This window comes from Lagenorhynchus albirostris, chromosome 2 (assembly GCF_949774975.1).
Source record: "Lagenorhynchus albirostris chromosome 2, mLagAlb1.1, whole genome shotgun sequence".
Lineage (NCBI taxonomy): Eukaryota > Metazoa > Chordata > Mammalia > Artiodactyla > Delphinidae > Lagenorhynchus > Lagenorhynchus albirostris.
In genome coordinates, this window is record NC_083096.1 from 65,384,939 (window position 1) to 65,446,716 (window position 61,778).

General features: G+C 37.7%; 1 protein-coding gene across 1 annotated transcript; it reads left to right on the top strand.

The window, feature by feature from the left end:
* The first annotated feature begins 6,337 nt into the window (after window positions 1–6,337).
* TMCO1 (transmembrane and coiled-coil domains 1) lies at window positions 6,338–52,948 on the top strand. The gene is made up of 7 exons (XM_060134169.1): window positions 6,338–6,550; window positions 6,959–7,036; window positions 16,259–16,318; window positions 28,000–28,046; window positions 29,402–29,469; window positions 39,526–39,670; window positions 52,364–52,948. Exons 1-7 carry the CDS (start codon window positions 6,481–6,483, stop codon window positions 52,460–52,462), a joined length of 567 nt encoding a protein of 188 aa, XP_059990152.1. The 5' UTR covers window positions 6,338–6,480; the 3' UTR covers window positions 52,463–52,948.
* The last annotated feature ends 8,830 nt before the right edge of the window (window positions 52,949–61,778 follow it).

Below are 61,778 nucleotides of genomic sequence, written 5' to 3' on the forward strand. Positions count from 1 at the left end.
CTGAGTAAGCATGACAATGTGTATTTCTAATGGGAAAAGTCACCTCAGATTTTAAGCTTCTATTAAAGATGGCCCAGACTCACATGTGAGAAAAGGAATGTGGACTTGTTTAGGTATTTAAGCATTTTCAAGGGTCCCTTCTAACTCTTAATATTATAAAGCTGATTGTCAAAACCAAATTTTTTATATTTTCCGCTCTTAAAAGGCTACTTTTCCCAGACATTCTATGTCAGGTTTGTCAAAATACAGAGACAGATTTACCATGGAATTAATGAAAGAAACTTACGCTTTTGGGATCCTCACTTGCGCTGGCCCCTTTTAAATAAATAAATAAGTATTCACTTTTGTACCTAATTTTGACATGTAATTCCATATTGTTCTTTGTAAAAAGAGCCCAAGAATTGTATAAGCTTTAGGTCACAATACACCTAGAAATGCCTCTGGTAGAAACCTTATAATTACTGAAGTATTCTTGTTCACCTCATTTTATTTAATTCTAAGAATTACTATTTCATCCTTCAAAACTCTATTGGACTTTCTCTTGTCAATTTCTGCTGATACTATTTAGTTCAGGGCTTCCTCACTTGAAAACTGCATCATGATGATAGCCTGATAGTTGGTTTTCCTGACTGCAATCTCCCTTCCAAATAAATCTATTCTATGTAAAGATGGCAGACTAATTTTCTTAAAAAGAAACACTGCTTATTTTGCAAAATTCCCGTCCAAACTCAAGATATTCTGGTGTCTTTCCACTATCACTGATCTTCTACACTTGGGATGCTTAAATGCCCAGGCAAAAGTGACAGTCAATAAGAGGATACTTGAAGCCACAAGAGAAATGTGACACATTTTTCTAGAGTATCATTTTTTTCTTGATAGCAAGTAATTTAAAAGATTATTTCCCCCCTTTTCTTTACTTGCATCAAAGAGATATCGAATTGAATATAAAAAGATAAAATATTTTTGAGCTCAGATGCAGAAAATTAGATTCACTATTATTCTTGGCTCATGACACATTCTCACCACTGGTTCATTCAAGGCTCTCAAGCATTCATTCATTCTTTCATTCAAAATAATACAACAGGGGAATTCCCTGGCGTTCCAGTGGTTAGGACTCCGAGCTTTCACTGTTGAGGGCCCATGTTCAATCCCTGGTTGGGGAACTAAGATCCCAGAAGCCGCACAGCCAATAAATAAACAAACAAACAAATATCCATGAAGTCACCACCAACATGAAAACTAGGACATGAATTTACATTGACATTCACCTCTTTGACCTTCCATTGCATCACCCAGCCTCCTCCCACTCAAGGTAACACTATCTAAATCATCATTCTCTTGCTTTTCTTTTTAATATCACAGGTGTGTATATATATATATATATATATATATATATATGTTCCTAAACAGTTTTGGGGGGGCAGCTTAGAAGTTATTAACTTTATAAGAAGTCTATCACATGCTGTATGTAATTCTTAGACTTACTCTTTTCACTCAATATTATATTGCTAGGATTAATGCACATTATGGCATATAACTGCAATAAATTCATTTGGAGTGCTGTATAAATATATTCTAATTTATTTATCTATTCTTCCACTCGTAGATGGGCATTTGGGTTGTCTTCAGATTTTGATATTAAAGAGAATGCTCATATGAACAATCTTGTGTATGTCCTGGTACTTGTTCAAGTTTCTTTTGGGTATATACCTGGAGCAAAATGGTAGGTCAAGGGGTTTCCAAATGTTTATCTTTACAGGGTAATGACAAACTTTCAAAGGAGGCTGTACCAATTTATACTCCCACTAGAAATGACTAAAAGATTCTGCTGATCCACATCCTCTATATATGGTCCAACTTAAAAAAGTTTTTTTAAGTTATGGTAACATACGCACAATATCAAGCCTACCATTTTAACTATGTCTAAGGGTACAGTTCAGTGATATTAAGTACATTCATATTGTTGTGCAATAATCACCCACCACATCCATCTCCTGAACTTTTTCATCTTCCCAAACTGAAACTCTGTGCCCATTAAACAATAACTCTCCTCTCCCCAGTCCTTAGCATCCACCATTCTACTTTCTGTGTCTATGGATTTCACTACTCTAAGTACCTCGTAGTGGAATCATACAGTATTCATACTTTTATGACTGGTTTATTTCACTTAGTGTAATGTCTTCAAGGCTCATCTATGTTGCAGAATGTGTTAGAATTTCCTTCTTTTAAGACTGAATTATATATATATATATATATGTATATATATATATATATATATATATATATGGACACATTTTGGTTATCCATTCATCCATCTATGAACACTTGGATTGCTAAGTATAAGGGAAGAAGCGAAAATTGGAGTTTGAGTGAAAGAATTGAATAGGTTCAGTCTGGGATATCCAAACGGAAATGCCCAGTTGGCAGTTAAGTTACTAGGTCTGAGAATCAGAAAAGAAACCTGAGCTACAGATATTATTTCATGAATTATCAGTGGGTAAATGGTAACTGAAGCTACTGAAGAAAGCAAGATGACAGGGAAAGTGAACTAGTTCAAGGATTATGTGCTAGGTGGTTTAATAAGAACCAGTAACAATAACAGTTAACACTTATTGTAACCTTTCTATGAGCCGGGTACCATTCTAAATATTTTGCTCAAATAATTAAAAAAAAACAACTTTGGACTTATTATTATGCCATTTTACATTTAAGGAAACCAAGGCACAGTGCAGTGAAATAATTTGCCTGAAATTGCACATTAAATTGAGTGGTGAAGCCAAGATTTAAAGACAGGTAGCCTGACTCCAGAATTTTGTTCTCAACCTATACAAACCTCACAGTAATTCTGGAAGGTAGGTATTTTTACCTGTACTTCATAAATTAAAAAAAAAAATGAGGCTCAGAGAAATTAAATTAACTTGCTAGAGTAATACAGCTTGCATGAAGTAGGATTACGATTCAAACGTAAAGACCATATCCTTTAATACATCAGTTATGAGAAGAGATTTAATTTCTCTCATAATCTTTTACAATGCCTCGCCTAGTACTAAATATTTGTTTAAAAAATGGTATTATTATTCTTAATTATTACTACTAATAATGTAAGAACATTGAAGTTTAGCTCCAATTTACCTTTCACAGGAAGTTACTTGAGGTTGTACCACAACATAAAAAAAGTATAAACTAAGGCGGAAGATGTGGGTCCAGGAAATAGTGACTCGTACCCTAGAGAATAGTGAAAGGAAGTCCCAGTACAAAAGCCTTATAGAAGTCAAAGAAATTGGAGCAGGACAGTGAATTTTTGGACAGTGGTCTTCATGGAGAAAACTTTGAAATCTAAAAATTAGTACAATGAGACTTTAGAGATATGATAAAGGAATCTGGTAGCATGTAGTAAAGATGTCACTGAATTGCCTCTAGCACTGTTCTTGAACAAAGGGCATTAGGGTCATGATATTGTTGCCCTAGAGAAGGAAATGTTATCCTAGCAGACAGTTCTGTAGTAAATATTCACATAGGAATAATTGAAATGCTTTTTATTACTGTATTTCACTGATTGTAAGACTTTCCCCCCATATTTTAAACCTCTGGATGGGATGCATCTTACAATCAATGGTGTGTCATGGTTTAATTATTTTCTTTCTTAACAGTACATAAAATAATAGTGCATCTTCTAATCAATAGCATGTTGGATTTGATAAACTATGTGTGCCACAAACAGTTTTATATGCTTTATAATATTACTCCTTCGAATTTAATCTTCCTAACAGTTTCATGTAGCTGATGCTATTACTATTTTATAGACAAGGAAACTGAGGCTCAAAGAGGTTAAACAAGGCTTCCCTGGTGGCGCAGTGGTTGAGAATCTGCCTGCCAATGCAAGGGACACGAGTTCGAGCCCTGGTCTGGGAATATCCCACATGCCGCAGAGCAACTAGGCCCGTGAGCCACAACTAGTGAGCCTGTGCGTCTGGAGCCTGTGCTCCCCAACAAGAGAGGCCGCGACAGTGAGAGGCCCGCATATCGCGATGAAGAGTAGCCCCCGCTCTCCGCAACTAGAGAAAGCCCTCGCACAGAAACGAAGACCCAACACACCCCAAAATAAATAAATAAATTTATTTATTTATTTATTAAAAAAAAAGATGTTAAACAATATGCTCAAGGACTGCTGTCAACTAAGTGGCAAAGCCAGAATTGAAAACCAGGTCTGGGGAATTCCCTGGCGGTCCAGTGGTTAGGACTCAGTGTTCTCACTGTCGGGGCCCTGGGCTCAATCCAGAAACCTCGTGGTATGGCCAAAAAGAAAAAAAAACAGAAAAAGAAAACCAAGCCTTACTTCAAAGGTCATGCTCTGTTGCACCTCAACATTTACCATGGGTGATACAAAGCTGAATAAAAACCATCGAAGTTGAATAGTTCAGGTGGGATGAAGTTTTTCCAACTCCTCCAGAAAGAACCAATCTTGCCCTCATCTATGCTCCCATAACATTTTATGAGTACCTCTGTGGATGTTAAATGTCACCTGCCATATCAGCAAACATAGTATATTGTGGCCATCAAGCCATCAGCCACTACATCAGCCCTGAGGCAACTCAGGATAGAGAAAAACAAACAGGCTGCTGGTCACCAAGCTGTCAGCCACTGCAGCTGTCCCCAATGGTGCAACCTGAGGGGATTCAGGATGGAGTAAAAAACAGGATACTGGCCCTAGACAGTTAAGGTGCATATCAAAGAAAGGATTTCAATAAGCCCAAACTCTTGCATCTTCCCATACACAGCTAAATTCATTAACTTGAGATGTCTGGTTTTTCTTCAATTAGCAGTAATCTTTTGATTGCCAACTACCTGGTTTTTGTTGCAAAAACTCCTATATATCCTTGCTCCTCCCTTACCTCTTTGGAGCAGTGTCTCAGAGCTGAAAGGCTGCCTCCCGGGCTTAAGGCCTCAGAAAGTCCGCACGGAATAAAATATAACTCCCAACTTTCAGGTTGTGCAATTTTTTTCAGTTGACACCTCTAGTATATGTTGTTATAATGTATAACTTACAGGGAAGTCAGTAGTAGTATCTTAATCACTCTTTCCAACCTTAACAGTGCCTACCACTGAGCCTGACACATGAAGAGAAGCACAATATCTGTTAAAAGGAAACAGGGTCTCTGCCACTAAGTGTAAAGAGGAGACAAGAAATGCACATATAACTAATAAAGGCCAAATATAGTGTTATAGGAAAATTATAAATAAAATGCATTGGGAGTTTACGAGAAAAGAAAGAAAATGACAGAGAGTACAGGTCAAGGGGAAACAGTTCAGCCAGCTTCCAGATTTTCCTACACACTCACACAGACACAGTCTGGAAAAGCTGAAAAGGCTGAAACCAAGCTAATGAGACAATTTCTCTACCCATTTTAAAATTTAATGAGTTACCAGCATTTATAGACTGAACTTGTAAAATTTCATATAAAATCAGGGTTTTTGGATTTTCTTGAAAAATGGAAAGGTATTGGAAACTGGGTGCTCATTCTCCAAGGGAAATTGGTTGGATGTAGCAATTGTTCCCTTCAGATAAAGTCAGTGCTCCCTTGCTCATCGTAGTACCTCCCACCATTTTCTTACGCCCACCCAGTGTAAAATACTTTATACCTGACCATGATGGGTATTTGGGTTTAGGACCCCTTCTCAAGACAAACCGCTCACTGCTTCATTACACACCGGGTATTTTCAAGCACCGTGTCTCTGCCTGGAAAGACTTTGCTTTCTACAAAAGCACTCAGACTTCTCTAAGCGACTGCTTCAATTCCTTCTACTAGCTTTCTCTGACCATCCCCTCAACCGGGTCACCGCAGCATTCTGGTCATACCTCTATTAAAACCCCAATCACACCGTACGTACAAGTTTTTCTCTTTTACGAGGATGTGAGTGCCTGGAAGCCAGCGGCCCACGATTCATTGACGTTCGCGCCCCAAATCCGTGGCCCGTCATCTAAACACAGGCATTCGGTACGTGAGGTCAAACTCCCCACTTTACGCAAACCCAGGCTAAACTACCTACTCGACCTTAGATGTGGGACTGAGACAGAAACGCAGACGAGTCAAAACAAGTGGACTCTGGGCGAGAAGAAAGCACACTCCAGCACCACCGTGAGCAAACGCTGCCGGACGAGGTTCCGCCTCCGTAACTCCGTTTCAGCGGCTCCAGTTCCAACTCTCGCGAGATTCGGCCTGAGCGCCAGCCCATGAGTCCCAGAGACATGCAGCTCGGTTTCCGCGGGATTCTCGCGGTAGCGCGAACCGCCAGGAGGAGCACTTCCGGCGCTGCGCCCAGGAAGCGGAAGTGAGGCTTCCAGGCTGAGAGTGAGGCTTCCAGGCTTTTGGTGTGTTACTCGGCTGTCCTGAAATCTAGGAAAGTCGTTTTCGTTTCACTTTCCCTGGCTTTCGAGCGCTTCCCCCCTGGCGGGTGGGAGTGCAGAGACTGAAGCGCAAGATGAGCACCATGTTCGCAGACACGCTGCTCATCGTGTTTATCTCCGTGTGTACGGCTCTGCTCGCCGAGGGTGAGAGCGGCTGCTTCTCTGACGTTTGATCAGTCCCCGAGGGAAGGATCCTAGGCCCTGGGTCCCTCGAGCCTAGGGAGAGGTCGCGAACCTTGGCGGGGGTGGGAGTGGGTTTCATCTCCATTCCAGGGAATCTTACCTCCAGGAGCGGGAGGGGTAGTGTGGAATCGATTGCCGAGGTTTCTTCGGTCTAGGGGAGGTTTCACTTGCGTGTTTGTGAAGACACCTTCGTATCGTGTCACAGTTTTGGTTGAAAATTCAGTTGTCTTAACGTTTGAAAAAAGTTAACTGTTGGTGAATACAAAGCAAAAAATTGAAATCCATTCTTATCCAACGGTAACCACTAATAAAGGCTGTTGTGACCGTTCCAAACATTTCACTATTAGCATGCTGCTTTTAATGTTTCAGGTATAACCTGGGTCCTGGTTTACAGGACAGACAAGTACAAGAGACTGAAGGCAGAAGTGGAAAAACAGAGTAAAAAATGTGAGTATGGGGCTTCCCTGGTGGCGCAGTGGTTGAGAGTCCGCCTGCCGATGCAGGGGACACGGGTTCGTGCCCCGGTCTGGGAAGATCCCACATGCCGCGGAGCGGCTGGGCCCGTGAGCCATGGCCGCTGGGCCTGCACGTCCGGAGCCTGTGCTCCGCTACGGGAGAGGCCACAACAGTGAGAGACACGCGTACCGCAAAGAAAAAAAAAAAAATGTGAGTATGGCAACATCCTTTAAAAACAGTTTCAATACATCAGGCTCACTGAGTGCATGTTCACAGTACATATTTTAGGAGCATCAACTGATGTAAAAACTTCATAGGAATACAAAGGTGAATCTGACTAGAATTGAAGTCTGTTTAGAAATATAAGATTTTCTTTTTTTTAAAGAAAAGTTTTTTTAATAAATTTATTTATTTATTTATTTTTGGCTGCATTGGGTCTTCGTTGCTGCGTGCAGGCTTTCTCTAGTTGTGGTGAGCGGGGACTACTCTTCGTTGCGGTGTGTAGGCTTCTCATTGTGGTGGCTTCTTGTTGTGAAGCACGGGCTCTAGACACACAGGCTTCAGTAGCTGTGGCACGCAGGCTCAGTAGTTGTGGCTTGCGGGCTCTAGAGCACAGGCTCAGTAGTTGTGGCACACGGGCTTAGTTGCTCTGCGGCATGTGGGATCTTCCCGGACCAGGGCTTGAACCCATGTCCCCTGCATTGGCAGGTGGAGTTTTAACCACTGCGCCACCAGGGAAGTCCCCAAATATAAGACTTTTATGCAGAATACGTCATACAAACCTCAGTGGAGTAACTGACAAGAGAGGTACTTATTATGTGCTGTGGTGGTTCTAAAGAAGAGACCCCATTCAGTTGTGAGGGGCCATGGAAGCCTTTGTGATGCAGATAGCCTTGCAGTCCTTCATGCGTAGTTAGAATTTGGACAGAGGATGAGATGAGGAAGGAGTTCCAGACAAAGGATATAGCATATGTGCAAAAAGGGAAATTTTAACTAGTAAGGTGTGTTTGGAGAACAGCAGGTCATAATGATTGGTGTCAATGTAAGTGGTGTCTTCAGGGATAAGCCAACTTTCATTTGGGTCTGATCGTTGAAGGAGTATTTGAGGAAAAGTTTAAGAACAAGTTGAGTTTGTTGTTTTTGAAATAAAACAAGAATTCCACAGGATACAGCTGAGGGGGCTGCTATAGGTATAATGTGAATGGTTCCTTACAAGCTTGATTTGGTTTTCAGTCTCCTTTTCTGCCTTATAAAGATTAACTCTAACTTTCACATCTTAAAATTCTTGTGACTTTCTGTATTCTATGACTTTTCTGTATGTCTTCATAAGAGTTTGAAGTTTTCTTTTTTACAACATCCCATTTCTAATATCCACATAGTAACAATTTGTGGTCAGTTGTGTAAAATTATTCTCCTTTTCTAGAAAAGGAGATTGAGACTCAGATTAAATGATGTATTAATGTCTCAGAGCAAACAAAGAATTAGAAACCAAATTCAGGCCTTTTAAATTACGGTTTACTGTTCCTTCATTTATTCAGTGTTGTTAATGCACCTCAACATATTTAAAACCAAACTCATTATCTTTACCTTCACACATGTGATCCTTTTCCAGTATTTCCCTATTCGGTGAATGGTACTTCCTTGCTTCCAATGGTGCAAGCCAGAAACCTTGCTATACTTTCTTCATTTGGCTTTCAGGACACCACACTCTCTTGGGTTTGCACTTACCTTGTCAATTGGTCGTTCTTTTGCAGTTTCCTTTTTGGTTCCCCTTCTTGACTTCCTGTTGTTGGGAGTGACTCAAAATTTATTTTTTTCCCTCTATACTCCCTTAATGAACTCATTTATGTGCTCTATTTGCCAGTGACCCTCAAATTTATATCCTTAGCCCTCTCTACTAATGCAAGATTCAAATATCCAACTATCAACTTGTTAATTCCATTGGAATGTCTAATGTATATCTCAAACCCAACCTGTCCAAATTGAACACTGTTCCTCACTTCCAAGCCTGCTACATTAGTAGCCGTCACAGTGTCTTGGTCAGTGGTAATCCCGTCCTTGTGTAGGACATAAGGACATAATCCTTGTGTAGTTATCTTTGACTCTTCTCTCACAGCCCACATCCAGTACTGTTGGGCTGCCTTCAGATATATCCAGAATCTGCCCACTTTACATCACCTCCACTGCTAACTACCATAGTCCAAACCACCATCATTCTTTGCATGAATTATTGTGATAGCCTCCAGCAAGTGGTCTTGTTTCCCTGTAATCTGTTCCCAAGATAGCAGCCAGAATAATCTTTTTAAAAGTATATCGGGGCTTCCCTGGTGGCGCAGTGGTTGAGAGTCCGCCTGCTGATGCAGGGGACACGGGTTTGTGCCCCGGTCTGGGAAGATCCCACGTGCCGCAGAGCAGCTGGGCCCGTGAGCCATGGCCGCTGAGCCTGCGCGTCCAGAGCCTGTGCTCCACAATGGGAGAGGCCACAACAGTGAGAGGCCTGCATACCGCAAAAAAAAAAAAAAAAAAAAAAAAGTATATCAGATCATGTCCCTTCTCTGCTCATAACTCTGTGATGGTGTCCCATTTTGATTCGGAGGAAAAGCTAAAGTTTTTATAGTGGCCTACAGAGGTCCCCTGTTACGGCTCTGATCTTCTTTCCCTCTCATTCACTCTGCTCCACCCTCACTGACCTGTTTGCTGTTCCTTATTACACATCAGCCTCGCTCCTGTGCTGGGACCTATCTAATGGCTGTTCCCTCTACCTAGAATGTTCTTCTCTGTGATATCTGTTTACCTAACCCTTGTATCTTCTTCAAATCTTTGTTCACAGCTCACCTCAGTGAGTCTTAACTTGACCACCCTATTTAAAACTGCAGTCAGCCTACCTCCTGTACCACTGCCGCTCCTCATCTTCCTTATCCTGCTGTTTTGTTTTGTTTTCATTCATCTACTACAATGAACGCTTCACTAGGGCAGGGTTCTTTTTTTTTTTATCATTGTTGTTTACTGATGTATCCCATGCACCTAAAAAAGTGGCTGGCACGTGGGAAATGTCTAATAAATATTTGTTGATTCAAATACTTCCTTCTGTCACCCTGTATGTGCAGTCCACTCTCAACCCCTGATCCTGTTGTCCTCCTGAAGAGTTTTCAGTCTTTCCACATCTCTTCATTTCCACCACCATCACTTAGCCTAAACTTCTATCACATTTCATTTGATTTACTGTGATAGACTCCTCATTGCTCTACCTGCAGCCACTCAAATTTATTCTGTTCAGTAACACCTGGAGTAGTTTTTCAAAACACAAATCTGATTGTGTTATTTGCCCTTCTTAAAACACTCAATTTCTTCCCATTGCTTTGAGGACAAAGGTGTGTCCTACAAGGTCTAGCGTGGTCGGGTACCTCCCTCTCTCCCTCTCCGACCACATCTGCGTCATGTTTTTCCCTCCTTTCTATTCTCTAGCCATCCTCTGAACCAATCTTGCTTTTTCCTACTATGGAGCTGGGCTTTTGTATCTACTTTTTCCTCTGTCTGGAATAATTTTCCCTTCTCATTTGTCTAATAAACTCCTAGTCATTCTTCAGATCTCAAAGCCTTATTTAGTCTCCCCAGCAGGATCAAATCTTTGGATCATGGACCTTAATTTATCCAGATACTTCTCCTTAGAGAACTTATCATAATTACAATTTTTTCTATATATGATTATTATTCAAATAATGTCCTCTCCCCAACTGAACTGTAATTTCTATGAGGGCAAAGGCCCTTGTGTCTCTAGCACTTAACACAGGTCCTGGCACAGATTCACTACTTGATAAAAGCATGTTGAATAGCTTAAAGAATAAATGATCTCTATAACATAACATCACATGTATTCTTTGTGAGGAATTGTTCTGCTATGATCATAAACTAGTTAGCCAGCATGCAGAGGCATCCAAAGACAAATTTCTTCATATCACATGTATCATGGAGTAGTCTTATGGAATACAAAACACCTTTAGTTTCTAATTTGTTTTGATTAATATTCTCATACCTTAAATACTTATATGAATTTGCTCTGTAGATTTTGGGCTTCCTTAGTATCCACAACTAATTGCCTTGTTTCTAGTTATCTGTATTATGGAAGTTAAGTCTCCTTCACCTGACACCTAAATTCAAAGTAATAGTTGCCAGGCAAAGCTTCCATGGTTGTATTTTTTAATATAATTGACTAATTTGCTTGCTTTGAAGATAAGTATGAGGTAGGTTGGTGATGATTGGAATGTCTCATGGCATTTCTTATGGTCTTAAGTCCTCTATTTCAGGTAATCTATCAAAACTCAGTGAACATGCACAGACATAGAAAACAGATTTATGATTATCAAAAGGGAAGGGTCGGGGGAGGGATAAATTAGGAGTTTGGGATTAGAAGATACAAACTACTATACATAAAATACATAAACAGCGAGGTACTACTGTATAGCACAGGGAACTATATTCAATAGCTTGTAGTAAACTGTAATGGAGAAGAATCTGCAAACGAACTTATGTATATATGTATAACTGAATCACTTTGCTGTACACCAGAAATTCACACAACATTGTAAATCAACTATACTTCAATTAAAAAAAAACCACAAGAACTCAGTGAGCATGTATTATTTTCATTTATATGATCAGTTGACATGTATGATTGCTTGCTCGCTGTAGAGGTCACCATGATGAGTGCAGTACGCAATGAACGGGCATAGATACTGTCTTCTAGATATTTGTAATCAAATGGATAACTATTATTTAGCATGGGATATTTAATAGGAAGAAATAAGGTAAATTCCCTCTTTGAACAAACGTCTTAATTGCAAACATAATCCCTTCTGACATTCTGTGTTCAAAATTTCGTATGGATCCAGGCAAGAAAAGTTTGTAGGGACCAAATTTATAGATGGCCCTTGGGAATTCCCTGGTGGTCCAGTGGTTAGGACTCCACGCTTCCACTGCAGGGGGCACGGGTTCAATACCTGGTTGGGGAGCTAAGATCCCGCAAGCTGTGCAGTGTGACCAAAGAAAAAAAGAAAAAAAAAAGAGAGAGAGAGAGATGGCCCAGGCATAGAACTTGTACATAACTATGATTAACATGTTAAAGGATCTAGTGGAAAATGTAGACAATATGCATGAACAGATGGGGATTTTCAGAAGACGGAAACTATAAAAAAGTGTCACATGGAAATGACAGAAATAAAAACATATCAGACATAAAGGATCCTTTGAGGAAATTATCTGATATGCAAGGCCTTAAAAAATTTTATCTCAGCCAACTATTGGAAAATACACTACACCAAGACAAATGAGTAAACCAAGAAGAAAAGGAAGATATGAACTCCAGGAAACAAGAGCTCCAACACAGGACTCAGGTGAAGGGAATCGCCCGGACGATGATGAAGGCAGATTTAGATCTGACATTCTTAGGGATGTCAGCTGTGCACCAGGCTGAGCTTGTAAGAGGGTGCTAGGAGAAACTTCTTCAGGAAAATTTATAATGCCTAGTGATCTGACTTTGTACAGGAAAGATTTAGACAGCTAACTAAGAATTTGGGGCTGAATTAGTGATAAGTACGGAGACGACCAAACAAATTTTAAAATGCCATAAATCTAGGAAAAACTTGCAGGAAGTTAAATAGTTTGCTGCATAAATTACCTGTGAACAGTATTTTCATGATCATAATTTTGTAAATGTTGAACTCACATTTAACCAAAATTACAACTATAACAATGGATTTTATGATGTAACTAGCTTATTTCAAGATATAGGGGTTAAAAGAAAAAAAAAAACTTTATGGGAGTTCCTTGGTGGTTTAGTGGTTAGGATTCGGTGCTTTCACTGCCATGGCCTGGGTTCAGTCCCTGGTCGGGTAACTGAGATCCCACAAGCCACCGGTGCTACCAAAAAAAAAGGATATAGGGGTAAATATCAAAATAATCAGCTAAAAGAGGTAAAAGTGGTTGCTCTTTGAAATGAAGGAAATAGGGAGTGGGGGTAAGCATAAGACCATCGCTTATCTTTAAAACTGACTCTTTAAAATAAATGAGTGTTTTACTTTGGTTATTTATTTTTTTTAACTATTTTGTATTGGAGTATAGTTGATTAACAACATTATGTTACTTTCAGGTGTACAGCAAAGTGTTTCAGTTATACGTATACACGTATCTGTTCTTTAAAATGTTTTCCAGTGACAACTCTCATTGGATGATCACCAACTTGTAGACTATTAAAATAGTTACTACCTGATATTTTAAATTTAGATAAAAATCTAATCTATTCACAACTTCAGGCAAACAAAAATTCTTTATGAGTCTAAATAAGTAGGCAGCCACAGTTGAAAAAGTAGAAATTTTCTGTCTATTGAAACAATTTTGAATCAATCAGTACATTTTGGACTTTGATAGCTAATAATGAATTTAAGGTGACTAAAGTGTATTTTCACACATTTCAGTGAACAAACCAATCAATAGTAATAAACCAAACTGAAAGGAAGCCTTGCTATTTCATCTACTCTTTGTTCTGTAATAAAGCGATGGGAAGCACAGGCTCAAAATGTAAAAGAATAAAATGAAATGAAAAAATTAAAATAATTAAAACCTCAAAAAAATTTGTAGGGTTTTTGAGGCATACAAAGAAATATAAATATATTTGAATCAGAATTAGGTGTAGATTTCGTATCTTGAGCAGATCTGATCAGAGGCATTATTTGGAGAATACTGGTGTTACCTACAAAGCTGTCCTATTGTGGTGGGGCCTTTGACAAAAGATGCTTTCATAAAGGTACCAAGCTGTTTGATTTAGGTGGTCACTAGACTTATGAGTGTGCTCTAAATGTCAGTAAGTCTTTTTTCGTTGTGTCACTTTAATAATGTAGACCAATGAAAGAACACTTCAGTAAATGAGAAAGATTTAAAGTACTATATGTAATTGGATTCTTGTAACAAAATTATTTATTTGAGAACATTTATTAAGTACAAATTATTGTAAAGTATGAAGTATTTCTTTAGCTTACAGTGCAACAGGATAAAGCTTTTAGAGTAATTTATAAACTGTTTGACAACTCTAATTCAGAACGCAACAATACCAGGTCATGGGCAAAAAATGTGTTTCATAGTAGACGTCTTTTATTTTTGTCAACTCTGATATCTCCATTTCTTTTCTTTTTCTTTTTCTTTTTTAGAGGAGGATCTCCCTTTATTTTTTAAAATTAATTTATTTATTTATTTATTTTTGGCTGCCTTGGGTCTTCATTGCTGTGTGCGGGCTTTCTCTAGTTGCTGCGAGCAGGGGCTACTCTTAGTTGCGGTGCGCGTGCTTCTCATTGCGGTGGCTTCTCTTGTTGCAGAGCACGGGCTCTAGGCGTGCGGGCTTCAGTAGTTGTGGCACGTGGGCTCAGTAGTTGCGGCTCGCGGGCTCTAGAGCGCAGTCTCGGTGGTTGTGGCGCACGGGCTTAGTTGCCCTTCGGCATGTGGGATCTTCCCGGACCAGGGCTCGAACCCATGTCCCCTGCATTGGCAGGCGGATTCTTAACCACTGCGCCACCAGGGAAGTCCAGTATCTCCATTTCTTGTTATGGGGTGAGGTTCTGGTGAATAAATATCAGCAAAAAGAGTTTCTTTGCAACTTCATGAGGTTAAAAAACCATTAGGTTAATTTATATTATCCCTAGAAAAGATTTATCTAGTCTTAATCCAGTGTGCTAGAAGATCAGGTTAATGTTCACTGTATTATCTTATGTTTCTATTCTCTAGCCTTCTGACTTTTTTTTTCCCCCTTGTTTTTTATTCAGTCATGGTTAAATGCCAAGTAGCTGTGTTATAGTCCTTCTGAGGTGGGAAAGATATTTTTTGTTTCTTTGGTTAATAATAATGATAAAGAATAAAGCATCAATGTTTCTGTCCATTTTGTCTTTTAAAATGTTATTTCTGTAACATCTTGTAGAATTTGACTTAATTTCCTTTTATGATCTCATACCAGTAGTTCATTCTAAATCTCTGTCTTGGGACTTCCCTGGTGGTCCAGTGGTTAAGACTCCAAGCTCCCACTGCAGGGCACATGGGTTAGATCCCTGATCAGGGAACTATGATCCTACATGCCGCCTGGTGCGGCCAAACAAACAAAAAGATCCCTCTTTTTTCCCCCTATATATGTCATGTTTTATCTTTTTATCTACCTAGAACAGTACCTGTCACTTAGACACCCAATTCACACACACATTTTATTATAGTCAGAACTTTACCATTTTATTTGTAATAGTGGAGTTAAATTGAATTTTATATCTCTTTGATAAAGGAGTAACACCAATTTTCCTTTTAGAATTCAGCATACTTAATATACTAAGGGAAAGATTCCTACCTGCCAATTCTCTTTAATGCAGCTTTTAGAAATAATACATGTACTGTACTATTTGCTAGTAAAGGAAGTATACTAAGATAATATAAGAAACAGATAATGTAAATAGAGTAAAGGTAATTTTTGGTGTATCTATTGCTAGTCCATTCATAGGTGATTAAAGATAGTAAATATTAAATATAAATACATTAACACTATTCTTCTTCAAAAGCTTACTGTTACTCTATTGTCATATTAATTGAAAAGCCTCAAAAAAATTTAGTTGTAGCTTTTTTGGCTCTCCTGATCTTCCTACCCTGTGCATGTGTTGCCATTTTTCTATACTATAATTGTTACTTGATTATGTGCCCTCACTAAATTGCTTTTTAGAGGGCAAGGATCATGTTTATCTTTTTATTTACCTAGAATGGTGCCTGCTAACTTAGGCAGCCAATAACTGAATGAATGAATGCCCACCTTCTATGGTGAATATGAGAATGGCACTACAATTAATCACCTGAGAGCAGAATTTTAAAATTGTGCTTAGACTCTACCTAAGGCAATCACCCACAGCTAATGGTCTGAAAATCATCTCAGTTTTGATTATGACTTTGTGTTTATAAAGTCCTTTATGGGTATTTAATTAATGATGCTTACAATATTGCTGTTTTATTTTTAGAATATTGTGTCTACCTTTTACTGTCAGCAGGTGTGGGAGCATACCAGTTAACCATGACCATAATCAAAGGCAGCATGTAACTTTCTTGTAAGCTTCTTTCATTGGTTCAGCTGTGATAAAACATCCTTTGTTTCTTTTGTGTAATGCATAATTAATTTTTATTGTGTTACTATGTTGTTTACAGTGGAAAAGAAGAAGGAAACAATAACGGAGTCAGCTGGTAGACAACAAAAAAAGAAAATAGGTAAGATGAGTTATTGGTATACAAAATATTGAAGTTTCTTGGAAGAAATAAATTCTTAGATAATGAAAATGTAATAAAGTATTTAGTAGTGGTAACTTATGTTTGTATAGTTTTATGGTCTACAAAGCACTTGCATATGTTATCTTACTTGATTCTCTCTCTTGTTTTTGCTCTTAGGTTTGAAATTTCAGTTTAGTGAAATGGTGTTGACAGTCATGGCTTTTGAACTTGGCTGAAGGTTCTTGGCATAGTTTGTAAAAGGGTATTGTTTTTCTTATCTGAGATGATTATTTCCAGTTAAGTCTGAGTTACTTGTATTTATTGTTGCCATAACTTCCTTACTGAGAATTGACTGGTGATGGAGATCTACCAAGATGTAAGAAATTTTCTGCTGAGTAATTTTACCTAGTCTGCAAAATAATTATATGTTTTTGGTTTTCCAGTGTAATTTAGAATTTAATACAGAATGTAGTTCAGTTCCAAAAAGACAATTTATAAGTGACTGCCTGTGATTTGTATTTATACTTTATGATGCTTCCTGATTCTACAGTCAGAACAAAATGGTTGTGAAATTGTGTATTTGGCTCAGAAACTATGTCTCTGTGCCTAGGTCACTGATGTTAAATCCTGGGAGATTACTCTACCAGGCTAGACTATACAAGTGTTCTGTTCTGGTTAAAGCTTTTCAGTTTAGTGTAGGAGTATCAGATGTGCTCTAAATGGCCTTTTCATTTAGTTCCATGGCAAGATGCTACTGTACATCTGCTCTGTATGTGTCAGTCACTCTGGTGGGCATTGGAGAAACAAAGTAGGAAAAAATTCTGTCTTTTAAGACAGGGGTCCCCAACCCCTGGACCACGGACCATTATGGGGCCACACAGCAGGAGTTGAGTGGTGGGTGGGTGAGGGAGCGAAGCTTCATCTGCCGCTCCCCATAACTCCTCATCGTATGCACTACCACCTGAACCATCCCCCCACACACAAACCCGCCCTCCTCGTCTGTGGAAAAATTGTCTTCCACGAGACGGGTCCCTGGTGCCAAAAAGGTTGGGGACTGCTGTTTTAAGAGGTCTAAAGAGGAAAAACAGATCAATGCAGTGTAATACTTTTTAGAGAGATATTCTGAGTGTCATAAAAGTAAAGAAGAAAGGATATCCAAACCAATCTAGAGGATCAGATTTTCTTTAAGAGATAATGCTTAAGCTGAATCTTGAAGCTTTAGTGTGCGTTAACTAAGTAAAAATATAAATAAATAAAATACTGGTCAGTTGAGTTCTTACCATCTGCAACACCCTGAAGTAAGCACTTGACATTTAATTCTCTTAACAATGGTATGTGGTAGTGAACAGTGTTACCTCAATTTTAGAGATGAGAAAATTGAGGTTTAAGTAACTTGCTCTTGGTCATTCAGTGGTATGATGGATTAAGTCAGTGGTAGAGAAGGGGTTTGAACCTAGTCATTCATAACTTTAAGAATCTGCAGCTTTTTAAAATAAGTTTATTTATTTATTTATGTTTGGCTGCTGTGGGTCTTGGCTGCTGCGCATGGGCTTTCTCTAGTTGCAGCGAGCAGGGACTACCCTTCTTTGCAGTGCGCGGGCTGCTCACTGCGGTGGCTTCTCTTGTTGTGGAGCACGGCTCTAGGCACGCGGGCTCAGTGGCTTGCAGACTCTAGAGCACAGGCTCAGTAGTTGTGGCACACGGGCTTAGTTGCTCCACAGCATCTGGGATCTTCCCAGACCAGGGCTCGAACCCGTGTCCCCTGCATTGGCAGGCAGATTCTTAACCACTGCGCCACCAAGGAAGTCCCAAGAATCTGCATTTTTAAGCCTTGTATATTCTCGGTAGAAGGATAGGCATATACAAAAGCATAGAGGGGTCAAATAGCAAGGTATATACCTGGAACTATAAATAGTTTAGTATAACAACTAAAAAAGAAGGTATGTGTAAAGTACAAGCAGACAAGCCTAGAGAAATAAGTAGGGCCTAAACTAAGGTAAGGAGGTTAACGTATGCAGAAGTCTTCCCGTAACCATTAAGGGATTTAAACAGATTTGAAATCAGATTTTAAGGAAGACAACTCTGGCAATAGTTTGGAGGATAAATCAGAGAGGGGATCATTCTGGAGGCAGGGAAGTTATGAGGCTTTTTAAGTATCCTAGGCATGCAAATGGCAAGAACCTGAACCTAGGCATTGACAATGGGAATGGTGCAGATTCAATGGATATAGAGGAAGTAGATGTAACAGGACTTGAAGGCCTTTTTTTTTTTCTTAGTTTTATTTATTTATTTGGCTGCATTGGGTCTTCATTGCTGCACACAGGCTTTCTCTAGCTGTGGCCAGCGGGAGCTACTCTTCATTGCAGTGCGTGGCCTTCTCATTGCTTTGGCTTCTCTTCGTTGTGGAGCACAGGCTCTAGGTGCGGGGGCTTCAGTAGTTGTGGCACGTAGGCTCAGTAGTTGTGGCTCATGGGCTCTAGAGCACAGGCTCAGTAGTTGTGGCACATGGGCCTAGTTGCTCCATAGCATGTGGGATCATCCTGGACCAGGGATTGAACCCGAGTCCCCTGCATTGGCAGGCGGATTCTTAACCACTGTGCCACCAGGGAAGTCCCAGGACTTGCAGACTTTTTAGATGTAGGGTATGTAGAGACGAATGAGTCTGGGAAACAGCCCAGATTTCTGATTAGGAGAGGAAATATCAGAGAAGTTGCAGATTGGGATGAGGAAGAGGAGAGGATGATTTCAGGTTTGAACATGTTAGATTTGCAGTGTCTGTGTGACAATAGGGCGGAAATACTTGGTACACTATTGGATGTATGGTTTGGAGCTGGCAGATAAAGGCTACAAATAGAATTTAGAATCATATGATTATAAATTATAATTGAGTCCACAAAGTAAATGAAATCACACAGGGAGACCATATAAAGTAAGAAAAGCAAAGAGCTAAGGATGGAGAGAGTCTTGAGACATAGAAATTTAAGGGGTAGAAGAAGAAGTGGAGCTTGAAAAGGTATTGCCAGAGAAGTTGGAAAGGAGTTGTGTCACGGAAGTTGAGGGGAGAGTTTCAGAAGACAGGAAGGGTTAGAGGTTGGATATTAAATATCTAAGAGGCAAAACAGAGATAATTAGTGATTTAGGAAGAATAATTTCAGTGGCATGATAAGGGATAGAAGCCAGATTGTATAGATTAGGGAGATAATGCATGGTGAGGAAGTAAAGACATTGAACATGGGTAATTCTTTGGAGTAGCTTTGCTATAAAGGATAGGCAAGATATAAAAATGGAAGGCACATTACCCACTACCCTTAAAATTGACAGCACAAACTATCTATACTCAGATTATTTTACCATGGAATGCTACCTTAAATTGTTTGCTCACCAAAATGTCATCAGAAGGTAAAAGAAATAATATTTATGAAGAGTTGCTTGTCAAAATCTAATAGGAGTTACAAGACATAATATTTGTTAGGAGTTGCTTGAAGGACAAACATCCTATCCATTCTGTAGATTTATAAATTTTACTCCTAAATTAAACCAGACTATCAGAAATCTGTAAACCTAAACTTGTATATAGTTTTGGACTTTATAAAATTGCTTCTACTCTATTTCTCCTTGACATTTGCACTATTAGACATGTCATGAAAAACTCAGCCAGATAAAATTTACTGTAGTTGCTATGGACTATTTTTGAGAACATTATCTACAACATTGCACAATACCCCTTTGAGGAGAAATTATGGAAACTTTCTAGTAGTTTTCAGTGTCAAGACAAGCAGTGATTCTCATAAATAATTGATTTCTTTTTTATCTTATTGACCCTGTTCTTGAACTGATGGTTTTTCCCTCCACTTTGAGACTGGCTGCTAATAAGCATAGAGTCAGATTTGCTATTCATCTCCAGCAACTTTATAAGACCAGTTAAATGTATTTTTGTATACTGACCCTATCTACAATTTTGTTATTATGCAACCCTTACTTTCCCTTTGCTCAGATTCCCCACTTGGGTTTCTTTAAAATAAAAAATATATATATTATATTATATATGTATATATTATATATAATATATATATTATATATATTTTTTATATTATTTATATATATATATATATATATATATATATATATATATATGTATGGCTTCCCTGGTGGCACAGAGGTTAAGAATCCACCTGCCAATGCAGGGGACACGGGTACAAGCCCTGATCCAGGAAGATCCCACATGCTGCGGAGCAGCTAAGCCTGTGCGCCACAACTACTGAGCCTGTGCTGTAGAGCCCGCGAGCCACAGCTACTGAAGCCCGCGTACCTAGAGCCCATGCTCCACAAGAGAAGCCACCGCAATGAGAAGCCCGTGCACCGCAACAAAGAGTAGCCCCCGCTCGCCACAACTAGAGAAAGCCCGCAAGCAGCAACGAAAACCCAATGCAGCCAAAAATAAATAAATAAATTTATTTTTTAAAAAGCAAACATATATATACAATAATGGGGAGACTATAAAGAATGATATTGCTGCATTGAAAGAAGGGAGTTTTTAGTAAGAGGGATGTGGTCAGCAATATTCAGTGTTTTAGAGAAGGAAAATGTCATTGATATCACTATGTGAAGCTCTTAGAGATAATGGTCTTGGATAGAGACATTAATTTGAAACTGAGGTGTCGGAAGATTTTATGTTTCCCATTCTTAATTTCAGGAGCAGATGTTTTGGTTATTTTACGTTTCCGTCTCATAAAAGAGAAACTACTTTTGATGTATGAATTTTATTTAGATCTTTCGGCTGCAGTCAAATTACCTCAAGTAATGAGGAATTTAAGGATATATGTGATCCAGAACTCAGGAAAAGCTGAACTAATTGGTTACAGGAAGGCAGGAACTGTGTTAAAGCAATTCCTGCAGGCAGAGCAAGCCCTGGGATAAAGCCAGACATTGGGCTCCACTATTAATTTTTAGTACTTCTCTCTCTTCTGTTGTTCAACTTCCCCACTTTCTCTGCAGTGCTTCCCTAGCATTTAATTTTTGCCTGTGTCTAACTTTGGCTTGTCTCCTGTGGTTCTTTCTATATCGGTATTACTCATAATGTGCTCTCTAGACCACCTATATCAGTATTGCTTGAGATACTTGTTACAAATGAAGTGTTCTGAGTCTTACTCCCAGGCTTTACTGAATCAGCATTTCTGGACATGGGACACAGGAGCCTGCTTTTTTAACAAGCTTCCCAGATAATTTTTAGACGAACTAAAGTTCAAGAGCCAGTTCTACATTACTATTTTGCTGTTTCTGCTCCCACAGTTAAATGGTTTACTTTCCCAATATTTTCCGGTTTAAATTGCTGCAAGAAGGAATCCAACTAGCTCAGCTCATCTTTTTATGCCGTAGGTCATGGGTAAGCCTATGGATTGGCCTCCTTTTTGGTCAGTAGTGGCAGGGCAGGGGATGTTAGGAATCTTCATAAGGTTGAACCTCAACAGAGACTATGATGAGAGGGAGATATTCCCCAGAAGGTGGCCAGAGAAGGGAGAGCAGGCATTCTGAAGCTTTGCTGAATGGGGTGTGTATCTCCTTTCTTGGTGACTTGGAAATATGGGAGGACATTTTTGAAATTTATTTGGGGCCCTGAATTAATATATTTATTCTAGATGTTTATCTATGCTATTTGGATTTTCTATAAAAGAAGGCTGTATCAGCCATTTCATTTAAATTTTGCTTCTCCCAATCTACATGAAATTTTAAAGGCATGTTATTAATTGGTCTTCCATTCAAGACAACTCAGAATATAGAAATGTCATGGCATACCTAACTCTTTTAATCTATAGAGAAGCATCTGCTATTTTGATCATCTCTTCCTTATTTGAAAATGTTCCCCATCTCCCAAACTGTCGGTTTGATCAGACTACTCAGTTGCCCCGTGAGTACTTTAATTGATTTATATTCTTTGACAGAAAAGTCACTGCTTATTTATTTATTTATTTATTTATTTTTTAATTTTTTTGGCTGCATTGGATCTTTGTTGCTGTGCGTGGGCTTTCTCTAGTTGTGGCAAGCAGGGGCTACTCTTCGTTGCAGTGCGTGGGCTTCTCATTGCGGTGGCTTCTCCTATTGTGGAGCACGGGCTCTAGGTGCGCAGGCTTCAGTAGTTGTGGCACATCTGCTCAGTAGTTGTGGCTTGCGGGCTTTAGAGTGCAGGCTCAGTAGTTGTGGCGCCCGGGATTAGTTGCTCCGCGTCATGTGGGATCTTCCTGGATCAGGGCTCAAACCCATGTCCCCTGCATTGGCAGGCAGATTCTTAACCACTGTGCCACCAGGGAAGACCCGTCACTGGTTATTGACTAAGGTAAACGATGACGTGTTCCTTTCTTAGTTAAATTATATTATCTTATTGTACAAAGTCTAATGCTGTCAAATAAAAATGTGTGATAGATTGGCTTGAGTTTGTTCATTCTTTGGTCAGAATGGATGTCATCGTTGCTACTAGTGTATTCCAATAGCTACAAGAAATATAGCTTCTTTTTAATTGGAGTATTCCCTTTTAGAATTTTAATGTTTCCTTTTGTCTATCATCTTGGATAATAAATCATCCTAGAATATAAATATATCTCCTTTATACTTCCAGTTTTTTCTCTCCATGAAATTTCCTCAAATTTCATAGAGGGTGTATTCCAAAAGTTCCGTAGTAAAAGGGTGTATAGAATTCCTTTCAAATGGAGGAATTGAGGTATGATTCTCCTCTGTATTAAATCCTGAGGTTCTGAATGGCATAAAGAATAGTTCACACAGGACGAGTGAACACTGAATGACATAGAATATTTATTTCCAGCACTCGGCTTGGAACCTTTAAATTTTAGATCTTTAGGGGAGGTGTAGAAGGTTTTAGACATAGTTTTCTCCCTTCTTATGTCAACATAACAGTTGAAAGGTGGGTTGGGAAGTACAACCATCTTGGAAGCCTTGGGCTTCTAGATGTTGAGTTTTCTCAAAGGAGAAAACTAAGGGTGAGTGAACCTTAGGAGGAGGTTCACTAGCTATACTTTTTTTTTTTTTTTTTTTTTTTGCTGTATGCAGGCCTCTCACTGTTGTGGCCTCTCCCGTTGCGGAGCACAGGCTCCGGACGCGCAGGCTCAGCGCCCATGGCTCACGGGCCTAGCCACTCCTCAGCATGTGGGATCTTCCTGGACCGGGCCACGAACCCATGTCCCCTGCATTGGCAGGTGGACTCTCAACTACTGCGCCACCAGGGAAGCCCTAGCTATACTTCTTTTAAGTAACACACCACCAAGCTTAAAATAACATTAGACTGAGACAGTGACTTCCCTACCTTATTGGGGCCAAGAAACAACTTTTTGAGAGGAGTTATGCTAGTTAACTGACAACAGTTAAGGGCTAAGTTACACACAGAGCAATAGAGAACCAGTCAATCACTTTTACTTATTTCAGTATACTCTTAACTATTTGGGGTACTAGAAGTTAAGAGTTAACTAGCTAGCTTTTATTGCATCATCTCAGCCAAAACTGTTCTCATAATTACATGAAGCATTATGCTCAAATATTTGATTGCTGCTAATAAACAATATAAATCATCATTTCAAAATAAATTGTTTGCACTTATTTTTACTTACTAATGTGACTTTCCCAGAAATTATTCACTTGAGGAAACAAAGTTTCTTGATAAGGGAAAAGCAGGTTGTTTAAAAAAAGATACTTTTTTCAATACAGTTTATTAGAAGTTGGATTATTCTTATAAAACCATGTATTACATGGTGGTTATATTGACAGACCTGTCTTCATAAGCTTATGTAACCCATAATGTAATGTAAAAACTTTATTTTTAGGGACAATAGTTGGTTTTGTTCCTCTTTTGTATTGCTGGTAATTAAAAGCAAAATTGGTTAGGAAATAACATTTAAAATTTACTTAAATCATTGAGGCTTAAAGAAAAGTAGATTTGATTACAGTATGAGAGATAGAAACTCTAAAAGGATGTTTTAAGTACTTTTAAGGACTTGAATGTTTCATTTCTCATTGTGTCTAACAGAATATCCTTGTAAAACTTGAATCTTACATTTTAAAATAATGAGAATGAATAGAATAAATCTTTGCCTAGCAGTTTTGTTAGAGTCAGGGTTTGGTAGTCATAATGGAAGAGAGATAGAGAAGGAGTTTAATACTTTTCTAAGACCGGAAAGAAAATAAAGAGGGTAAAAGAGAACGTGGGTATTGAGAGAGAGAGAGAGAGAGAGAGAGAGATTAGGAGGATCTGAGATACAATTAACTGAGCTGGGAATGGAGAAAACTGAAAATGGAAAAACTTTAGATTAGGCATTGGGGTTACTGGGGAGAGGGGAGGTATATAAACCTAACTGTGGCTTTTTGGAGATATTTACAAATTTATTGTTCGTAACTTGGGGAGTACCTGAAATTGCTTCCCTATTGGTAACATTTCTATTAGATAAGGTTTGCTGTTTCCCACATGGGCATTTCCGGATTTCTGAAAACTCTTTCATTGTCTAGGACTTTAAATGTTATAGTGCTTGTAGTGTTTATGCTTCTTGAGGCATCTTAGCATTTCCTACCAACTAAGCACATCAAGGTCATAAGAAACTTGTCTCTGTTTCTTTTATCCCCTCCAAAACCAGACGAATGTTAACTTATTTCTGAATTATTTGAAACCAACAAAACCTACTTTATTTGTATATGGTGGGCACCTAAAAACAATTTGAGTTGAAAAGTCTTCAGGAACCAAGCACAGTAGTGTTGGGATATATCATAAACCTGTACTGCTATATTCTTCTTAAGCCATGTATACATACAGTCTACCTTGACACTACATATGGTTAGAGCTTCTGTTTGGACATAATTGAAAAAAGTGGAATAGAACTTCATAAAAACTGTGTCACTTTAGTGTCCTCTCAGGCTTTAAGTGCCTCTTCAGCCTACCAGCTTTATCAAAGACTCCTGTCCCAGAAAAGGGATTTTTGGTGTAGGGTATCTTCACATCAGCTTTTATTATATTGCTGATTCATTAAGCAATATTGAGCATGTACTACAATACTGAACAACTAACTACTTGCCAATTACTGAGGATACAAAGATGAAGAAGTCCTTGTTCTCTAGGAGCCTGCCATCTAGTTGCATTGTTAAGTACAGAAACAGATCATTATAACAAAATGTATAAACTCGGTGAGTATAATGATAGAGATGTGCTTGGAATATTCTGGAAGCATAAAGAAAGGACTTCTAATCCATTGTCTAAGACTGCATTGTCCAGTACAGCAGCCTGTAGCTACATTTGACTGTTCAGATTTTAAATTAATTAAAATTATTAATAAATGAAGTTGAAATTTTAGTTCCTCAATCATACTGGTCACATTTCATTGCTCAGTAGCTACATGTAGCTAGTGACTACTGTATTGACAGCACAGATGTAGGATATTTTCATAATTGTAGAAAGCTTTTTAGAATAGTATTGTTTAAGGAATCAAGATTGTCAAAAGGAGGTGACACAAGAGCTGAGGCTTAAAAGTTGAGTACAGGCTAGCCAGGAAAGGGTTTGATGGGGTAGGATAAAACAGTCTAGGTGGAAGTAGGGTAGCCAACCATGCCAATTTGTCTAGTCCGAGAAGTTTGTCGGGATGTGAGATTTTCAGAGCTAAAACTGGAACAGTCCAGGGAAAACTGGGACACTTGGTCACCGAAGGTAGAAGAGACTTTATGAACAAACACACTAAATCAAGAGAAAAGCATCATATGTACAGGAACTTAAAGTTGTTTGGTATTGTAAGAACATAAAAATTAATGGGAGTGGTTGGAAATGTGGCTGCAGAAGTAAGCAGGGGCCAGATGCAGGACTTGCAGGTGATAGTGAAACATGATCTTGGGACTTCCCTGGCAGTTCAGTAGTTAAGGCTCCACGCTTCCACTGCAGGGGGTGCGTCCGATCCCTCATGGGGGAACTAAGATCCCACATGCTGCGTGGCGTGGCCAAAAAAAAAGAAACATGATCTTGTAGGGATGAAAAGCCATGGAAGGATTTTAAGCTGGGGAGTATCAAGATTTTGTTCAGTTTTGCCTTTTAAGTGGATCTGACTGCATTTATGTGGAAGATGGATTTGAGGGAACAAGTTTGGAGGCAGATCTGTTAGGAGACTTGAAAGTAATATAGGTAAGAGATGTTAGAAATCCTAACTAAGGAAGTATAGTAAGGAGGAGGGGAAGAGGTAGATTTCATAAGTATTTATGAGGTATAATTAATAGGACTTGGTGTTTGATTGAAGACAGAGTAGGGAGTCAAGGATGTGCCAAGGTTTCTAGCATAGATGCTTTTCTATACCTTTCTTTTCATGTCTCAGTGGTAGTCCTTTTCCCCCTCTACTTGGTTTTACGCCTGTTTACCTTCTAGTCATCCCAATCTTCAAACACCCAATTTTGAACAGTCTTATTACATTTTAAGAGGGCTGCTCAGGTAGAAGAGCTCTAGCCCCCGAGATACACCTTAGTTCCACCCCATTTTGTTCATTTTCTTCCATATATCTTCATAATCCCCACTTTCTCCTGCCTGTATCCTTTCCTCCCAGGGAAAACAAACTGGATAGGAACGATTTAGGACAAAGAAGCATATATTCGTCTCACTGTACATTGTTTGGAAACTACACTCCAGTCTGCGGTTCCTATAGGCCTGTTCTTCCTTCCTTTCCTTTAACTGCCTGAACTTGCAACCCTCACACCAGTTTCATATATTCCGATTGTATATTTTTTATTTTAGAGGGTATTATATTTTAATTTCAAAATCTTCCTGTGAGGGTGAGGATTTGTGTGTGTTTTGTTCATTCATTTATCCCTAGTGCTCAGAAAAGTGCTCAGCATTTAGTAGGTAATCAATAAGTACTTGTTGAGTGAATTGATCCTGGTGATAAAAATGCATAATCAAAGAAAGCAGTAGCATAGTATATATAGAGATCATTGGGTTGGGAGTTGGGAAACTTGGATTCTCGTCCTGGCTTTGGCATGAAATACCTGTGTGGTCTCTGAGAAGTCACTTCTCCTTTGCTGGGCCTCAGTTTCTTCATAAGTACAATAAAGTCCCTTACGTTGATGGAATACAGTAAATAAGGTCATTAATGTACAACTGAGACTTCTTTAGCGGTTTAGGTTCTGTGTATATAACAATTTTCTTGAAATATATATCAAATTTCCTAGCTTTCCAAGTGACTTAACTATGAAACTATGCTTATTTTTAGATTGATTTGACTGTAATATGAAAGAACCTGAATCTTAAATTCATCTTAATTGGCTTTTAATTTTTAGACTCCATGCTCTCTTAAAGAAACTGAAAGAGGGGGAAGAAAATCATAACAGATGGGTAATTAATACTTGAAACCTAAGTACAGACATTATGGTTATACTTCCTTTTGATGTAATGTAAGAGTATATCTTAATGTACAGAGTCCAGACTCTTAAAGTTTAAATTAAACTTTAAATATTTTTATTTATTTAATTTGAACTATTTTGGTGGCCTGCTGCATTTGAATTTTCTGTTAGTACAAAGTATACAGTATTCCATGTATTCAGCTTATCTTATTAAGTGATACTGAGACAGAAGTGCTATTATAGTCATCAGGCAGTGACAGTTTAACATCTGCTTTGCGCTCAGCGCTGTGTATATTAACCAGTTCATTAATTCTTTGCAGAGCGTCAAGAAGAGAAACTGAAGAATAATAACAGAGATCTATCAATGGTAAGAGTCCTAAATATAACTTCATGATAAACCACGTTTTTCAGCAAAAGACCCTGATTTTCATCAAGTACACTGCACTTACCTTTTCAGAAATTTATAGTTATGCAGGCTATAAATAATATCATGGTTGTTCCTGGACCAAATAGAAGTGAAAATATGCTACTGGACTGAAGCTTCGTGTTAGTAATATGAATAGCTTTTTTTTTAGGCTCTCTCGAAGTCATAATTTGTCCCTTTCACAGAGTTTTTATTAGCTTCCCCCTTCCGTTTTCAAATGAAGTAGCTTATTTTCTTTTTCTTCCTCATGTTATTGCAGAATCTTTGCCTTTATGGTGACCTGGTAATCCCAAATAGGAGTTGGAGCATCATAGATGGCCTTTATTGTGGCCTTTATTCTTTAAGAGGCCTTTTGATCTGAGGGTCAGGCATATCATAAAGTGTAAGGAAAAGTGATTTTATTAGCCATTTACTCATTATTTATAAAGAGTAGAGTTCAAGCATGTCTTTCTGAGGTGTAGGTAGGCTAATTATATGGCTTGACTTATTTTTCTACTTAATTTCTGTATATTCAACACAGGACATCTAAACTGCGTAACAGTTGTCTTTTGCTTAACAAGAGACCTTTGCTGTATTATTTTATCTTCTGTTTCTTGAAATTCTTATTAGGAAAGATTATAATTTAGAAGTGCATTTTTTTTGAAAATAGCTTTTCTGTTGTTGCAATTATTACACGTTCATGAGACCAAATTTGGAAACTGCAGAAAGAAGAGATAAAAATTGCTGATAAACTGTTAATCTTATATCTTTATGATCTTTTATTTGTTTATACTTTTATGGCACATGTAATTAAGAAAGAAGTTAGCTGCAAGAAACAAAATGCTTAATAATGGCTTAAACATATAAAATTTTTTTCACTTGCTCAAGAGGTACAGAGGTTGGTAGTCCTGGGCTGCTGTGGCAGCACAGTAATGTCACTGAGGACTCAGGTTAACCTTCCTTAGCTTATGGTTGTTTGGTTGTTTGATGGTGCTTTACTGTCAGGCATTATGTTCTTCATTCCAGGCAAGAAGTATGGGCAAAAGGCCTAAAGGGATGCTAGCCAAGTTTGTCCCTTTTAAAAGTTCTGGTTGGTACTTACATCTCATTGGCCAGAGTTGGGTCATATGACCACCCCAATACTATTCATCAGAAGCTGGCAAGGAGAAGAGGCCTTGGAGGTGGAGGGTGGGTTAGCCAATAAACAGCTTTTTGCCAAGGAGCATCTTTTAAAAACGATGTAAACCAAAACTTTTGGGGTGTGCTTTAGTGGTGGTTTTTCTCTAGTGTAAAATAACAATTCGTTGGTTTCCTTCCAGGTTCGAATGAAATCCATGTTTGCAATTGGCTTTTGTTTTACTGCCCTAATGGGAATGTTTAATTCTATGTGAGTAGCCTTTTATATGGTTTTATCTAAATATTGCTCTATGTGTGTGTATATGTGAACAATTAGCTTTTTTGGTAATATGTTGATATTTCAAATTTACAGAAGAGTTACAAGAATAGTACATTGATTAACCAGATTCACAATTGTTAACGTTTTGCCTCATTTGCTTTCCTTTTTTCTCTGTTTCTCCGTATCATATATGTACTCATTCATACATTATTTATATATTTTTTCTGAATCATTCAAGAGTTTGTTGTAGGCTTCATGCCCCTTTACCCATAACTACTAAAGTGTGTATTTCCTAAGAACATGGACATTCTCTTACTTAACCTCAATCCAGTTATCAAAATCAAGGGAAATTTAATTTTGATGGAATACAATTATATGATAAGTTTTCACCCTCTTAATATTGAAGATATCTTATATGTAAGGCAAAGACTAAGGTTTTATGGGTCCTCTAAAAAGAATTTAATATGTCTCCTGGGTTTTTAAGTTCCTTACTAACAAACTTCTTCAAAATGAAGGTAGTCGTACAGAGATGTTTTGACTCTTAAAATAGAGTCTTAACAACTATAATCTTGTTTAATAATAAGGTAGGTTACTGTTGTCTAAACTAGCATATAGCAGGCCTGAGTAATTGTGGGACTGCTTTTGACAGAACCTGGGAAAATATCCAGAGATGACAAGCTGTCATTTCTTACCTTTCAGAGCTCTCCTGAACTATCCCACGCATTTTCCTCACCCACTCTTTTCCTTCCCTTTCTCCTACTCTTCCTCCCCTACTTCATTTCTACCTGTCTGTCTCTCTCTCCTTGTACCCACACCCCGCCCCACCTCCAGTTGTTCTTCTCTTCCCACCTGTCAAGGGCCTACTTTGTGCCAGGCATTGTGCTAGGTATCAGAATATAACAAATAAGATGTGTTCCCTGCCCTCAGTAATATCAAAATTTTATAGAAAGAAAGGACAAACGAATCAATACATTGATGGATGTTACAATAGATGTGTGTGTGTGTGAAATATAGTAGGGGGGAAAAAGGAGAGTGGTTATTTTTACTTAGGTGAGGCACCAAAGGGAATGTCCAAAATGATTTTAATACAGAATTTCCACTTAACTAGTGATTACTAAAATCATAGACCTTTACTGCTGAAAAGGACCTTTGGAAGATTAAATAACTTGCCCAAGGTCTCTAGAAGTCTCATAGTTTCTAACTTATAACTCTAAACTCAGTATCCTTTTTTCACTGCTATGCTTTCTCTCATTTCTTGGGTATATATCACCGTGGATTACCAGGCAAACCAAACACTGAAAGATTTTGTAGTTAACTAGTAAACTTCATTGGTACAACTCAAATACTCAAATATTCTTTAATTTGTCACATTCTGGACAGTATAGAGCTAGCTAAGTACTCATCTATATTTTAAAAATATAATGCCTAACATCTTATTTTTCTCATACTTCTGATTTTTAAAATAATATTTTCATAGGTTAGTGATGTGTGTATGTAGAGCTATTCTTACTGGTCTTGGCTTTATTGTGTGATACCTACAATAAATTTGAATCACTGCTTTGCTTGAAGTTCAGCATTTGATTGTAGTCCTTAGTCTTATGTACAGGTGGGTTCTAACGAAATAGGCTGATTAAGAAAGAACTGTGGGGAATATAGCCAATATTTTATAATAACTCTAAATGGAGTATAATCTTTAAAAACTGTGAATCACTATGTTGTACACCAGGAACTTATTTAATATTGTAAAACTTACGTATAGGGACTTCCCTGATGGTCCAGTGGTTAAGACTCCACGCTTCCAATGCAAGGGGTGCAGGTTCACTCCCTGGTCAGGGAACAAAGATCCCACATGCCACACAGCATGGCCAATAAATAAATAAATAAATAAACATTTAAAAACAAACAAACAAAAAAAAAACTTACGTATACCTGAATTTTTAAAAAAAGAAAAGAAAGAATGGTGGCCATTTCTACCAGTGGTAATGCTGCCTTATATTCATGTGGTTCCCTTTCTTAATGTTATTTGTGAACATATCGTGGTATGAACGGCTGCTCTATGGGAAGGGCATCTGATTCAAATATATTTTTCTCCCAATGCCATATTTTTCCCCTCAGGTGTAACCTTTTATTACATTTCTTTCTGTAATCATTGAAGTAATAAATTCTTACTGGAAAAATTCCAATAATATATAAATGTATAAAATATAAAGTAAAGATCACTCTGCCTTCCTCAAATGAGTACGTGTCCTTTCAAGATTTGTACTTCTCTCCGTATACAAACATTTAGATATTTGTATGTATTAATTTTTATACCCCAAAATGGTTGTTTTGTAACCTGCTGTAGTTACCTGTGATAATTTTTTAAATGCAGTATGTGTAACTCTTGCATAATCATTTTTAGAGGATTTTTTTTTAATTTAAAAAAATTTTTTTTTATTTTTATTTTTTTGGCTGCGTTGGGTCTTCATTGCTGCATGCAGGCTAGGATTTTTTAAATTATTTATTTATTTATTTGGTGGCACCAGGTCTTAGTTGTGGCTCATGGGCTCCTTGGTTGTGGCATGTGAACTCTTAGTTGCAGCATGCATATGGGATCTAGTTCCCTGACCAGGGATCAAACCCGGACCCCCTGCATTGGGGGGGCAGAGTCTTAACCACTGTGCCACCAGGGAAGTCCCATCTTGCATAATCATTTTTAATGTCTGTCAATATTCCATTGAATGGATGTACCCTAACTTGTATAATCTTCTATTAATCTTCACACAGAATTTTCACAGGTAGTATGTACACTAGTGTATACTTATTTTTTCCTCAGGCATATCCTAGAAGTATTGCTTAGGTGAAATTTTTCTTTTTGGCCTTGCCGCACAGCATGCGGGATCTTAGTTTCCCCGACCAGGGATCGAACCCGCAACCCCGTGCGGTGGAAGCGCGGAGTCTTAACCACTGGACTGTCAGGGAATTCCCGTAGAAAGTTTTTTATTAATTTATATTTTTCGATTATTGCCCTCAGTACTTGTGAGTGGTTCTTTCTTCATATATTTGTCATCACTGGGAATTATGTATCTGTTTAATATTTGCAAATCTAATAGCTAAAAATAATATTTCTTTTAAAATTTGCATTTCTTGTGAGATGTAGCATCTTTTCATATACTTATTATGTTTATCTATTTCTAAATTTCTAGTTCATGTTCTTTTCCTTATTTTCTTTTTATAAGATTTTTTTATTTATTGAGACTATTAAGCTCTCTTTTTGAGATATATGGGCAATGTTAATTTTTATGTCAAATCTGTTACTCTTTTCTGTTATATAAATAGTGCCTTTCTCATACCAGATTATATAAATTTGTTTCTACTTTTTATTTTTTATATTTAAATTTTGTTTCATCTGTAATTTTTTTTGGTGGTTAGTTTCCAACTTTACCAAGTACTTAGCTATTGTTAATACCAGGTAGGGAACAAATAATATATTTTCCCTGATGATTTGAAATGACTAGTTTATGATATATCAGGTAGCTTCCCAAAGCTTATATAGTAGATCTTTTTTTTTTTTTTTTTTTTTTTTTTTTTCTGTACGTGGGCCTCTCACTGTTGTGTCCTCTCCCGTTGTGGAGCACAGGCTCCTGATGCACAGGCTCAGAGGCCATGACTCACAGGCCCAGCCGCTCCGCGGCATGTGGGATCTTAACGGACCGGGGCACGAACCCGTGTCCCCTGCATTGGCAGGCGGACTCTCAACCACTGCGCCACCAGGGAAGCCCTATGTAGTAGATCTTAACCAGGAGTGTGCATCAGAACCAAAGTTTAAAAAGAAAAAGATTTTCTTATACTAGTAATACACAAGTACTTCTAAAAAATTCAAACAGTATAATGTAGAATAAAAAGTGAAAGTGAAACCAAATGAGTTGAAAACTTATGTCCACACAGAAACCTGCACACAGATGTTTATTGCAGCTTGATAATTGCCAAAACTTGGAAGCAACCAAGATGTTCTTCAGTTGGTAAATGGATAAACTGTGGAACATCCAGACAGTGGAGTGTTATTCATTGCTAAAAAGAAATGGGCTATTGGCCATGCAAAGACTTGGAGAAACCTTAAATGCATATTACTAAGTGAAAGAAATCAACCTGAAAAGGCTACGTACTATATGATTACAACTATATGACATTCTACAAAGGGCAAAGCTCTGGAGACAGTTAAAAGGTCAGTGGTTGCCAGGGATTAGGTGTGAGGGAGGGATGAATAAGCAGAGCACAGAGGATTTTTTAGTGTAAAACTATTCTGTGTGATACTTAATGGTGATACATGTTGCTATACATTTATTAAAACCCAAGAGTGAACCCTAATGTAAACTGTGGACTTTGGGTGATGATGAGGTACCATTGCAGGTTCATCAGTTGGCAATTATGAATAATGCTTCCATAAACATCTGTGTGCAGGTTTTTTTGTGAACATGTTTTTAACTCCTTTGGATAGATACCAAGGAGCATGGTTGCTGAATGGTGTTCATGTTTTTTTTCTGGTCTTTGTGCTCAGACCAGAAATTTAAATATATATATATATATATATATATATATGTGTGTGTGTGTGTATATATATATATATATATATGTATATATATTTCTTATGTCTAGGACTGTGAGCACCTAGAAGTTAAAGAATGTATCTCTATTTTTATAAGCTGGTATGTGACATTAAAAGTCTAGTACATTTTTTTTTGGTGAGCAAATTCCAAGTTTTATTTCACATATATTGAAAAGCAGACATTTCAGATCTGATGTTCAGAATATCCAATCTATAAGGTTCAATGCTATCTTCATATCCTCAGATAAAACGTCATTGTTCATGTGACATGACAGTCCAGACAATAGCTGGGATTGAAACTGAATGCACCCCTTTCTTTTTCTTTTCATTAAAAATATTAGCAAATAATAATTTAATCAAAATTTAATCATATTTGTATGTATGGATTTTAAATTTAAATGGGAAAAAAAGGAAAAAAAAGTATGGGAAAAAAAGGAAAAAAGGTATAGAAAAAAAAGCCCACCATCCCTTAGCAGTTCTAAACAAAAGTAATGTGGGTGTCAGTTATTACAGTCTAGTACATATTTTGAGTGTATTGAACAATCACTATTCATTTTTCACATAATTTCTCTTAGTTTCACCTTGATCATCTGTTTATTATAGATTGGAATACATTATCTCTAATATCCATTTTAGTCTTACAATTGTTGATAAGAAAAAAGCCTCAAGTTAGACTAAGATGGGAAGGACTTGAGCTCCAGATTGCCAGAGTAGCAACAAGAGGCACCAAATTCAGCTATTTATTTGTCTTTGGCTTCTCTTCTGGATCATTTCCATAAAGCTGAAACATTAAATCTTAGAAGTGATCTTAAAAGTCATTTTAACACATTACTTCTGTGTCAATACGGAAATCTCTCCAATAATACCTCTAGCAGATAATTTTCCATTATTTTTAATCATTTTCAACGATGAGGAGCTTGATGTTTTCTGAGATAATATAGTTTTACCGAGTAGTATTTAGGGTTTGAAAGTGGTTCCTTTTACTGGACCAAAATATGCCTGCTTGTTCTGTTCATGAGCAGTGGTCCTGCCCTCTGGAACTGCAGAGAGTAAGTTCACTTAAAGAAATAATGTACCTATAAGCTATCTCTCTCTTTGCACCTTTTTCTTTCTCTCCCTAACTCTTTTCATTATTAGGCTACAGACTAGTAATGGTGTCTATTCTTAGCTATTCCTATGGAAAGCCTCTAATCTCCTGGAAAAATTAATTTGAAGGGGTTTTTTCCTTCATATTTGTGGCTGGTTTAAGGTCTCATTCGTACTAAATGTTCATTTTCACATAAATGAATAACTCACTTATAGGACATGAAAGGTTTTCTCTCTTCTTATTCTTTTAAAGCTTTTTTCCAGCTTTACTGAGATATATAATGACATATAATATAGAACATTGTGTACATTTAAGGTGTACAGAGTGATAATTTGATACACATACATATTGCAAAATGATTACCACAATAAGGTCAGTTAGCAAATCCTTCATCTCACATAAATATCATTTTGTTGTGTTGGCAGTGAGAACAATTAAGACTTACTCTCTTAGCTTTCAAGCATATAATACAGTATTAACTATAATTACTATGCTGTACATTAGAAGCCCAGAGCTTATTCATCTTAAAACTGGAAGTTTGTACCCTTTGACCAGCATCTCCCCATTTCCCTCAACCCCCATCCTCTGGCAACCACCAATCTAATTTTGTTTCCATGAGTTCAGCTGTTTTAGATTCCACATATAAGTGATGTCATACAGTATTTGTCTTTCTCTGTCAGACTTGTATACAGTATATATATCACATTTTCTTTATCCGTTCATCTGTCGGTGGACACTTAGGTTGTTTCCGTATCTTGGTTATTATGAATAATACTGCAATGACATGGGAGTACAGATCTCTTTGAGACAGTAGTTTATTTCAATTCCTTTGGCTAAATAGCTAGAAATGGGATTTCTGGATCATGTGGTAGTTCTACTTTTAATTTTTTGAGGAACATCCATATTGTTTTTCATAGTAGCTGTACCAATTTACATTCCCAGCAATAGTGCCCAGGGGTTCCCTTTTCTCCACATCCTTGCCAGCATTTGTTATCTCTTGTCCTTTTGATAATAGTCATTCTAACACGCATGAGGTGAAATCTCATTGTGGTTTTGATTTGTATTTCCCTGATGGTTAATAATGTTGACCACCTTTTCATGTACTTCTTGGCCATTTGTATGTCTTGCTTGGAAAAATATCTATTCAGATCCTCTGCCCACTTTTTAATTGGATTATTTGGTGTTTTTTGTTTTGCTATTGAGTTGTACAAATTCCTTATATATCTTGGATGTTAACCCCTTATCAGATATATAGTCTGCAAATATTTTCTCCCATTTCATAGTTTGCCTTTTCATTTTGTTTCTTTTGCTGTGCAGAAGCTTTTTAGTTTGCTGTAGTCACATTTGTTGATTTTTGTTGCTTGTGCTTTTGGTGTCATATCCAAAAAAATCATTGCCAAGACCAATATCAAAGAGCTTTTTTCCCTATGTTTTCTTCTAGAAGTTTTACAGTTTCAGGTATCATGTTTAAGTCCTTAATCCATTTTGAGTTAATTTTTGTGAGTAGTGTATAATAGGGGTCCAGTGTAATTCTTTTGCATGTGAGTATCCAGTTTACCCAGCACCATTTATTGAAGAGACTATCCTTTTCCCCACTGAGCATTTCTGGCTCTTGTCAGATATTAGTTGACTAGGTTTATTTCTGGGCTCTCTATTCTATTCTATTGGTCTGCATGTCTCTTTTTGTGCCAGTAATATATTAGTTTGATTACTATAGCTTTGTAACATAGTTTGAAATCAGGAAGTTTGATGCCTCCAGCTTTCTCAAGATTGCCTTGCCTATTCAAGATCTTTTGTGGTTCCATATGAGTTTTAGTATGGATGTTTCTATTTTTGTGAAAAGTAGAGTTTTGATTAGAGATTGTATTGGGTCTATAGATGACTTTGTTGTTGTTGTTTTTAATAAATCTATTTATTTTATTTATTTATTTTTGGCTGCATTGGGTCTTCGTTCCTACGCACGGGCTTCCTCCAGTTGCAAGGAGCGGGGGCTACTCTTCATTGCGATGCACAGGCTTCTCATTGTGGTGGCTTCTCTTGTTGCGGAGCACAGGCTCTAGGCATGCGGGCCTCAGTAGTTGTGGCATGCAGGCTCAGTAGTTGTGGCTCGTTGGCTCTAGAGCGCAGGCTCAGTAGTTGTGGCACACGGGCTTAGTTGCTCCATGGCATGTGGGATCTTCCCGGACCAGGGCTTGTACCTGTGTCCCCTGCATTGGCAGGTGGATTCTTAACCATTGTGCCACCAGGGAAGCCCTGTAGATGACTTTGGATAGTATGGACATTTTAACAGTATTAACTCTTCCAGTCTATAAACATGGATATCTTTCCATATATTTGTATCTTCTTCAGTTTCTTTATCAATGTCTTATAGTTTTCAGTGTATGTATCTTTCACCTCCTTGATGAAATTTATTCCTAAGTATCTTATTGTTTTTGATGTAGATGGGATTGTTTTATTCTTTTTTTCATATAGTTCATTGTTGGTGTATAGAAATGCAACTGATTTTTGTATGTTGATTTCCATCCTGAAACTTTGCGGAATTCATTTATTAGTTGTAAAAGATTTTCTTTTTGGTTACAATTTCAAGTCAAAAATGTCAAGGAATAAAATGACTGTATAAGATGAATTTGTTGGGTGTGTATGTTAGCAGCAAGAGGGGTAAACATTTTGGGCTATATTTATTCCAGCCCTACTCCTCACAGTTTAACTCTACAGATGGAGAGTAGAGTGGCATATGTAGAACAGTATACTGCATATAGCATATAACCAGGAAATATTGGAACAACTGTGTATAATACTTCCTGTGAGTGAATGGGAATACCTCCTCCTGGAAAAGTTATTACAATACTTTGTTTTGCTTTTGTGAGGTTAGTAGATAAGAATAACTACTTCAAGCAGGTCTTTAAATATTTTCGTCATATCCAAGTAACAACAGTTCATGATAGAACCCTTACCCTGTGCAAACTATATACTAGGAAAGCAGTTGGGCATAGTAAGTGGACAATCATACATATGTACAGAATATGTCAAATTCATTCTATTTATATTCTTTGGAGTTCAGCTGTATAAGAAGCTCTTTATAACCACAATAGTTAATATGGATATTTAGGTATTTTTTTCCCCAGTGAAAAAGATGGTAATACTACCTCTCTTTTCCGTCTCCCTCTATAGAAACATTCTAAATACCAAATGTTTTTCTAAGAGGGAATGTTCTAGATATTTTAACTGGAGTTAAAGACTTTATTTGGATAAAGTAACTGATGCTGTCATATATTTTTCTAATATTATGAAGTATCACTGTCCTTAATCACATTAATTTATAATTCTCAATATTGTCTGACTGTACAGCTTATTCATAGAAAAGTGTAAAAGAAGTTTATATCCCCAGCATCTCAAAATAAACACTGATACATATTTTCTTCTAGTTTTTTTCTAAGATTTTCTCTTTTCAAAACATTTTTCTATTTTAGAAAAAGTAAAAGGAATTACTTTCAAACATTAGAAGTATGTTAAAAGTTATCTCAGAGTATTATGTATGCCATTTTTCATTCACCACTATGTATATTCCATGAATTTCTCTCCAGAAGTGTTTATCCTGTTTAATGTGTATATACTGGGAATCTTTGAGTCTTGGAAAAGAGGGTTCTTAAAATCTTATTGGTGTCATGGTTTAGAACCGTGGTTCTCAAAGTGTGGTCTGGGGATCCCTGGAGGTCTCTGAGACTTTTAGGAGGTCCTTGAGGTGAAAATTATTGTTGTAATAATTCTAAGATGTTATTTGCCTTCTTCACTCTCCTTCTCTCATGAATGTACAGTGGAATTTTCCAGAGGCTTCATAGGGTATGTAATATTGCAACAGCCTGAGTAATGAAGCAGCTATGAGAATCCAACATTTTTCTATTAAATAAAACATTAAAGAGATTGGGGGGAAAAAGCCTTTCTTCTCACTAAATTCTTTTTCTGTATGGAACATATATTTTCCATAAAAATATTTGTGTTAACATACTGAATATTGCTACCTTTTAAATGATTTGATAAATGGTTTAAATTTTCTGTTTTAATTTATAAAACAGTAATATTGATAGATATAACCTCTAAATAAAACCTCTTTAGGGTCCTCAATAATTTTTCAGAGTGTTAAAGGATCCTGATACTGAAAAAATTAAGAATCACTAGTTTAGAAAAAGATTGATGGGAAAAATCTAGGCGCCCTTCCTTACATCCTTAGATTTCAAGTCTCTTTAGAATATCATCCTTTCTTTGTTTTTTAGAGATCAAGGGACTTAGAGTTCTATTTCTGTCCCAGATTCTTCTCTGGAACTAAGAAGCTTGTCAGTCTTCCAAAAATAACAGTTCTTTGTTTTTTCCTTTTTAGATTTGATGGTAGAGTGGTGGCAAAGCTCCCTTTCACCCCCCTTTCCTACATCCAAGGACTGTCTCATCGAAATCTGCTGGGGGACGATACCACAGACTGTTCCTTCATCTTCCTGTATATTCTCTGTACCATGTCAATTCGACAGGTAAGTGACAACATCCACTATTTAATATGTATATCCTTCCTTGCTGTCACACCCTAAATTAGTGTCTACTTCTGTAATACTGGAAGTGTCTACCTGTTGCTACTGAGATCTTTCAGTTGCTTGTTTTAGAATTCGAGTATCATCTAAAACTGTTTTAAATGTATGTAGGTCTAGATTACTGATCCTTAGGGATGGGAAGTAGCCATAAAATCAAACATGGTTTCCACATCCCATTTTTAGAGCTCTCAAGTTTCTTCTTTATTGCAACTATCTAAAGGTAGGAAAGTAAAGAGTGGGTTTTGTCTTCCCACTATCATTTCTTCTTTATTATACACCAGTGCCTTTTGGCACTTCAGAAACACAAATAAACAAATAATTTGGTGACTTGAAGTTAGTCACAGTTGAGATAAAGTCTGACTTGTAGAATTTACATTCAAGCAACATGATGGTCAGACATTCATAGTGAAAAAGAGTGAGAGCTAAGAGATACATATAAGGTTGTGAGAGCCTGGAAGAGAGACATAACATTCAATTAGTGGCAGACGATTCAGGCAGAAAGGTTGAAAGAATGAAGTGGCTTTTGAGATGGGACTTTAAAAAGTAAGAGAGGTTAGTTAAAGTCTCTGGCTCCAGAACTCTTCATATTTCAAGGCATTATTCAGTTTTTGAACATACTGCCACTCAGCAGGCATTGTAGTGGGGAGGTTGGCACATGCAATAAGTATGAACATGATTCTTTCAATGATTTTTACATAAATGATTCAGAGTTATTTTTCTTCTTCTTCCTCTGAATATTGTCTGTGGCAGCAGGTTTTTTGATTTGTCTGGCATGTGGGAATCAATAGGAAATGGAATAATAGTTTGAAGGTCACAAAGATCTTCATGATCTTACCACTTAATACTTTCCTTACCTCATCTCTCACCTCATCCAACACTCCGGCCATTCTGACTTGCCTGACAGTTTCCATGTTCCACTTACCCAGACCCACTTTTTGTGAATGCTCTTCCTTCTATCTGGATGTCTCCCACCTTTTTCTGTTGCATATTAAATGCAACCAAGTTTCCAGGCTTCCTGGAATCATTTGCTGACACTTGCTGCATTCTGAAGGGTAGATATATGACCAGATGCAGAAATCTCAGAAGATTATCACAGTAGTCTAGCAAAAAATCACTGTGTTCTAAACTTACAGTGATGGGAGGGTTGAAAAGGAGAGGACAAAGTTGAAAAATATATAGAGGTAAACTAGCAGAACTTAGTGATTGATTTAATGTGAGAAAGGAGAAACTAAGGTAACTTCAACATTATGGCTTTGGTGACCAAATGGAGGATGGGAGTAGAAGAAAGGGAAGTAGGTTGGTTAGAAAACATGCTGTTTGAGGTGTTTGTGAGGCACTTAAGTGGGTATGTCCACCAGGAAGTTGTATTCTTGTGTAGCCGAGGTGTATACTACATCTTTTGACATGCTTTAGCATTTTGGCTTATCCAAGGTGAAAGCCAAGACAGCGACAACATGGATCTCTTTGTTGGTTTAACAGAGGTCATTGATAACTAGAATATTGCTCTTAAATTTGATTATTTAAGTATGAAATATTAAAATTATAGCTAAGGTCAAAATATTAATAAAAAATGATGTATACATGTTACTTTAAGCAACAAAGAACAATTCTATTTTAATTACATGCAGATGTTACTACTTTATTTGTGATGGCTCACGACAGTTTTGTGGTTTTTTTGTGTTTGGGGGTTTGTTTTTTTTGGGCCAGCCTCGCGGCTTTGCAGGATCTCAGTTCTCTGACCAAGGATTGAACCCAGGTCATGGCAGTGAAAACCCGGAATCCTAACCACTAGGCCACCAGGGAACTCCCTCACAATAGTTATTTTAGATGCACCATTTGCACTGCTACCTGGACATTGTTACCTAGAAATCACCATCTGAACTGTAGAGGGGTTTTTTTAGTGAAATAAATGTTAAGAATGATCATTGAGAAAGTTCAGCCCAAGCTGGTCTTTAAACTCCTTTCAGTTATTTCAGAAAGTCTGGTGAGGTGTATGTGTAGCAATTAATTTTATCAGGAATGCCATGGTCATTTACCATGGTGGTCAGCAAACTTCTTCTGCTTGCTGACCACCATGTAAGGGTCTAGATCAGGGGTCCCCAACCCCCGGGCTGCGGACTGGTACGGCATGTTAGGAACTGGGCCGCGCAGCAGGAAGTGAGCTGCGGGCAAGCGAGCGAAGCTTCATCTGCTGCTCCCCATCGCTCACATTACTGCTTGAACCATCTCCCCGCTGCCCGTCCATGGAAAAATTTGTATTCCATGAAACCAGTCCTTGGTGCCAGAAAGGTTGGGGACTGCTGGTCTAGATGATAAATACTTTTGTATTTACTTTTCAGACCATACAGTCTCTGTCACAACAACTTAACTCTGCCATTATAGTATGAAAACAGTCCTAGACAATATGTAAATGAATGAATGTGGCTGTGTTCCATCAAAACTTTATTTATAAAAACAGTCAGGGGCTTCCCTGGTGGCGCAGTGGTTAGGAATCTGCCTGCCGATGCAGGGGACACGGGTTCGAGCCCTGGTCCGGGAAGATCCCACATGCCGCAGAGCAACTAAGCCCATGTGCCACAACTACTGAGCCTGCGCTCTACAGCCCGCGAGCCACAACTACTGAAGCCCATGTGCCTAGAGCCTGTGCTCCGCAACAAGAGAAGCCACCACAGTGAGAAGCCTGCGCGCCACAATGAAGAGTAGCCCCCGCTAGCTGCAACTAGAGAAAGCCCGTGCGCAGCAATGAGGACCTAATGCAGCCATTAATTAATTAATTAATTAATTATTTAAAAACGGACAGTAGACCAGCCATGCTAACTCCTGAGAATACAAAAAAAAGGTGAAAGGTGACGGGTGGGGAGAGAAGGAGCAGCAAAAAAACACACAAAAATTCAGTGTGTTTGTTTTCAGCCAAGGAAGATATATATTCATACTTTTAATTTCCGCTTGTCCGAGTCTATGCACTGATATTAATAAGAGAAAAATATATAGAGCTCTAGTATAGGTATTCTGAGATATTAAAAATCTTTGAAAAATCACTAAAATGACCTACTTTTATCATTTTTATTAGCTGCCAATAGTTTCTTATTCTGTTCCCCGTTGGTTGTTAGTATGTATACTAACAGGAGGATTATGAACTTATATCCAGTCTGAAATACTTTAACATTTGAAGTGTTACTATGGAATATATGCTTCTTTCTTTGAATTAAAATTCCTTTCTCTTATTCCCTTTCTCTTTCTATGTTTTGTTTTGTTGTTGTATTTGTTTTTTAAGATCTTACATTGCATAATAGTTGACTCTGTAGATGCATGTGAAATGATCTGTCATAAAATATGAGGCTTTCAGATTAGAGACTGTATTATGATTCCCTCAATGAAGCCATTCTTTTTTTAAAATTAATTAATTAATAAATATATATATTAAAAAAATTTTTTTTGGCTGTGTTGGGTCTTTGTTGCTGCGCATGGGCTTTCTCTAGTTGCACCGAGCGGGGGCTACTGTTCATTGTGGTGCATGGGCTTCTAGTGATTTCTGAATTTCCTGTATATACCTTAAAGTGTAGTGTGCACCTAAAAGGCAGGTGTGCAATAAGCAGTAGATACTACACCCAAATATAAACTTGGAAAATTGGGGTTATACCACTTTTTACTCCCTAAAACAACATGGGAAAATTCATGTTGCCCCCAACCTCCAGTAGGAATTGTCCAACTTTGGGGTTTTTACCAATCTAACAGATAAGAATTGCTCTCTCATCGTAGTTTTAATTTGCTTATTTGGATTGAGCATCTCTGTTTGTCTAAGAACTATTCATGTATTTTTTTTCTTTCTTTGGTAGGCGAGACACCGTGTATGCTTTTTGCCTATTTCGCTATTGGGTTGTTGATCTTTTTCTTAATTTTTATTTATTTATTTTTTTCTTAATTTTTAGCTCTTAGGGAGATTAGCCCTCTCTGTGATCTAAGTTACTAGTAATTTTTACAAATTGTCATTCGTGTTTGTTTTACTTAGTATGGTTTTTGCCATGCAAAATTTTGTTTGCTGGAGGTTTTTAGTTGTTTTTTTTTTTGTTTTTCTTTTCCTTTTTTGGTTTACTGGTCTTTAACTAAAGTTATAAAGAAATTCATCCTTGTTTTCTTCTAGTACATTTTGGTTTCATTAAGTCATGGTTCGATGCATTTGGAGTTGACACTGGTGTACCTTATTTATTCTTTGCTCTTGTACTTTGCCAACTATTATGTGATTTTTATTAGGGAAAACATGGATTCATTTGAGATCAAAGGTTGCCTATCCCTTGTTTTCAAAGACTGAGGAGCCGGAGGGTCAAAAGGATGCAGTAAGGTTAATGATTATTCTTGAATCTAGTGTGTATATGAATAGCACGAAGCCCTGTCAGCAGCCTACTATTAATATTTTCTCTGGAGTGCCTGTCTAAATTCCTCTTTGAAATTTGAAAGTCTGTTCAGATCCCAGTGCAAGTGTTTGGCTGGGGACACTCCTCCTTTCTTCACACCTTGTGTAGATAATTAGGGTTTTGCAATGCGCAGGTGTCATAGAGTGGGCTAAGCATTGTGATCTGAACCCCTAGAGTAAAAGAATATGGAGGAGTGGGTCAAAATATATGTGTCATACCTATAGAGTGCCAAGGTTTAAACTTGTCAGTGTGACCACCCCTCGTAGCAGTTTTCCTGAGGAATCCTCAAGGCAATGCTCTCTTATGTCCAGAAGCTACTTTCTGGTTTCCTATATTCAGTAATTCCAGTGCTTTTAATCTTTCTTGTTTATTGTGGTAAAATAGACATAACATAAAATATGCTGCTTTAACCATTTTTAACTGTACAGTTCTGTGACATTAAGTACATTGTACGTTGTCATATGACCATCACCACTATCCATCTCTAGAACTTTTTCATATTCCCAAACCGAAAATCTCTGCCCATTAAACACTAAATCTTCATTACCCTCTCCCCTCAGTCCCTGGCAACAACCATTCTACTTTCTGTCTCTGTGAACTTGATTGTTCATATTTGTGAATTTGACCTCATATAAGTAGAATCATACTTATGTCCTTTTGTAACTGGCATGTTTTAAAGGTTCATCCATGTTGTAGCATGTGTCAGAATTTCTTTCCTTTTTAAGGGTGAATAGACATTCAATTGTATGTATATACCACATTTTGTTTATTCATCTGTCAAAGGACAATTGGATTGCTTCTACCTTTTGGCTGTTGTGAGTAATGCTGCTGTGGACACAGGTGTATAAATGTTTGAATTCCTGTTTTCCCTTCTTTTTGCATATATACCCAGAAGTAGAATTGCTGGTCATACTGCAATTCTATGTTTAATTTTTTGAGGAATCAACATACTGTTTTCCACAGCTACTCATCATTTTACCCAGTACTGTTATCTTAAGGCTTCAGTTTGCCACCAGTTTGAGACCATTTTTAAAAGAATACAAGTAATTTCTCATGCTTTTGTTTCAGTGAGTGAAAACCATAATTTCATTCACTCAGGGTTAATGTTTATGCTGAATGTGTAAAAACAAAATGTATTTTATTCGTTACCTCCAGCAATGGTAGGGTGGCCTTGCTTGTTTTAATGGGGAAGTCTTCTTGTAGTAAATTAGAATATAGCATCTACGGGAATGAGAAACATTTCTGTTATTCATGTCCTTAAAGTGTCAACGGTTTTAATTGCTGAAGTGAGTAGATAGTTCTATCACCAGGTTTCTGGAATTTGTTTTAAACACCTTATATTTGTGAAAGATTATGATATTTACATATGTCAGTTAATAACATCTCTACGGTATTAACCAGAATCCACTTCCTTTACTGAGAGTGGTAGTGTGATTAAATCAGCTAGCTCCAGTCCCTTCGTGACAATACCCCAAGGGTAGGAGTGTGCTAACTGGTTTAAAAAAAAGTGTCACCCTAAGAACAACTACTGAAAACAAAAAAGAAAACTGCTAACTTTCTATATCATGCCCCCTTATTATGATGGAGGTATAATATTAGGTTGAATTAAGGGTATCTATCTGCTTCAATATTTTTTTCCCCTATCTATAAGAGAACTTACTATCACATTAATAATAATCCCTTGATAGAGTCCTCTGTTCATTTATTCATTCAACAAAAGTGAACACATATGTGTATCAGGCTCTGTGCTGGATGCTTAGTATACAGTTATAAAAAAAAAACTGACATATACTTATGGTCCTTGCCCTCATGGAACTTATGTTTCTTTTGAAATAAAAAGGTTAATTTTCCCCACCTGCAACTTCACTTCTAAAGAAATCATTATCAAATATGAGGGTATAGAAGTACATTTAAAATTATTTCTGTTATACTAATCATTCAGAGTGGAGGCAGATTAAACAAAGATTAAATTTTAAACCTAAACTAAGGCAATTTTATGACATTACTAATTCACGTAAGTATTTGTGAGTCTGGTTTTTATCTATTACTTATTTTTTTCATGTTCTGGTATGTTAGTGATTATATGATTCACCACTGACTTAAGAGTTTTCAAGGAGGCACTTCCCTGGTGGCACAGTGGTTAAGAATCCACCTGCCAATGCAGGGGACATGGGTTCGAGCCCTGGTCTGGGGAAATCCCACATGCTGCGGAGCAACTAAACCTGTGTGCCACAAATACTGAGCCTGCGCTCGGAGAAGCCCGCGCACCGCAATGAAGACTAACCCCTGCTCTTCGCAACTAAAGAAAGCCCCACACAGCAACAAAGACCCAATGCAGCCAATAAATAAATAAATATATTTTTAAAATAAATAAATAAAAGAAGTTGGAAATTTAGTGACATTCTATCATTTGGTCTTCTTATTGCTTTGTGTAGTGGATTTTTAGAGGGGAGCATGAAGGAGCTATTTTTATTATGAAAGAAATACAGACATTCTCCAGCTTTACTAAGGGGAAGTAACCTACTAATGATTGATTTTTCTTCATAACCTGTTTTTAGATTTCTTTTTAAAGTACAGCATGGTCTATAGTATTGTGAGTGATTGAATGAATGAATGAAGTATTTTATGGCAAATATAATTTAAATGAGTTCTTGAAGTTGTGTCTTCATATTTAAATATTATGTGATATTCTGACAGTGTTATCTCAAATATAAACACATCAGTAACAATTATTCTTTTTTTGAATATTTAAATTTTATTTTATTTATTTTTTAATACAGCAGGTTCTTATTAGTTATCTATTTTATACATATTAGTGTATATATGTCAATACCAATCTCCCTATTCATCACACCACCACCACCCCCCGCCGCTTTCCCCGCTTGGTGTCCATACGTTTGTCCCCTACATCTCTGTCTCTATTTCTGCTTGCAGACTGGTTCATCTGTACCATTTTTCTAGGTTCCACATATATGCGTTAATATATGGTATTTGTTTTTCTTTTTCTGACTTACTTTACTCTGTATGACAGTCTCTAGATCCATCCATGTCTCTACAAATGACCCAGTTTAATTCCTTTTTATGGCTGAGTAATATTCCATTGAGTATATGTACCACATCTTCTTTATCCATTTGTCTGTCAGTGGGCATTTAGGTTGCTTCCATGACCTGGCTATTGGAAATAGTGCTGCAGTGAACACTGGGGTGCATGTGTCTTTTTGAATTATGGTTTCCTCTGGGTATATGCCCAGTAGTGGGATTGCTGGGTCCTATGGTAGTTCTACTTTCAGTTTTTTAAGGAACCTCCATACTGTTTGCCATAGTGACTATATCGATTTACATTCCCACCAACAGTGCAAGAGGGTTCCCTTTTCTCCACACCCTCTCCAGCATTTGTTGTTTGTAGATTTTCTGATGATGCCCATTCTAACTGGTGTGAGGTGATACCTCATTGTAGTTTCGATTTGTATTGCTCTAATAATTAGTGAGGTTGAGCAGCTTTTCATGTGCTTCTTGGCCATCTGCATGTCTTCTTTGGAGAAATGTCTATTTAGGTCTTTTGCCCATTTTTGGATTGGGTTCTTTGTTTTTTTAATATTGAGCTGCATGAACTGTTTATATATTTTGGAGATTAATTCTTTGTCTGTTGCTTTGTTTGAAAATATTTTCTCCCATCCTGAGGGTTGTCTTTCCATCTTGTTTGTAGTTTCCTTTGCTGTGCAAAAGCTTTGAAGTTTCATTAGATCCCATTTGTTTATTTTTGTTTTTATTTCCATTACTCTAGGAGGTGGATCAAAAAAGATCTTGCTGTGATTTATGTCAAAGAGTGTTCTTCTTATATGTTCCTCTGAGAGTTTTATAGTGTCCAGTCTTACATTTAGGTCTCTAATCCATTTTGAGTTTATTTTTGTGTATGGTGTTAGGGAGTGTTCTAATTTCATTCTTTTCCATGTAGCTGTCCAGGTTTCCCAGCACCACTTATTGAAGACTGTCTTTCTCCATTGTATATCCTTCCGTTTGTCCTATATGGCCTTTATTATGTTGAAGTAGGTTCCCTCTATGCCCACTTTCTGGAGAATTTTTATCATAAATGGGTGTTGAATTTTGTCAAAAGCTTTTTCTGCATCTATTGAGATGATCACATGGTTTTTATTCTTCAGTTTGTTAATGTGTATCGCATTGATTGATTTGCATATATTGAAGAATCCTTGCATCCCTGGGATAAATCCCACTTTATCATGGTGTATGATCCTTTTAATGTGTTGTTGGATTCTGTTTGCTAGTATTTTGTTGAGGATTTTTCATCATGGATTATCATCAGTGATATTGGTCTGTAATTTTCTTTTTTTGTAGTATCTTTGTCTGGTTTTGGTATCAGGGTGATGGTGGCCTCATAGAATGAGTTTGGGAGTGTTCCTTCCTCCGCAATATTGTGGAGGAGTTTGAGAAGGATAGGTGTTAGCTCTTCTCTAAATGTTTGATAGAATTCATCTGTGAAGTCATCTGGTCCTGGACTTTGTTGGAATATTTTTAATCACAGTTTCAGTTTCATTACTTGTGATTGGTCTGTTCATATTTTCTATTTCTTCCTGGTTCAGTCTTGGAAGGTTATACCTTTCTAAGAATTTCTCCATTTCTTCCAGGTTGTCCATTTTATTGGCATAGAGTTGCTTGTAGTAGTCTCTCATGATGCTTTGTTTTTCTGTGGTGTCTGTTGTAACTTCTCCTTTTTCATTTCTAATTTTATTGATTTGAGTCCTCTCCCTCTTTTTCTTGATGAGTCTGGCTAAAGGTTTATCAATTTTGTTTATCTTCTCAAAGAACCAGCTTTTAGTTTTATTGATCTTTGCTGTTGTTTTCTTTGTTTCTATTTCATTTATTTCTGCTCTCATCTTTATGAATTCTTTCCTTCTACTAACATTGGGTTTTGTTTGTTCTTCTTTCTCGAGTTCCTTTAGGTGTAAGGTTAGATTGTTTATTTGAGATTTTTCTTGTTTCTTGAGGAAGGCTTGTATTGCTATAAACTTCCCTCTTAGAACTGCTTTTGCTGCATCCCATAGGTTTTGGATTGTTGTGTTTTCATTGTCATTTGTCTCTAGGTGTTTTTTGATTTCCTCTTTGATTTCCTCAGTGATCTCTTGGTTATTTAGTAACATATTGTTTAGCCTCCCTGTGTTTGTGTTTTTTATGTTTTTTTCCCTGTAATTGATTTCTAGTCTCATAGTACTGTGGTCAGAAAAGATGCTTCATGTGATTTCAGTTTTCTTAAATTTACTGAGGCTTGATTTGTGACCCAAGTTGTGATCTCTCCTGGAGAAGAACTGTTCCATGTGCCCTTGAGAAGAAAGTGTAATCTGCTGTTTCTGGATGGAATGTCTTATAAATATCAATTAAATCTATCAGGTCTATTGTGTCATTTAAAGCTTGTGTTTCCTTATTAATTTTCTGTCTGGGTGGTCTGTCCATTGGTGAAGTGAGGTGTTAAAGTCCCCCGCTATTATTGTGTTACTGTCGATTTCCTCTTTTAGAGCTGTTAGCAGTTGCCTTATGTATTGAGGTGCCCCTATGTTGGGTGCATATATATTTATAATTGTTATATCTTCTTGGATTGATCCCTTGATCATTATGTTGTGTCCTTCCTTGTCTCTTGTAGCATTCTTTATTTTAAAGTCTATTTTATCTGATATGAGTATTGCTATTCCAGCTTTATTTTGATTTCCATTTGCATGGAATATTTTTTTCCATTCCGTCACTTTCAGTCTGTATGTGTCCCTAGGTCTGAAGTGGGTCTGTTGTAGACAGCATATATATGGGTCTTGTTTTTGTATCCATTCAGCGAGCCTGTGTCTTTTGGTTGGAGCATTTAATCCGTTCACGTTTAAGGTAATTATTGATATGTATGTTCCTATTACCATTTTCTTAATTGTTATGGGTTTGTTTTTGTAGGTCCTTTTCCTCTCTTGTGTTTCCTACCTAAAGAAGTTCCTTTAACATTTGTTGTAGGGCTGGTTTCATGTTGCTGAATTCTCTTAGCTTTTTCTTGCCTGTAAAGCTTTTGATTTCTCCATAGAATCTGAATGAGATCCTTGCTGGGTAGAGTAATCTTGGTTGTAGGTTCTTCCCTTTCATCACTTTAAATATATCATGCCACTCCCTTCTGGCTTGTAGAGTTTGTGCTGAGAAATCAGCTGTTAACCTTATGGGAGTTCCCTTGTATGTTATTTGTTGTTTTTCCCTTGTTGCTTTCAGTAATTTTTCTTTGTCTTTAATTTTTGTCAGTATTATTACTATGTGTCTCAGCGTGTTTCTCCTTGGGTTTATCCTGCCTGGGGCTCTTTGCGCTTCCTGGACTTGGGTGGCTATTTCCTTTCCCATGTTAGGGAAGTTTTCAACTATATCTCTTCAGATATTTTCTCGGGTCCTTTCTCTCTCTCTTCTCCTTCTGGGACCCCTATAATGCGAATGTTGTGTTTAATGTTGTCCCAGAGGTCTCTTAGGCTGTCTTCATTTCTTTCCATTCTTTTTTCTTTATTCTGTTCTGTGGCAGTGAATTCCACCATTCTATCTTCCAGGTCACTTATCCATTCTTCTGCCTCAGTTATTCTGCTATTGATTCCTTCTAGTGTATTTTTCATTTCAGTTATTTATTGTTCATCTCTGTTTTTTTGTCTTTAATTCTTCTAGGTGTTTGTTCTTTAATTCTTCTAGGTCTTTGTTAAACATTTCTTGCATCTTCTCGATCTTTGCCTCCATTCTTTTTCTGAGGTCCTGGATCATCTTCACTATCATTATTCTGAATTCTTTTTCTGGAAGGTTGCCTATCTCCACTTCATTTAGTTGTTTTTCTGGGGTTTTATCTTGTTCCTTCATCTGGTACAAAGTCCTCTGCCTTTTCATTTTGTCTATCTTTTTGTGAATGTGGTTTTTCTTCCACAGGCTGCAGAACTGTAGTTCTTCTTGCTTCTGCTGTCTGCCCTCTCAGTAGCAATTATTCTTAATGATAAAGTATTAGGGAGTGTATACTTCAGAGGAGCCTAGATATAGATATTCTCATAGTGCCTTATGCACATTAGGTACTCAGGAACTGTTGAATGAATGAATGCATACAAGCTAACCTGCCTACCCTGGGTTAGATTTTGTTCTGAAGAACAGAACTTTAATAGAGGAGGTACTATGTAAGAAAACCCATTAGATTAAGAGTCCAAAAACATGGGTTTTAATTCTAACTCTGTTCTTCATTTAACTTTGTAATTTTGGACAGGCCATCCTACTCTTCCAAGTTTTAATTGGAATTTCTCAAATATAAAATGAAAGACTTGAGCAAAAATAATTAGATGATCTTTAAGGTTTTTCCCACTTACAGGTGCTGTACAATATCTTAACTGACCTTATTTACCCTCTCCACATTCATGAACCCCTTCCCTCCCTCTTTAAAGCAAACCACCTTATCCCCACATCACACTGTCCACTCCTGTGCTCTTTAGAACTCCTCCACCTGTCTGCTCCCACCAGTTGAGTCATTGCCTTCCAAGAGCCAATTGTGTTTATCCCTAAACTGTTTATGCTAGTTTTACTCATTGTTGCATTTATGTTATTTAATTTAATGTTATACTAACTGATGAAATCTGAGTATAAAATAGTCTTTTCTATGAGAACTAGTTTCATAAAGTTGAGTTTCTAAAAAAAAACCTACTGAATTAGATTTAAGTGAGACAGCTGAAAAGATGAGGGGTTGCGTAGAAACCTAGGAGGATTCTGAACTTAGATTACTTTGCAAAATTCTGATTTCTCTCACTTCTTTGAAGACATTGATACTGAATATTTCAGTTTCAGCTGATACTGAATATTTCAGTTTCAGCTTCAGACGGTGCAATAATGACTAAATCCAGCTATAAGCCCCATACTCAGAGAAGAAGCCTTCCTACACGAAATAGCTAATGAATGTACTTTGTGTTGAAATAAAAGATTACCTCTTTTTATGATTCTCCACTTGAAAAAATCAGCTTCTTTGGTTAGTAGACCAAGATCCTATGAGGGAAGAGGCCTTTTACTGTTCTGTGATCTCTATAACATTGTAGGCCTTTTACAAAATAAGTAGTAATCGTCCTGTTTTAGGTCATATTAGTACTTTTTATTTGTAAGGTTTCTGTTTATATGAGATCTATGTTAAATACTTTTCTCTATATCTCATTAAAACCCAATTTTTATTCTGTTTCCTTCACAGAACATCCAGAAGATCCTTGGCCTTGCCCCTTCACGAGCCGCCACCAAGCAGGCAGGTGGATTTCTTGGCCCTCCACCTCCTTCTGGGAAGTTCTCTTGAATTTAAGAAGAACCCTATAATTCCTGTCATTCTTTTTAGACACTCAAATAAGACCGGCAACTATTTTGTAGCAAGAGCCATAGGCAGCCTTAGCACTTGGGCCACTTTCTAATTTTGAGTTATTTCTAGGTTTTTTTGGATATGATTCGAATGAGAATGGCACTCAACAAACATGATAGTGCTTTTGGTCACAGATTAATTTTTTTTAAACAAGTGTTTTGATTAGATAAGCACAGGTGATGTTTATGTAATGAGAAACAAATTCTTATTTTGCTTACACAAATATTTCTGTGGGATCAACTTTCAAGTATGTGCTGTGTGCCATGTACCATGGAAGTTGGCTCTCTATGAGCATTTAGAGATCTGGAAGAAAAATTTAGTTTATGTAACTCTTATTTGGAACAATTTGTTGTGTGTTTTTTTCAACCCAAATATATGACCTGAGATCAATAAAAGAGGCCAAAAGTTTAGCTATTTCATCTACAAGGAGAGACGTGTTTTGTTTTGCCATATTTCTAGATACATATTTTTAGTAATCTGAACATAAGGGAAAACATTGGCGAGGAAGGGGCAATGCTGTTTTTGTTTTTTCTCGCCCGTCCTCCCCTACCCTGGGGCAATGTTTAAATGTAATATTTTATCATACTTGCTTCATATGCTCAAAATGCAGAGTTGCCCTGTTATAGGAATTCTAAAGCATGAGAGGAAAGGAAGGTAATAACTCACAGGAGTATAAAAATGAGGGTCCTCAGCAGTTTCCTTCATACCCTAGTACAATCTGTTGGATTCTTGGGAAGGCACTCAGTCCTCCCCTGGAGGCAAGGTTATGGTTATTTGTGGTTAATCTTGCAGACCTTCCTTGTAGTCACAGTGGCCTTCGGTTCCTGCCCTGCTCCTTTGTAAAGGATGAGGGGATGTTTATACCATGATCTCCCCCCCCCCCGCCCCCGAATCCATGGAATTAGAAATCTTATGTGGAGTGATAACTCTAGTACTAAATGTTTACTTTTATCAGTAGTGTCCTTAGATGCATGTATTCTACCAGTGAGAAAGGTACATTATTTGCAAAGTAACAACTGTTAAACCAACAGCAAACTTTTCAATGGCATCAAGTCCAGAAGACAGTGGGATAATATTTTGAAAGCTGGGGAAAATAATTATCAACCTAGAATTTTATGTACAACTAAACCAGAAGTTTGGGAGCAAAACTGGGGAAAATATTTTCAGAGCTACAAAATCCAAGATAGTTGAATTATTAAAGGGTATATTTCAGGGACGGGGAAGAATACCAGGGGGAAGGTGTGGGATCGAAGAATCGATGGTCAACACAGAAATTGATAAAATATATTGATAAATTTAAATATTTTATGGATTATCTAGTTTAAGCATTATCTCGAGACAACCCCACAAAGTAATTACTGTTCTTGCCCTCATTTAACAGATGAAGAAACTGAGGCAAGAGAGATTAAGTAACTTGCTTAGCATCCCTTAGCTAGTGAGTGGCAGAGTTAGGATTCGAACCCAAGCAGTTTAAAGCCATGTAGTCCAGGCTCTCAAATGCTATGTTGTATTATAACATCCCAATATAGCATGTGGTGAGTCTCTTCCCATCTCTTTCCCTTATCTCCTCAGCTAGAGTATATGAGCTCTAAAGTTGAGGCTTTGTCTTTTTTGGTTGTTGTTCTTGTTTCCTCAAAGCCATCACGTGGGTGGGAGGGAGCACAGCAGGAGCTCATTGAAAGCAGATGAAATGGAACAGAAATCTCTATTGCAAGGTTACCTTTATCAGAAAAGATGCCTGATAATGGATAGTGATAACTTCTAATGGTCTTTTCTCCATGTCATTAACTGTTCCAGGCAAAATAATAATTAAAAGGGTAATAAAGAAGGAAATGATGACCACGATAACAATGATGAGAAAATGATGGAATATCTAAAATAAAGCATAAAAAGAGAAGAAACCACACTCAAAATTCTGCTATTACCTTGTAAAGTGAAAATATATAGTTCATCCTCCCATCAGCCCTCTTAGGTTTTGAAGCTGGTGCTTTCTAATCAGATTTCTAATGGATGTTGAGGTTTTCATAAAGTATATTTCAGTGGAAGAGGGTAAATAAGAGGGAGAAGTAAAAAAGGAGAAGGAAGGAGGAGAGAGAACATCTATTCACCCTATTCCTAAAAGGACACAATAGCAGGGATGTATGCAGAGGAAACAGAGCTATCACATCACAAGAATGTAAACTCAAGGAGATACTAAGGGCTACTGTAGCCTCACAGTTAGCTTTTTAATTTACTTGCCCTGAAAAATTTTCAAGACTAGTCATTTGGATGACTCTAAATCCAGACCATCACTTAATTAGTGGAGATGACATTTCAAGCCAGAGAAGCCTCTGAACAGCTCTCAAAACACGTGATTTGGCTACTTTGCTTATGTAAAGGGTAGATTGTCCCCTTCCTAGTTAAAAAAAAAAATCAAGCATTATTAATATTTACCTTAGGCTACTCAGGTTGTGCTCATAATATACTTAGTAGTAAACTTTTTAAAAATTCAGGTAAACCTAAATTTATTAACAGATAAGACTTCAAAATCTAAGCCAGTTTGAAACCTGGAAAGCAAACGAGTGTACTCATATGCCTTTGACCAGATTGTGGTTCCTCTTCTCTCATTTGAAAATTATTCTCTTCAGTTTGTCTAGTAATTTAAAATGACATCAGTGGGTTGATGAGCATCCAGAATTTTCCCTTACATCCAAATCAAAATCATTTTGTCACAGGCTAGTGTGTAGTAGGGTTTTTTCAACATAACTTAAACTTATATTGTGTATTTCAGTCCTGCCCTTCAATACAAGTAAAAGCACCATATACTTTCTCCTTTTTTGGATTAATTCTGCTTAAGTTACAGTCTTTTATTTTCTTTGAATTTACTTCTTGCTTTGAGTTTTAAAGCTTTTTAGAATGGGGAAAAACCTCAAAAATAAATGAAAGTTAAAAAAATGTATAAAGAACACCCAGATACTGATTATTCATCTTCAGCAATTAATTAATGGCCAATCTTCTGTCTACCTGTTCTTCTATTCCTCTTATATTATTCTAAAGCAAATCCTAGGCATTGTATCTTTTACTCATAAACGTTTCAGGGCTTTAAAGAATATCTATATCTCTATATATGTCTCAGTACCATTTTCACACTTTAAAAAATTGACAATTCCTTGATAGGATAATTGTCTATAGATGTCAAAATTTTTTACAGTTTTTTTGAATCAGTTGGTTGACAAGCGTTGTAAATCTCTTCTAATCTATTATCGTGGTTCTCAAACTAGAATACATCAGAATCACCTAGAAGCCTTAAAACACAGACTGCTGGGCCCTACTGCAGAGTTTCTGATAAGACTGCAGTGTAGCTTGAGAACTTGCACTTCTAACAAATTCCAGGGTGACGCTGATGTTGGCTGGTTTGCAGTCCACTCACATTTTAGTTCTGCACTATCTCTCTTTCTTTTCCCCCCTTGTAATTTATTTGTTGAAGAAACTGCATTGTTTCCCCTGTAGGGTTTCCCTCAGTTTGAAATTTGCTGATTGCATGCCTGTTTTACACACTGTTGCTTGTCTCTTTTTGTAATGTTAGCTTTTGCTAATCACTAATTACTAATAATTAGGGATTGAAAAATTATGATACTCTACTATCTCTTCATTTATTAGGTAAAAGTACCTCTATAGGTAGAAGCATCCCTTCATATTACCGTTTGGTTACCCAGTGTTAAATTTTATAGGAAAGGCAGACTAAATGCGTGATTATCTGGTTTTCAAAATAATGAGCTGTTCACTCTAATGCTCCAGGGGTGAACAATGTGTGTGATTAGCAGTTCATAGGTTTAAACATACTTGATTCATTTCAGTTCACTGAAGTTATTTTTCTTGCGGATGCTCAAATTGTCCTATTTTTGGCCAGCGAGAGGCTCTTTAAGCTGGCTCCTGGGACTGTTTGACATGACCCTAGTTTTCATTGGTGGCATCCTTGCTAAGTGATATGACAAGATGTTCCAGGGCCACCTCATATTTCCTGCCTGAGCAGAAGGCAACACTTTCTTCAAGGAGGCCTGATTATTTTTACTGGGGAATGGTATTTGGAGACTGCAGTCAGAGCATAAAGATGCTCGTTGAGACTGGGTTAGTAGGTTTCTAGGCCCTTTTTGTGGACTAAGATAGGTAATACGTTTTGTTGTTGTTTTAAGATAAAATGCATCATGTGTTTATACCAGTACTCTATGCCCCTCTTAAATTCCGAGCTACAGAGTTTTTCCTTAATTTCTTTAACCTGTGTCTCTCTTAATTCTCATGCTAAGAATTCCAGTTTTCATTGCCAGAAATGATGGAATATCATATACTTAGTCTTTAGCATAATCCCACAATATCCACCCAAAAGTCCCAGATTATCAATACCAACATTACTACCAACAATATAATTACTGAAAATAATTGAAGTTTTTTTGGGGGGAGAGTGGGGGGAGGTTCTTTAAAATACATCCCACTCCAGGTATACAGTCAGATTACTGAAATTGCAGATTATCTGGAATAGTTTCTTTTTTGAGTTTCTCATTCATGTCCTCATCTCTGTCCCCTAAATTTCCCTGAAGTAGCCTCCCACGTAGTCTCCTTTACTCTGGTCTCTCCTGGCTCATCATCCATCCTGTAAAGTCAATAATCTTTCTAAAATATAAATCTACTTGTGTTGCTCCTCCAAGGAAAGTTGTCCACCGGCTCCCAGTAACCTGTAAGTAAATGTAGACTATTTAGCATAGAAAATCATCCTAGTCTGGATCTCCAGCCTCTCCCACCCCTAGGATCTACCCTTCTCCCATCCCTGTCTCGCATACATCCTAGGCTCTAGTCAAGCAAATTTATTTTTTAAATTCTGCATTTTTCACATTTTTAGACTTTATTACCTTTGTTTTCTCTGCCTGAAATATTCTTCCTCTTATTTGCCTGATTTTCTCATGTTTCCTTCTCAACTCAACTCAAGCATCTCCTCCTCCTAAAGGTTTTCTCTGACCTTTATGTGTTAGGTTTCTTTTCCCTGTATCTGTTTCAGCTTTTCATATGAGTCATTTATTAAAAATGGGCAAATCTCTTAACTGTCTAAGCCTCAATGGCCTCGTCTGGAAAATGGGATGAACACTCCAGTTAAAACTGTCATATCCAACATCACTCATCTGAGTCTTCAGCTAGATTCTCTTAGTTCCCTCTGAAAACCCTGCTGCCTGCTGCCCACAGCACACTGGACACTCTCAGCCGCACGTATGCACTTTAGCTCTTACCAGGGAATTGTATAACGTTACTTGTTTTACTTGTTAATTTTAATTATGTACGCTAGGTATTGTGTAAATTAATGAAATATGAATGCAAAAAAGAGAATTGTGTCCATGAAAACTAGTTTGAATGGTTTGGAATGACTCAATAAAAGCAAATTGCTAAAAATAATTGCTTTGACTTACATATGGGTAAAATAATAGAGACTGAAAAAAGTAATAAAAGTTTAGAAAGATTCAGTACTCATATTCATTCTTAGTGTTTTAGTTCATACTTCACTTTAAAGAAACCAAAACTGGAAATAAGAGGTGATACATTTTCGTCTTAAAAACATTTTATTTTAGGGCTTCCCTGGTGGCGCAGTGGTTGAGAGTCCGCCTGTTGATGCAGGGGACGCGGGTTAGTGCCCTAGTCCGGGAGGATCCCACATACCGCGGAGCGGCTGGGCCCGTGAGCCATGGCCGCTGAGCCTGTGCGTTTGGAGCCTGTGCTCCGCAACGGGAGAGGCCACAACAGTGAGAGGCCGCATACCACAAAAAAAAACCCACAACATTTTATTTTAGGAAAGCATTGCCACAAAACATGGAATTTTCATCATCACAAGTTCTGTTTAGGGACTTCCCTGGCGGTCCAGTGGTTAAGACTCCATGCTTGCACTGCAGGGCACGCGGGTTCAATCCCTGGTTGTGGAACTGTGATCCCACATGCTGCGCGGCATGGCCAAAAAATAAGATTAAATAAATAAATTTTTAAAACTCTGTTTAAATTCTTGCAGTCTTTGAAATCTTTGAGTTGCAAATGTTTGATTCTGTTTTATTGCTATAAACTATGCATGGAAAACAAAATAAAGTGTTCTTTGAACACTTATTATGGGTTTAGTGTATACAAAAAAAGAAAAAAGGGACTTCGCTGGTGGCGCAGTGGTTAAGAATCCGCCTGCCAACGTAGGGGACACGGGTTTGAGCCCTGGTCTGGGAAGATCCCACGTGCTGCGGAGCAACTAAGCCCATGCGCCACAACTACTGAGCCTGAGCTCTAGAGCCCACAAGCCACAACTACTGAAGCCCGCATGCCTGGGGCCCATGCTCTGCAACAAGAGAAGCCACCGCAATGAGAAGCCCACGCACCACAACGAAGAGTAGCCCCCGCTCGCCGCAACTAGAGAAAGCCCGCGCGCAGCAACGAAGACCCAAAGCAGCCAAAAATAAATAAATTTATTAAAAGAAAAACGAGACTCAAAAAAATAGGCTCATATTCAGGGAAAAAGCCTTGACCCTACATCAGAAGTGAATAGGTATATATTTGTTATAAGTTAGAAGTGTCTGAAGTACATACAAAAATTTTTTCATGATTCTGTAATTAACTTTTTACATTAACCTACAAATTACTGGTTCTAGTCACATCAGCGACATGGATTTTTCCCTCATAGTGTTTTGGATGGATTATATAAAGCAATTGACATTATGCCTCGCATATTGACAGCATTTGATCTTCAAGCACAGCAGTCCTATAAGGTAGATAGGATATCTTTTTATTGTCCTGATTTTCTGTGTGACAGATCAGGTTCTGAAATGTTGTGATGTGTCCAAGATCACAGCAAGTGGCAGAACCAGGAAGAGCCTTAGGCCCCAGGGTCCATGCTCTTTCCACTAGAGCATCCGGTAGGCTGACTCCATTGGGTCTACAGTATAAGACTGCTGAGCTGGAATCCTGTCTGGACTTGTTACCCTTTATGCAAAATGTCTTCATGTAAGGCAATCTGGGGTTCCCAGGGAGTATCATTTAAGTGACTACCACTGTCTCTTTTCCCTCTCTTTAAAAAACTTCCCCACATTCCTGTTTCACCATCTGAATGGTACATATTAACGTGACTTTGTGAATCTTAGAAGAAAAATTTAAATTATTAAATCAGGAAATTGTTCACCTGTCACAAATGAATATGGAAGAGGATAAATGTAAGTCTACTAAGAGATGAGGTTTTTTAATTTCAAAATTGCTTTTTTTAATTTTTTCAAACTTATTTTACTGAAGTATAGTTGATTTACAATGTGTTAATTTCTGCTGTACAGCAAAGTGATTCAGTTATACAAATATATGTTCTTTTTCATATTTTCAATTATGGCTTATCACAGAGATAACTTTTTTTTAAAATCTTTGAGTCTTTAATTTCTTTTAATTTCTTTATTTTATTTTTGGCTTCGTTGGGTCTTCGTTGCAATGCATGATCTTATCATTGTGGTGGCTTCTCTTGTTGTGGAGCACCAGCTCTAGGCGCGCGGGCTTCAGTAGTTGTGGCACGCGGGCTCAGTAGTTGTGACTCACGGGCTCTAGAGCACAGGCTCAGTAGTTGTGGCGCACGGGCTTAGTTGCTCCGTGGCATGTGGGATCTTCCCGGACCAGGGCTCGAACCTGTGTCTCCTGCATTGGCAGGTGGATTCTTAAGCACTGTGCCACCAGGGAAGTCCCAAGACAATTATATTCTATATGTGAAGAATGTGTGCATTCTCAAGGCTTAAAATGGAATTCAATCTGTAAACTATTATAAGAGAAAGTCCCTGTAAATAAATATGGGCAGGAAAAGGATTCTGAATAATTTTTTTCCTCTTTTTGTGTGGATGGTTTTCTGGTTCCTCATTGAAAGAAAAAGTGTAATAGATGTATTATTGTATCCAGGAAAAAAAGTTGTATGACTGTTTATTTTTAATGTAGTTCTAGAAGATGGAGTAAGAGCTGGCTACTCCCTAAAGACATTTTCTTTTCCTCCTGGTGGATGTATCAAAGCATGGAGTACCGCTAATGATGAAACTAAGCCAAAGCAACAGCCTGGCAGCTGGATGACATGGGGGTGAGAGGGGAGTGAGGGACCCCAAATGGGTTCCCAAGGGCTCCCTCCTTTGGGAATCCTGGAGATGGGGGAAGAGGATCTAGTTGCTTTTCTTCTTCACCTCCAGTTCTCTGGGGAAGGAAATTTGGATATGGAGGTGGCTTTAGTGGCACCCAGGCTTGGCTTTAAGCAAATTGTGAGGTAGGCAGTTTCTCTCAGCTTCTCCTCCTCCTTTAGCAACGATTCCACTCCTCCCACTCCTCTTTATCCCTTCACCTGTGCCGTCCCTCATGCATCCATCTCAGGAGGTGCACTCGTCTCACTCGGTGTGTGCCTGTCTCTTTAAATTTTCAACCCGATCACAACTGGCCAACACCCTCTGTGGCTTCTCAGCTGCTTTGGGAGTATTGCTAAGAAGCTCCTCCCAGGAAGTTTACAGGTTCTTTAAATCTTTTCCCCAGGGCCAGCTTCCTGGGTTTCAAAATCCCCCTTTTCTTTGATAAATGACTACCCAATTAAGAGAGAATTTTGATGGCAACCTTCATGGGGACAACATCTGGACCTGGTGTAGTGAGAAGAAATGTGCTTTGGATTTGCACAGACCTGGATTCCCATCCCAGGTCCTCCAGGCGGGGAGATCTACAACCTTTCTGAGCTGGTTGCCTCATCTACACAAAGGATGATAAAACCTGACTTGCTGAATTACCACTAAGATATTTATGAGAGTGCCCTATATGAGCTCCTCACTCAATGTACTAGTCTCCTTTTCTTTTACAGGGTTATTATGAGCATTATGTGAGGAGATAAATGTGAAAGGGCTTTGCAACCTATAAAGCTCTCTCTACATGTTGGGTTTTTCAAATAATAATATGTTAATAACACTAATAATAAAAGCACCAGTAGGTAAGGGGAAGAGCTAAATATTTTGGTGGAGATTTGTCATTTTTATAATCTATGAATTATAGCAACAGACATCACGACCATATGTCTAAAACAAACATCAGGACCCATGATCTGACAGGTCAAAATGCATTTGTTGGGGCAGAACATTGTAAGTAGGAATTGCACCCCCCAAGTAAAAACCTTCAGATGTGTGGTCTCTGTACATGCAAATGACCATCTTTGATCCAGTGATCCTGGAAATCTACATTGCTGGTTATCAACTCATGATATTTTTCAATTCTG

Bases quoted from the DNA above. Each gene is read 5' to 3' on its own strand.
- TMCO1 (XM_060134169.1), top strand. From the start codon at position 6,481: ATGAGCACCATGTTCGCAGACACGCTGCTCATCGTGTTTATCTCCGTG. The intron at 7,037-16,258 runs GTGAGTATGGGG...TGTTGTTTACAG, and splicing joins GGAAAAACAGAGTAAAAAAT to TGGAAAAGAAGAAGGAAACA. The intron at 39,671-52,363 runs GTAAGTGACAAC...TTTCCTTCACAG, and splicing joins GTACCATGTCAATTCGACAG to AACATCCAGAAGATCCTTGG.